Source organism: Stomoxys calcitrans, chromosome 5 (assembly GCF_963082655.1).
Source record: "Stomoxys calcitrans chromosome 5, idStoCalc2.1, whole genome shotgun sequence".
NCBI lineage: Eukaryota > Metazoa > Arthropoda > Insecta > Diptera > Muscidae > Stomoxys > Stomoxys calcitrans.
In genome coordinates this window covers 123,205,750-123,277,838 of record NC_081556.1, presented here as the reverse complement: position 1 = coordinate 123,277,838, position 72,089 = coordinate 123,205,750, and the positions used below count along the sequence as shown (strand labels likewise).

The 72,089-nt window shown below is 40.5% G+C and overlaps 2 protein-coding genes and 1 long non-coding RNA gene across 3 annotated transcripts; 1 reads left to right on the top strand and 2 right to left on the bottom strand.

Moving 5' to 3' along the window:
* Positions 1-183: 183 nt before the first annotated feature.
* On the bottom strand, positions 184-10,044 carry LOC106085977 (angiotensin-converting enzyme). The gene is made up of 7 exons (XM_059369929.1): positions 9,904-10,044; positions 6,516-7,405; positions 1,092-1,437; positions 806-1,026; positions 595-735; positions 345-523; positions 184-267 (listed from the first exon to the last, which is right to left on the bottom strand). The coding sequence occupies exons 1-7, from the start codon at positions 10,042-10,044 to the stop codon at positions 242-244; spliced, it is 1,944 nt and encodes a 647-aa protein (XP_059225912.1). The 3' UTR covers positions 184-241.
* Positions 10,045-19,654: 9,610 nt separating this feature from the next.
* On the bottom strand, positions 19,655-45,042 carry LOC106085978 (angiotensin-converting enzyme). The gene is made up of 7 exons (XM_059369928.1): positions 44,959-45,042; positions 39,078-39,326; positions 22,121-23,004; positions 20,409-20,760; positions 20,128-20,348; positions 19,908-20,048; positions 19,655-19,838 (listed from the first exon to the last, which is right to left on the bottom strand). The coding sequence occupies exons 1-7, from the start codon at positions 45,040-45,042 to the stop codon at positions 19,655-19,657; spliced, it is 2,115 nt and encodes a 704-aa protein (XP_059225911.1).
* A 15,230-nt stretch (positions 45,043-60,272) lies between these two features.
* On the top strand, positions 60,273-61,481 carry LOC106085982 (uncharacterized). Its single transcript, XR_009398319.1, has 2 exons — positions 60,273-60,353; positions 61,248-61,481. It is a non-coding gene; the product is annotated as an uncharacterized LOC106085982 (long non-coding RNA).
* Positions 61,482-72,089: the final 10,608 nt, after the last annotated feature.

Below are 72,089 nucleotides of genomic sequence, written 5' to 3'. Positions count from 1 at the left end.
TTAAAATGCCTTTTTTTCAATACCCATATTGTACCCATCAGTAATCATGCCCGTTTGGGTGGTCAGTACCAATTAAAACCCCCGGTAGCTGAGTTTGTAAAGACCTCTGCTACTAGTCATTCTAGCCCAACCTAGGTAGGAATATATGGGACCTCAATTAGTCATAAAAACCTTTATTTTAAGTAGCATTTACATGAAATTTTTATTTTTTTTTGAAGCTCTTGGCAGCAGGGAAGTTTCCCTATACCACGGTAGGGTTAATGCAATCTAAATGGGAAGAGAATCGAAAAGGCAAGAATTCAGATATGTTCAGTTCATGCTAACATGCTTGGGTAAAGTCTTACTGTCAATGGATTTCCAGCCAATTTGTACATTTTTGGCAGCATTATCCTGCTTCAGCCAGTCCAGCAGAGGCTGGTAGTAGTCCATGAAAGCAGAGCCTTGCAATTTTGTTTCCTGATTGGGAGTTAAATCTTTGATGATTTCACGCCATGGCTTTGTGGCACCAGCAGACATCATTTTCCTGAAAGCAAATATCAAAAATTTGATTGAATATTTCGAAAAGCTGTTAAAGCTGGTCGGAAATCAACCTACATTAAAATATCGCCAGCTTCTGTTTGGCCATGAAGATTACATTTAAATAATGGTTTGTCGGCATTTCCAGGCTGGTATAAATCGGTTTTCAAACACAAGTCCCGATAGATTTGGTAACCCAAAAATTCTCCAAATAGTTTCCTAAGTTGAAAAAAAAACTCTTAAATAAACAAACAACGCTGTGGCAAGACATCACTCCTTGGTGACTCACTTGGTGCTGCTTCGGCCATCCAATACACCCTCATAGAATTTCGGGTTCATATCAAAGGTGGGGATATAGGTGTGATCCGAAGGTCCCACACCCATGTACTTTTCCATGAGATTCCAATAATGGCACTTGTAATTCCAGGGCCGAACATTATTATCGATCATATCCACCCACAATTTTTCATGCACAAAGTACATGGGCACTGAGAAGAGCGCGTGCACAGCCTAATTGTAGTTGAGAATTCACTGAAAATCCCGCTTGGAAAATTGAAGTAAAGACTTGGACTCACCATGCGATATAGGAAATTTAAATGCATTTCATCATCGTAATTGTATTCGGTCAATAGATGCACATTTTGTTGCAAATGCTTGGGTGTGGAAACGGTCAGTATCACGGCCTCGGCCATGGCGTTGCCAAAACCGGGACAAGCCTCCCGGCTTAAACCCACTGGAAGCTTATTTTTTTGCAGAGCATAACCCAAGCGAGTGATGTCGCCATGCGTGGTTAGCAGCCTCTTATAGTTGACCTTCTCACAATAAGCCATACGCACTTTGCCATGATAATTGATGCGGGCCTTACAATCAGCTGAGTCTTCGGAATTGGTGATGGGTTTGAAACCTTCGTACTGGAAGTAGCTGTGAACAAAGAAGAATGTCAGATATATAAATATGTGGTCTTTCCAAACTTGGCCATACTGAACTTTGAATAAACACATCCACAGGGTTATTAGAATCCTACATAGAGCACTCAAATTTTGGATATTACATTCGTAGTTGCCCTGATGGGTCAAAATATCAAAACACTTGATTTGCAATGCTAACGCCCCTCATGATCGCTGAGGCAGCACAGACACTAATGTTAGGGGAGAAAGCGTCCTCAGACCACCTCCCCATAATTCTCACCATCGACCGACCACCCAACTTCATAACCTCTGAGCTCTGAACGTTTATCAATCAAAAGAGGCCGATTGGGTCGGTTTCAGAGAGTACAGCCATCGCTGCTTCAGTGAACTGACACCTCCCTCTAATGTGCCACTTGCCGACAGATACAGCATTAACTTTTTCCAGCTGGTAGAATGCCCCAAGAGCTGCCCAATTTTCCGGCGCAGGCAGTGGAACTCGCATACGAGTGTGATGGGATTCGTTGCATGGACTCTACTAACCCCAGAATCTGCCAGCTAAATCTGGAAATGAACAGGGTAGTCAGTTATGAACATAAGCGGAATTTGTGACTGAAACACTTGGAGCAATGTAACTTAGAAACCGGTTTTGGGCGAGCTGCGGTCTACTCCTAAGTAACTGTCGAACCCCGGTAGAGGGGATGACTGGACCTGTGTCACTTTTGGCGGCGTAACTTTGACGGATCCGAAGAGATCCATCAGGTTGTTCAACCGAGAGTGACAGGGCTAGGAGGAGAGCCATTAGCTGTATCCGTGCTCTCTGAGCCGATGGACAGCCATCACAATTTACCGTGGCTGAAGTTACGAATGTCATCCGTGGTGCCAAATCATCCAAGTCGTTGGACCCCAACGGAATCTCTGCATTGATGCTGAAAAATCTGTATCTACCTGGAGTTGAGTACCTTACAACTGTACCTCAACCTGTCTTTGAACCCTCCTATAGTTCCCGATGTGTGGAAGATGTGCAGAGTGATCCCTTAACTAAGAAACCGGTTTTGGGCGAGCTGCGGTCTACTCCTAAGTAACTGTCGAACCCCGGTAGAGGGGATGACTGGACCTCTGTCACTTTTGGCGGCGTAACTTTGACGGATCCGAAGAGATCCATCATGTTGTTCAACCGTCAATTTATTGTGCATCTCGAGAGTGACAGGGCTAGGAGGAGAGCCATTTGCTGTATCCGTGCTCTCTGAGCCGATGGACAGCCATCACAATTTGCCGTGGGTGAATTTACAAATGTCATCCGTGGCTCCAAATCATCCAAGACTTTAGGCCCCAACGGAATCTCTCCATCTGTATCTACCTGGAGTTGAGTACCTTACAACTGTCCTCAATCTGTGCGGAAGATGTGTAGAGTGATCCCGCTACAGAAGCTTGTAAAGGATCCGAGTAAGGGGTAGTAGTACAGACACTGATCTCCCTTCTCTCACCAGTAGTCAAGACGCTTGAGGGACTACTCCTTCCAAGACTCCTTGGAGAATTTCCATTCGTTGATGCATAGCACAACAACTGCTCTGCATGCCATCGCAGCACACATTTTCCGTGGCTTCAATTAGCCCAGGCCATGTGACAGGAAGCTTGTAAAGGATCCGACTAAGGGGTAGTAGTACAGATTGATCTCCCTTCTCTCACCAGAAGCCAAGACGTTTGAGGGACTACTCCTCCCAAGACTCGTAGGAGAATTTCCATTCGCCGATGCATAGCACAACAACTGCTCTGCATGCCATCATCGCACACATTTGCTGTGGCTCCAATTAGCCCAGGCCATATGATGGGACGGTCCTCATGGCACTGGACCTATCAAAGGCATTCGACGCGGTTCGCCAAACTAATGAGGACATCGCCAATACGTCCCTCCAGCCAGGTCTGAAACGATGGGTCGCGAATTATCTGTGCGATTGCCAGTCATTTGTGGAATTTAGGGATAAGAAGTCGAAGCACCGTAGAGTGAAACCGGGAGTTCCCCATGTCGGGGTGATCTATCCGGCACTGTTTAACCTCTACCTATCCTCCATTTCACCCCCTTCAGAGGGCATAGAGATCGTATCATATGCAGACGATTGTACGATCATGGCATCAGGTCCCCCACCCATTGATGGCATCTGTGATAGATTAAGCATCTACCTTAACGAACTTGCCTCTTATTTCGCTGCAAGATATGATTGAAGATATCTGCCATCAAATCTTTAGCCAAATTGTTCACTATATACCCGCATGAGGTACGTAGAGAGCTGAAGGTGATGGTCGACGGAGTGACAATTTCGACCATCAGGTGTCGCAGCATACTTGGTGTCACATTTGACAGTTCTTACAAATTCTCCTCACATGTCACAGCAATTTGCCTTAAAGTCAAAAGTAGAAAAAAGGTCCTCTTGGGCTTGGGTCAGCAGCCCAAGTGACTTGAAACAAGGTCCTCAAGTCACTTGGGCTGCTGACCAAGAAACCTTGTTGACCACGTACAAAGCAATTGGCTGGTCTGTGGTAAGTTATGCAGCGCCAGCGTAGTCTCGTCAGCTCTGCGACACGCAGTGGAATAATACTGAGATCTGTCAGAGTGCCGAATTGTGACGAGCTGTCTCCTCACTTCGACCACCTCCATCAGGAGACACAGATCGTATCCGTGCGAAGACATAACTACGCGCTGTCTAAGCAATACCTTCTGGGCTGTTTCTGCAGAAAGCCTTCAGGTAGGTCTGCAGGTTCTAGAGCGTGAGAGAACCTCTAGATTATGCTGATGCGGTGAATAGCTACCGGGTGAATGTGGTCCTTGGAGAACCACCGCCTCCCACTGCACCTGAATAAATTGACTTCCCTCTGCAAACCAGGGGTCCCGATTGTGACCAGGGACCACACGACACACATCACCTATTTAACTGCCAGCCAGATCCACTCGACTCAGACCCAGACCCCTCTGGACGCACCCCATCTTAGTAGTTCCGGGACCTGAATACTCAACAGAATGATTCTGCAGAATCGTCTGCAGGTTCTAGAGCGTGAGATGCACCGCTGCAAGAGAGAACCTCTAGATTAAGCAGATGCGGTGAATAGCTACCGGGTGAATGTAGTCCTTGGAGAACGACCGCCACCCATTGCACCTTAAGTAATTGACCTCCGGCAAACCAGAGTAATTCTGGTTCAATTACAATCCGGCAGAGCAAGGATTGATGCCAACGTGTAGGATGAGTGTCCCGATTGTGACCAGGGACCACACGACACACATCACCTGTTTGACTGCCCAGCCAGATCCACTCGACTCAGACCCAGATCGCTGTGGACGCACCCCATCTTCGTTGCAGAGTTCCTGGGTCTTGACACTCAACAGAATCAAGAAGACGAAATATAGAACACAACACACTGCTACAACAACAAAAACAACCTTTCATTTGGGGCCCATAGTGGCCCAATCGGTCTATATGTTCGTCAAGGAATTTTGGGTAGGGCTTTCCCCCCCCCCCGTTACTTGATCTTAAGTTTGAATATCAGATTCGTCTTATCGATATGAGTATACCACCAGATACCAAACAAATATATCGGCTAACTTATCTCCGTGATCATTGAGTCTTGAAATGTGGGCAAAAGGGGAGGATCCTCTCCTTTTCAAATTGTCCGTTTAGTTCTTGCGCATTCATTACCCGATTAAGCTGAAATTTGTAACAGTGAGTAAAGTTCCCAACAACTATCTCGAATATAGTCCAGATCGGACTATATTTAGATATTGCTGTGCTATATAGACCGATTTGCCGATTTAGGGTCTTAAGCCTGCAACAGGTTCATTTATTACCCGAGTTTGCGGAAATTCGTCATAGTGAGTTTTATTACACCCATTGACACTCTTGTCGAGGGTGGTCCATATCGGCCCATATTTACATATAGCTGCCATATAGACCGATCTGCCGATTTAGGGTCTTAGGGTCCGATTTAGCTGAACTTCAGAATAGTTACCCGATTTCGCTGAAATTCGGAATGGTAAGTTTTAATGAGCCCCTTGAAATCCGAGCCGAAGATCGTCCATATCGGGTTATATTTACATATAGCTGCCATATAGACCGATCTGCAGGTTTAGGGTGGTCCATATCGGCCCATATTTATTTGGGCCCGAGACCTTAAATCGAGAGATCGGTCTATATGGCCGATTGATTTCGCTGAAATTCGGAATAGTAAGTTTTATTTTTTTTGTCCATAGGCAGGTTAAGTTCGAAGATGGGTTATATCGGTGGGCTATATCTTGATACAGCCCCCATATAGACCGATCCGCCGATTTAAGGTATTAGGCCCATAAAAGCCACATTTATTATCCGATTTTGCTGAAATTTTGAACAGTGAGTTGTGTTAGGCCTCTCGATATCCTTCTTAAATTTGGCCTAGATCGGTTCAGATTTGGATATAGCTGCCATATAAACCGATCTCTCGATTTAAGGTCTTGGGCATATAAAAGGCGCATTTTTTGTCTTATGTCGCCGAAATTTAGGATAGTGAGTTGTGTTAGGCCCCTCGATATTTTTATGCAATTTGGACCATATCGGTCTAGATTTAGATATAGCTGCCATATAGACCGATCTTCAGTTTTAGAGTCTAAAGGCCATAAAAGGAGCATTTATTACCCGATTTCGCCGAAATTTGGTACAGTGAGTTCGACCTCCCTCTCGAATGTGGCCCATATCGGTCCAAATTTGGATATAGCTGCCATATAGACCGACCTCTCGATTTAAGGTCTCGGGCCCAAAAAAAGACGCATATATCATCCGATTTTGCTGAAATTTGAAACAGTGACTAGGCTTTTCGGCATCCTTGTCGTATATGGTTCAGATCGGTCTATATTGGGATATGGCTACCAAAACGACCAACAATTTGTTCTATAAAATTATTAGACCACGAATTTGGTCCAAAATGGACCATATTTCGATATATCTGCTATGGGGGCATAATATATGCATTTTTCACCGGCCTTTGACGAAAGGTGGTTTACATATACCCGAGGTGGTGGGTAACTAGTCTCTCTCTTTTTTTCTTCTTTCAATGTCATTTGGCACAACTTACCTTGGATAAGGTGGAAAGTCCAAGAGCTTAAAAAAATGACTAGCGGTTTGACGTAGTCCATTGAAGGTCCAGTTTGCTCTTAATTCCTGTTGCATATTGGGCAATTTCTTTTCGGGATAGGGATTCACCAAAACCGAGTCCTTTTTCCAAGCCTGGTAATAGGACTGTTCAATGAGATGTTGTGGTATGAGTCCCGAATCGGGAATGATAGCATTGCCATATTTATTTCTAAGGATCTGTCTCAAATGGCCATGCATTTCCTTGTAGAGAGGCGCAATGGCGGCCATATAATTTTCCAAATCTGCCATCATATTCGCATCATCATAGCCTTCATACCATATCGCAGAGGCAGATTGATTTGCTGCTGATCCCAGCGACTGATAGTAGCTGACGTAGTAGCTCAAGGCCGTTTGGACTTCAGGGGGCAAATGACTGCGCCATTCACGCCAATACCATTTGAGATTCTCCTCATCATCGCTGTTGGTAAAAAGCGCTTTAATATCACGATTATAGGATACCTTTTGGCATGTGTTGGCACTTAAGCGGGAGCAGGTGAACTTTTTCTTGCCAACATTTTTCAACAACGAAGTATTTCTACGAAATTCTGCATCGGTCTTGGGATATTTCATTTCCCTGAGCAATATTTCAAATTGACGTTTCAATAGGGGACTCTTAAAATTTTGCCAATCAAATTTTTCCAATGCTTCCTTATAGGGCAAAATGCCATCGCGTAGGACTATATCAGCACTCACTTTACCGTTGGGATGTTCAAATTCTAAATCGGAATTGATGCGGTATTTCTCATCAATGCTTTGAACCAATTCCTGGGCACAGGCCTCAGTAAGGCATTCAGCGTGGACACAGTGATGGGTCACATAAAGACCAAGGAGCTGAAAAAATACAAGAATAGAAGTTTTTTTTTTGGGAATCTCTTTTTTATTATGTGAAAATTCTTAATTACCATGAAACAAAAAAAATGGAATTTTAACATTCTGAAATCTGCTTTCGTTGGCAAATTTCAGCGACAACTGATCTCAAGTTCAATTTATTTCACAATTTATAGGTTTGCACATTGTCTGCTTAAAGATTAGAAAGTGTTTAAAAAAATCGTCAACATTGTATAGGTGATGAGTAAAATTGTCTTTTTTTTTAATGTTATATACAGTGGCGCACAAAACTTCTTCAGCTACAATTCTTGTGAAAATGTTATGATGTGATAATACTTCGACTAGTAATGTCATATTTTTGGCTTCCAAAGTTGTGAATTTTGCCTACGATCAAAAGGGGCCTTTTTTTTGAATAGCCAATTCGAAACGGTTTAGCGCTGGGCGACACCACATAGTAGAGAAGTTTTACACGGCTGAATACTTGACAGCTTAGCAAATTCAAATCTGGACACCAATATTCCGATTCAAGTCTAAGCTGAATGATATGGAAGCTCGCCATAGTTCACCACCATTAGTGAGGCGAAAAACTCTGCTTACAAAATTATTCTTAAGTGTTTGCCTGGATACGAACCTATTGACATAGGCGGACATGCTAATCTCTGTGCCACTGGCTAATTTTTCGCATGTTTGGTAGTGTTTGCAGGCCACACCAGATAACTCGATCTTCCAATATGGAACTCGATCCGGCCGAGAAACATTCCATTAAAGAACAGGGACGAACTTCTCACATATCAATCAGTGCTGTTCGTTTCAAGTTGAAAGCTTAATGACCGAGTCCGAACCTCATGTCCGACATCTCTTTTGTGGAGAAGTTCTTATATGGCTTCTACGCATGGCATGGTTAGGTTAGGTTGAGTGGGTTGCGCACCAAAGGGGAGTTCACTCGGAGGCCACTCTGGCCCGTTGTGGTACTCTTGAAAGTAAGGGAAGAGAAAGAAGATGTGAGACCTCGCACTAGAGGTTATACACGAATAAAAGAAAAACAGGAGGAATGGAGAACCCGAGAGGTAGGGGGTGAAGTAACTGCAATCGCGTCGCAAGCACGGATGTAACTACGCAGGAGCGTATGGCACACCCCGTTGGATCCATCCTGTTTCTTCATCAAATCTTAGAAGACCTACCATAGGTGCGTTCGCAATCGGGGGGACGATCACAGAAGAATCGGCTCCCCAGAAAGGAGAACCTACGTCCCTGCAGGCCCGGGCATGAACACAGCAAGTGCTCAATAGTCTCCTCTTCATCCTCATCGAGACAACTCCTACAAAAGTCATTTCGCGGTACTCCCATGCGCGCTGCCATGCGTTCGATAATAGGTCAAAGAGTACCTTACCCCTGTTAAGGTACTCATCGACCTTGTCTGTCCCATTGTGGTACCCAAGAAAGTAAGGGAAGAGAAAGAAGATGTGAGACCTCGCACTTGAGGTTATACACGAATAAAAGAAAAACAGGAGGAATGGAGAGCCCGAGTGGGAGGGGGTGAAGACACTGCAATCGCCACGCAAGTCCGGATGTACCTACGCCTCAGAAGACCTGTCAGAGGTACGTTCCCAAGTTCACCCAGATCACAGAAGAAACGGCTCCCCAGAAAGGAGAACCTACGTCCCTGCAGACCCGAACATGAACACAGCAAGTGCTCAATAGTCTTCCCTTCATCCTCATCGAGACAACTCTTACAAAAGTCATCGAGACAACTCCTACAAAAGTCATCAGTCGAAGAGTACCTTACCCCTTGTTAAGGTACTCATCGATCTATTATTGAACGCCTGCAACTCCCTCGCTCCCCCCCGGTCTATGACAGGCACGAGCGCCTTTGCAGTCCGGCAACCATCCATCGAGTCCCATCTCGCCACCGATGCCGCCCTGTCCATCCCCTCTAATGTGTTCAGTTGCTCGACAAATGGCCGGTGAATGATCCGCCCGGCGCAGACGAACCCCTTTTGGCGCATTTGTACGCCCCCTCATTCCCTGGAAACCCCTCATGCCCAGGAACCCATGTCAGCCCATTAGTCGAAGAGTACCTTACCCCTGCTAAGCTACTCATCGACCTATTATCGAACGCTAGCAACTACCTCGTCCCCCACCGGTCGATGACAGGCCAGAGCGCCTTTGCAGTCCGGCAACCATCCATCGAGTCCCATCTCGCCACCGACGCCGCCCTGTCCATCCCCTCTACTGTGTTCAGTTGATCAACAAATGGCACCAAGGAAAGACCGTTGAATGGTCCGCCCGGCGCAGAGGGCGCACTCGTACGCCCTCTCATTTCCTGGAATCCCCTCATGCCCAGAAATCCAAGTCAGCGTCATATCGTGGGTCCGGAGCCTATCCTGGGACTCCAAACAGTCCGCCAGGCATCTCGACCTCACCATCCTCGACCCCAAGGCCTTGAGCGCCGCCATACTGTCCACATAAATTCTGAGTTTTGAGGGCGGTAAATCCCTTACCAGAATTTCTCTCTTCTCGAACCCCAAGGCCTTGAGCGTTGCCATACAGGCCACATAAATTTGGAGTTTTGAGGGCGGTAAGTCCCTTACCAGAATTTCTCTTTCTATCTCCTCGAGCCCCAAGGCCTTGAGTGTTGCCATACAGTCCACATAAATTCTAAATTTCGAGGGCGGTAAACCCCTATACCAGAATTTCTCTTTCTCTCTCCTCTAACCCCGGGGCCCTGAGCGTTGCCATACAGTCCACATAAATTCTGAGTTTCGAGGGCGGTAAGTTCCTTACCAGAATTTCTCTTGCGGCCACTGCAATGGCACAGACCTCTGCCTGAAAGAGCGTACACTCGTCTGGCAGTCTCAGAGACACACCGATATTGAGTGCGTCAGAGTAGACTCCCAATCCAGTCCCTGACTCCATGTTGGAGCCATCGGTGTAGAATGAGTTCTCATCCTCCTCAAGTACAGCATTCACCCCTCCATTCAGCCCTTCCAGGAAAACGGAACCGCAACTATTCTCCTTCAATTTGCCGTGCTCCCTCAGTCTATGTGCGACCCTGGCAGCGCAGTTACTAATATAGACCTCAATGGGCAGCATATTCAGCATCGCCTCCAGGCCTGCCTGCGGTGCCGATCTCAGTGCCCCTTTGATACCGACGCAGGCCAACCTCTGGACTTTCTCGAACTCCCTCGCACGCGTCCTCTTCTCTACTACATTCCACCGTAGCAGTGCTCCATAGGTCTGAACTGGTCTCACGATTGCCATATACATTCATTCCCTCCCTCTCACTCCCTGTAAACCCCTCATGCCCAAGAACCCATGTCAGCGTCACATCGTGGGTCCGGAGCCTATCCAGGGACTCCAAACAATCCGCTATACATCTCAACTTCACCATCCTCGACCCCAAGGCCTTGAGCGCCGCCATACTGTCCACATATATTCTCAGTTTTGAGAACGGTAAGCCCCTTACCAGAATTTCTCTTTCTCTCTCCTTTAACCCCAAGGCCTTGAGCGTTGCCACAAAAATTCTGAGTTTCGAGGGCGGTAAGTCCCTTACCAGAATTTCTCTTGCGGCCACTGCAATGGCACAGACCTCTGCCTGAAAGAGCGTACACTCGTCTGGCAGTCGCAGAGACATACTGATATTGAGTGCGTCTGAGTAGACCCCCAATCCAGTCCCTGACTTCATGTTGAAGTCATCGGTGTAGAACGAGGTCTCATACTCCTCAAGTACAACATTCGCCCTCCATTCATTCCTCCCAGGAACACGGATCGCGACGGCACTCCAGTCGGCACTGGTGCCAGGTAGTCGGAGATCTTCCTCATCCGCATCCATAACACCCAGAATCGAATTTTGGCCGCAACCATCCTTCTTCAGCATGCCGAGCTCCCTCAGCCAAAGCGCGACCCTGGCGGCGCAATTCCGTATAGAGGACTCAATGGGCTGCATATCCAGCATCCAGGCCTGCCTGCGGTGCGGATCTCAGTTGCCCCTGTACTCCGACGCAGGCCAGTCTCGGGACCTTCTCGAACTCCCTCGCACGCGTCCTCTTCTCTACGGCATTCCACTCCAGTCGGCACTGGTGCCAGGTAGTCGGAGATCTTCCTCATCCGCATCCATAACACCCAGAATCGAACTTTGGCTGCAACCATCCTTCTTCAGCATGCCGAGCTCCCTCAGCCTAAGCGCGACCCTGGCGGCGCAGTTCCGAATATAGGCCCCAATGGGCTGCATATCCAGCATCGTCTCCAGGCCTGCCTGCGGTGCGTATCTCAGTTCCCCCTGTGACTCAGACGCAGGCCATTCTCTGGACCTTCTCGAACTTCCTCGCACGCGTTCTCTTCTCTACGGCATTCCACCGTAGCAGTGCTCCATAGGTCAGAACTGGTCTCACGTTGGCCGTATACACCCAATAAATCATCTTGGGGGTTACCTCCCACTTCCTACCAAACATACTCCTGCAGAGTAAACAGCACACAGTGCCTTAGGACTTCTTTTCTCTGTGTTCCTTTTCCAGGACAGTTTCGAATCGAGGACTATGCCTATGTACTTCGCCTCCTTCGACAGCCGCAGGGTGAACCCGTCCAAGGATGGGAGTCTGAACTCCGATGTCTTATATCTACGCTTGAAGAGCACTAGGGAAGACGTATTCCCTGGGTTGGTAATCAACCCATTTCTGGTAGCCCTTCGCGACAATCTCCTTCGTGACCCTTCCATGATCTCGCTGATCGTCGACAGATACCTGTCTCGGGCCAGCAGCACGACTTCGTTCGCATATGCGATAATCCTCGTGCCGTCCCCACCGAGATCCATCAGTATTTCATTAATCACAAGGAAGAACACCTCCCTTGGCGTTCCTCTGATCACCTGCCTTCTGACCACACTAACTCCCAGGTTCGCATTAATAAACCTGCCATAAAGCATTTTATTGGTCCACTAGGAGATTATGGTGCATGGCGTAGTACCAGACAAATGTTGCCAGTAATAGGGGGGAAAGCAGAGCGTACCTATTCGCTTCGAAAGTAAGTCTGAAGACAATTTTTATGCTAATAGTGGACAACAATTTTAATCATGAACATGTGCTTGCTCATCCGAAACCAAGCCATAAGCCCAATTGACCTAGAAATTATTTATCAGAAGAAATAATTGAAATAGTTTGAACTTGACCATCCCTATCACCTCTAGAGGATTGCAATATGTTTGTGCAAAAATCTTTATATTCGATGAACCTTAACCTCAGATAGCAGCTATCAGTTGACTTGGAAACAAAATCAAAAAAAAAAAAAAAAACAACCAAAAGTTCGGCGAATCCGAATCTTATATACCCTCCTATCGCATTTGTCAAGTCAAGCGATGGCTTTGCTAAGCTCACAAATAGACCGAGAGACACGGCTGTATGTACCAGCAGCGAAATCGGGCGAAACTGCAGGATGCTAGAAGGGATAGAGCTGACATTTCAGGCACTTCTGTGGAAGCTGGAAAGAGAATCAGATTTCCCGAGGAGCATAACACTGCTAAAATGCTGAAGAAGAAAAAGAGCTCCTCGCTTTCAAGTACTCTGGGAAGACCAAGCCAGCCCTCTGCAATGGAGACACCAGACAGTGTCCTGTGGAGGGAGACAAAGTCGGAACAGTAAAGAAAGAAGCGTGAACGGTCGCTGAGTTTCATGGAGGACTGCGACTTCCAAAAGGATACCACAACCATCACAGAAGGGAAAGATGGTCGCTGAAAAAGTAGGGAGTCACCCTCTTACGCCGGCGGCGAAGGAGTAGGAGGAACTCTCGTTGTGGTGGGAATTGATGGCCGTCTTTTTCAAGATAGGGAAAACAAGGATAGGCAAGGATCCTATCGTGTCCCTGCCTAAGTACCGGTGTTTGTTAGCAGCGCAAGTCGGCCAGGGACATAGCAAATGCTCCAAAGTCTCACCATCTTCCACAACTCCCAAAGGTGTCGCGACGGAATGCATGGTGAATGTTTTAAACAAACAAAACCAAGAGTTTGCCGTGGAGAAATGGGAGGTTTTCCCACAGGGAGGAGAAGGAGGAAGGAACTCTCCTTGTGGTGGGATTTGATAAAGTCTTCGTAACAATTTTTGTCTAAGACTAAAGGCATGACGGCCATGGGCAAGAGTTTGCCGTGAAGAAATAGCAGGTTTTACCACAGGGAGGAGAAGGAGGAAGGAACTCTCCTTGTGGTGGGAATTGATAAAGACTTCGTGACAAGTTTGGCTAAGACTCGAGGCATGACAGTCATGACCGTCTTTTTTAAGATTGGGAAGACAAAGATCCTAATACTGGTATCGTATCCCCACCTAAGTACCGGTGTCTGTTAGTCGCGAAAGCCGGCCAGTGACTTAGGAAATGCTTCATCTACCCCACGATCGGGTTAGCGAACATGCATTGAAGTCTGAAGGTGGTCCACCCATACGAAATATGAGCTGTGAGTATAGAGGGGACATCTTAACGCTGCACTTTGCGTCAGCGGAATGTACTGATACAGTCAAAAAGCTAGTTAGAAGTATTCACATTCCCTGTGGTGGGCTCAAAGCTCAACTTTGTGAGAAAGATGGACATCCCACAGCTCACAAAGGCAACGATCTTCATGAAGGATGTGGGCGGCGAAATCGCTACGGAACGCATGAGGGAAGTCTTAAACAAGCAAAACCAAGAGTTTGCCATGGAGAAATGGCAGGCTTTCCACAGGAAGGAGAAGGAGTAAGGAACTCTCTTTGTAGTGGGAATGAATAAAGTCTGCGTGAAAAGTTTCTCTAAAACTAAAGGCATGACATGGCCGTCTTTTTCAAGAATGGGAAGACTAGGATAGTCAAAAAACCTCATATTGAGCCATCAGGCTGTGCAGTGGCGAGACACTCAATAACGCCTAACGGACAAGGGGCCGACAACGAGATTATCACCAACCCTCTCGATATTGGGAAGCTCCTAATGCGGGTATGATGTTCCCACCTAAGTACCGGTGTCGGTTGGCCGTGAAACCCAGTCAGTGACATAGGAAATGCTTCAACGACTCATCATCTCCCCCACATGCCCTACACATGCTATCACTTGCCGCACCGATTTCACTAATTGTCTCGTTTTTTCACGATGAGGAGTTCCTCATAGGATTTTTTCGTTCTACCGACCGTTCGACATGCGCATTTGTCCCCCACGCCCTTAACTCAAACTGCTTCGGCCAGAAAGTCTTCGGGTTAACCGAGATTATCGACGGCAGTTTTCTGGCCTTCACTGCCAAATCGTCTGGTCTTTCATTCCCCCTTACTCCGCTATGATCATACGCCAAAACGTAGCGAATCGTGCCATTCTCAGAGAAGGCGTTAATCTCTCTGCTTACACTCCAAGACTGCTCGAGACCTTACCGTCCTGGATGTTATTGTCCTGATAGCCAGTTTACTGTCCGTAAAGATGTTCACACTCGACGTCCTCGCTTTGAAACCACAGCACCTCACACATTCCGTGATCGCCCGAATCTCCGCTTACATGGCCATATTATGGTCAGGAAGACATCTCAGATCCTGTGTTCTCAATGTAGACCCCCAGGCCCACTCTGTTCTCTAGCTTTGATCCATTCGTGAAACATGATATTCCAGATGGCAAAACCATAGTTCCGTCAATTCCAGGCTATACCGCTGGCAGCAGTGCCTCTTACTCCACCTCAAGTGTCGTCTCGGTATTCGATCGGAATTCTTTCCCATTCCTTCCAGGTTTCCTATCGTTGCCACGGTTATACCGCGATAGTATGACCCGCTCCCATCCCCTATCCATTCTCCCAACGCTTAAAGTCTCAAAGCCGCAATGGCTGCCTCCCACTTAATCTGTATGTCAATGGGTAGAATATCTTGAATAGTCTCCAGTGTCCTAGTGGGCGTGGTACTCATCGCGCCACCAAGGCCGTTCACTGAACCTATTATATTATCCTTACGTTGCACTTTTTCTCCATCGCAGTCCACCAAACTACTGAGGCGTAAGTAAGTATTGGGCAAATCACGTTCCTGTAGAGCCACTGGACTATCCTCGGACTCAGGCCCCATTTCGAGCCTACAGGCCGTCTAACTGGTGCCCAACATCTGTTAGCCTTGACTGCGAGCCTTCTTTCTCGGTACTCTCCTGAATGTGACCCTTCCTATTCTGTTTCCTGTCCAAGATCACTCCTTGGTATTTCACTTTGCTTGATATCGAATTTATTCTGTTGAGGAAACGAGGTGCATCAATTGGCTTACCTTCGTATTCCTCGAGAATTGGCAGATTTCAGTCTTATCTGGGCTAACATTAATACCCTTAGGTCTAGCCAAGTCGTATGCCATCTGCAAGACCCTTTGGAGCCTTCTGCATAGATGATTCGTATCCTTGTACTGTAGAAGTACTATAACATCGTCTGCGTAGCAGACGGGTTCAAGTCAGCATCCGTAATAGGTGGTCACCCATAGGAGTGGCGATAAAATGCCCCCCTGTGGCGTGCCCTGTGCCACTTTCTCCCTTATATTTATGTCATATGACACACAATTTACCTATCTGTTCCTTAGTAAATGGTTTATCCAGTCTCTAAGTACCCGTATTAGCTATATGCCGAAAAAAATATCGAAACATTTTTCATATGGGGGACCTTTTTGGACTATACTTGTCTTAGATATTAGAAGACACAACAAAACGTTGAACAACATTTTGGAATAATCGAAAATTTGCTGCCTCCAAGGACTTAAGAAGTAAAGTTGGAAGATCGAATTATATGGGAGTTGCATCTAAAGAAGGATTGATTTGTTCCATTTACAATACCACCCAATGTTCATCAATAGGAGATACTAGCCGTAACGAGCCCGCTCCGCTGCGCCTTCTTTAACTCTCTAATATCTTTTTAGGGTTGGGACACTTCGCCCTGAATATGTATATCGAATTTGTACCACTGTAGCCTATGTCCGCCTATAACGCTGAACGCCTGCGTTCAAATCCTGGCTGTCGAAATTTAAAGCGGTGGTGATCCCCTCTTAATGTAAAAAATTCTCCCCAAAGAGATGTCGCACTGCGGCACGCCATTAGGACTCGACTATAAAAAAAGTTCCTTATCGTTGAGTTTAAACTTGAATCGAAAAGCTTTCATAGATGTGTGAGAAGTGTGCCCCTTCTCGGTTCCTGGGTAAATTTTTACTTCACTCCCAAATACCTTTCTTTTGAGTCCTGTATTATCGTATTGGTAAATATTTCCGGTTTAGAGAGACACGTGGCCCTTAATGTTAATGTACGCTTCGGGCTCTACTTTCAAATGCAATTTATATGAGCTCCATATTGGCATGGGTAAATAAATTCTGTTTGGGGGTGGGATGAACCCCACGGACTTTATCCGGAAAATGGGTATCAATTTCCCGAAAATCAATCAATTTAAACATCAAATAGCTTTTATATAATAGCGCGGTGTTTTCGGGTGGGGCAGTTCCATGGCTCTTCAATTAAATATCAAATTCGTTTTTTCTCTCTTTGAGCTCTATATTGTCGTGGTTTGTTAGTTCCCTGTAGACTGAAAATCGGCGGAACTGATTTCCTCGAAATTTTCGCATATTGTGTAGGTTGGTCTAAAACATAGCCTATAAATTTGTTCGGTATCGGAGGGGGGACGGACCCTCCCCCTTATGCCAAATACACAACCCATAATCACAAGTGGACCGATGGGGACAATATGGGTATCAAATGAAAGGTATTGGAGAGTAGAATACGAATATGGTATTAAAATTTGAGTCTAAGTACCCATCGGGTATCCGCCCCAACCCCAAAACCGCTCCAAACAGACATATTGGAAGTTAATTTCAATATGGGGCTCAAATGAAAGGTATTCAGGAGTAGATTTCGAATCTGGCATACAAAATCAGATCGAAGTATAGGGGGTCATGCCACCCCTCAAAAATGTCATTAGACCCATTATGACTATATATGATACTTGGCTGAACCGATTTTCTTAAAATTTTCATAGACTGTGTACGTTTGTCTGGAAGGAAACATAGGCTATATAATTGCAGATATCTGGTGGAGGTGAACCCTCTCCTTTACGGCAAAGACGCCACCCATATCCGAAAGTGGTCCGCTGGGCACAATAAGGGTATCGAATGAAAGGTATTGGAGACCACAACACTAATATGGTATTAAAATTTGGGGGGTCCCCTTCCCCCCAGCACCAAAACTTCTCTTGACAGATATATTCGAAGTTCATGTCAATATGGGACTCAAATGAAATGTATTAGGCAGTAGATTACAAATAAGGCATAAAACATTAGGTCCAAGTAATGGGTGGATGCCCAAATCCCCCCAAATGGGCATATTAGCCGACCATGGTTATATGGGACTCAAATGAAAGGTATTAGGAAGTAGATGACGAATATAACATTAAAATTTGCGTTCAAGTCTAGGTGGCGCTTTTCCCCTAAAGAGAGTCAAATGTGTTATTTGACCCATTATGACAATATGGGACTCAAATGAAAGGTATTTGAGAGTAGAAAACGAATTTGATATCCAATTTTAGAGCCAAGTGTTTTGGGGTACGCCCTAAAGAACCTCCTAAAATGAACTTCATTTCCGGGAATAGAGAACAAATACGAAAATGTATTTTCAGCAAAAAGTGCCAATGGCCGCCCCAGCCCCAAAACACCCTCCAAACGGTTCATATTTACCGGTCATGGCAAAATGGGGCTTAAAGTGAAGTGATTTGCAAGTGCAGCACGAATTTGATATCCATATTTGATTCGAAATGTCTAAGGTGGCATCCCTCCTCTAATGAGAACATTACCACCAGGAACCGAGAAGGGGCAAATTCTCACACATCAACGAGTGCTTTCCGATTCAAGTTTAAACTCAATGATAAGGCACCTTTTTTATAGCCGAGTCCGAACGGCGTCCGGCAGTGCGACACCTCTTTGGGGAAAAACTTTTAAATGACCATGCATGGCATTGTATTTCGCAAATGTCGCCAACATTAAGAGGGGATAAACGCCGCTTTGTCCGATGTTCTCGCCGGGATTCGAACGCGTTCAGTGTCATAGGCTACAATGGCATGAATTCGATATCCGCACCAAGTCCGAGTCCGAGTCCGAAGGGCGTTCTGCACTGCGACACCTCTTTGTATCTCGCAAATGTTGCCAACATTAAGAGGGGATAAACGCCGCTTTGTCCGATGTACTCGCCGGGATTCGAACGCGTTCAGCGTCATAGACTACAATGGCACGAATTCGATATCGGCATTCAGGGCGAAGTGTCCCCACCCCAAGTTTAAACTCAATGATAAGGACCTTTTTGTATAGCCGAGTCCGAACGGCGTCCCGCAGTGCGACACCTCTTTGTGGAAATTTTTTTAAATGACCATGCATGGCATTGTATCTCGCAAATGTCGCCAACCTTAAGAGGGGATAAACACCGCTTTGTCCAATGTTCTCGCGAGGATTCGAAAGCGTTCAGTGTCATAGGCTACAATGGCACGAATTCGATATCAGCATTCAGGGCGAAGTGTCCCCATTCTAAAAAGATTTGGGAGAGTTAAAGAAGGCGCAGCGGAGCGGCCCCGGTTGGAATGGAAAATTATAAAGCCTATTCCTACTTCCTGACCATATTCATATTCTACTCCCGAATACCTTTCATTTGAAACCCATATTCTCATTATCGTCAAATAAACCTTTTTTAATGAGTTTTGGGCCTGGGGTGGCCCCCAGGTACTTGGACCCAACTTTTATTTTGAAATTCATACTCTACTCTTGAATACCTTTCATTTGAATCCCATATTGTCCCGATCGGTTAACTTTTATTTTTGGGTAGTACTTTTGGGGTAAGGGGGAGGTCCGCCCCCTCACGATATCAAAAAATTATATAGCCTATGTTTCCTTCCAGACCAACCTACACAAGATAAGATTTGAGCAAAGCTGTTAATTTTAATCGTGCGAAAATTGGAATGCTTTCGAAAAACTTACAGACGGATAGTCGAGGCTAGATCGACTCATAATGTCATGTCGATCCAGAAAATATTTATAATGTATAGGGTCTCCGACCAATTTATTACAATATTTTTCTAAAATAATAAACGTATGGTCACTTTATAAATTAAAAAAATATAACTGAAGTTTATTTACATTTGTTTCAATTTAAGTGTTTATTTTGTGTAAATTTTCAATCCAAAATTAAATTTTTCCTAAAACGAAAAATAGTCCTTACAATCTGAAATAAATCAATAAAATGTTAAAAACCAGCCCTTAATGAGGAAAAGTGAAACTACTAACGTTCAACTGAAGCCCAGCCAACTTCAACATTTTTGGCAGCATTATCTTTGACAATCCATTGAAGTAATGGGCGGTAGTAGTCTACAAAGGATGCACCTTCTAGACTTGTTTGCTGTGTAGGACTCAAGTCCTTGATAATATCACGCCATGTTTTGGTTGAACCAGCTGCCATCATATTTCTAACATTTCGAAACCAAAAATTAATAAATTTCCTTTTTCAAGCCAAAATTTTGAAAACAATAACCTACTTGAGAATATCCCCAGCTTCCTTGCTGCCGGTTAGATCACATTTGAAGAGAGCTTTATCACTGTTGCCCGGTTGGTATTGTTTGGTTTTCAAGCAAAGGTCACTGTAGATTTGATAACCCAAAAATTCTCCTAAAAGTTTTCTAAAATTAGAAAAAATCCCCAAACACAGGTTTTCATTATCAGTTTTCGAATTATCAATACCCTCTTTAGAGAACATACTTGGTGCTTCTCCTGTCATCCAATAAACCTTCATAGAATTTGGGTGGCATATCATAAGCAGTGGGATTGGTAAGATCCGAAGGTCCAACACCCATGTATTTCTCCATAAGATTCCAGTAATGGCAGTTGTATTCCTCCGGTTTGATTTTCTTATCGATTATGTCCACCCAAAGTTTCTCATGCACAAAGTAGGTGGGTATGGAGAATAGAGCATGAACGGCCTTAAATGGAAAACATGTTATTGGGCTAGAGGAAGTTTTAGTATTACACAATAATTTTACCATTCTATATAAGAAATTAAGATGCATTTCGCCATCATAATCGTACTCCTTTAATAAGTGCAAATGTTGCTGCAAGTGTTTGGGGGTTGACACCGTCAATATTGTGGCCTCCGCCAAGGCATTGCTGAAACCGGGACATGCTTCGCGGCTTAAGCCCACAGTGAGATTATTCTTCTGCAGGGCATATTCCACTTGGGCAATGTCGCCATGGGTGGTCAATAGCTTCTTATAGCTGACCTTAGGGCAATAGGTCATCTGAATGCTACCATGGTAATTGATGCGAGACTTGCAGTCGGGACCAGCAGGTTGGTTACGATTGTCAAATGGCTTGAAGTTTTTCGATTGAAATTCTCTGAAAAAACAAAAAAAATAGCAAAGAAAAAAATGAAATAAAAAAAAATTTAAAAAAAAAATTAAAAAAAAATAACATAAAATAAAAAAAAAATTAATATAAAATAAAAACAAGTAAATGCGTGCTTCGTTTGGCCGGGTCGAATCTTGGGTACCCACCACCAAGAGCCTAACCCAACTCACTGTCCCAAAAATTCGGTTCATATTTACTCCATAACGGTTCATATTTACCAACCATGGCATTATGGGGCTCAAATTAAAAGGATTTGGGATGGCGTTCAAATTAAAAGGATTTTAATTAAATTAAACTAAATTAAATTAAATTAAATTAAATTAAACTAAACTAAACTAAATTAAATTAAATTAAATTAAATTAAATTAAATTAAATTAAATTAAATTAAATTAAATTAAATTAAATTAAATTAAATTAAATTAAATTAAATTAAATTAAATTAAATTAAATTAAATTAAATTAAATTAAATTAAATTAAATTAAATTAAATTAAATTAAATTAAATTAAATTAAATTAAATTAAATTAAATTAAATTAAATTAAATTAAATTAAATTAAATTAAATTAAATTAAATTAAATTAAATTAAATTAAATTAAATTAAATTAAATTAAATTAAATTAAATTAAATTAAATTAAATTAAATTAAATTAAATTAAATTAAATTAAATTAAATTAAATTAAATTAAATTAAATTAAATTAAATTAAATTAAATTAAATTAAATTAAATTAAATTAAATTAAATTAAATTAAATTAAATTAAATTAAATTAGATTAAATTAAACTAAATTAAATTAAATTAAACTAAATTAAACTAAATTAAATTAAATTATATTTAATTTAATTTAATTTAATTAAAATTAAGTTAAAATTAAATTATATTAAATTAAATTAAAAAAAAAAAATAAAATACAGTACAATAAAATAAAATAAAATACAATAAAATAAAATAAAATAAAATAAAATAAAATAAAATAAAATAAAATAAAATAAAATAAAATAAAATAAAATAAAATAAAATAAAATAAAATAAAATAATATAAAATAAAATAAAATAAAATAAAATAAAATAAAATAAAATAAAATAAAATAAAATAAAATAAAATAAAATAAAATAAAATAAAATAAAATAAAATAAAATAAAATAAAATAAAATAAAATAAAATAAAATAAAATAAAATAAAATAAAATAAAATAAAATAAGATTAAATAAAACAAAATGAACTAAAATAAAATAAAATAAAACAGAATAAAATAAAATAAAATAAAAAATATTATAAAATAAAATTATTTTTTAAATTTAAAAATAAATTGAATAAAAAATCGCAATACGTTTGTTCGACTTACTGTGAAAATGCTTCAAAACCCAGGGATTCAAAGAATTGCCCAGCTGTCTTCACCAAATCAAAAGCTCCCCATTGGCCTTTGAGTTCCTGTTGCAAATTGGGCAGTTTCTTCTCAGGGAAGGGATTCACCAGCACCGATTCCTTTTTCCATGCCTGGAAGAAAGCCTGTTCCATTAGATGATGAGGTATGAGGCCCGACGAAGGAATGCTAGAATTGCCCAATTTTTCACGTAAGGCTTGCCTCAGATGGCCATGCATTTGTCTATAGAGAGGACCAATATTATCCATATAACTTTCAAGATCTTGCAGAATATCTGAGCCATCATAAGCCTCATACCACACCCCTGAGGGTGTTTTAGCTGGAGTGGCCAGATTCTGATAATATTGAATGTAATATTTCATGGCATTCTTGACATCATCGGGCACATGATTGCGCCATTCCCGCCAATACCATTTGATGTCCTGCGGATCTCCATTGTTGCTGATGAAGGGCTTGATGTCGCGTATAAACGAAACCTTTTTGCATTCATTGGCACTGAAACGGGAGCAGGTGAATTTCTTTTTGGCCACCGTCTTCAAAGTTGTGGTGGCTTTCTCAAACTCATCATTGACTTTTGGGTATTTGGTATCGCGCAACAAGATCTCGAATTGTCGCCTCAAAACGGGATCTTTGAAATTTTGCCAATCGAACTTTTGCAAAGCGTTGTTATAGCGATGCAGGCTAGTGCGCAGCATTATATCGACACTGACATCGCTGTCAGCATGGGCATATTCAAAATTCGATTGCTGCCGATAGACCAAATCGAGATTTGCAATGAGTTCCTTGGCACATGCCTCGGTGACACAATCCGCTTGGGCCGGAGAGGCGGCATAGATGCCTAGAAGCTGCAATTTAATAAATCACATTTCACTTTTGGTTTTCTTACTGTTCTTCTTTCAAATATGTTTTTTTGTTGATATTTTCTTATATTTTAATCACTAACCATGAAACACATTGTTTGAAATTTCACCATAATTCGCTCGCGCTTTAAAGATACTGTCGTCGCAAGAATTCCACGACTACTGAGCTTTAAATTCTTTCTAATATGTTTTTTATATTAATGCTTGAGCTTGGTCGCTATAAAGTTTAAAGTCTGAGTTTAGAAAATATTGCTTCAACGGCAATCTCTTTATCATTTGGGTAGGTTTGTGTATAGTTGGCAGTAACAGTATGAGCATATAGTGGGGTGTAAAGAAAAGATTGGCTTTATGGTATAACTGTCTCTAACAAACGTTGTAAACTCTTGTTGATTCAGAATTGGTATGAGGGGTTCTGGATAGACCCCTCCAGAACTCCCTTTTATTTATTTCAGTAAAATATGCCAAACATGGGAGGGATGTGTAAAGGTCGAACGCGTCTCAATGTGCTTAATTTCATCGTATTCGCCTTTTATTGGCCCCAGACATTAAATCGTTAGATAGATAATATACGGCAGCTATATCCAAATATAGTCCAACTTCAATCGGGAGATCGGCTTTTTAGTCCAAATTTGAATGTAATCTGCTTTAGACATAAAAAAAATTATCTCTGTATGGCTTCAGCTCAATATCTCTAATTTCTATGACTGTAAAGTGATTCCAGCAGACGGACGGACATGGATACATGGTCTTAAAATTTTACGACGACTATCAATGACTGCAGAAGTTCGGAAATGGAATGACAAATTATACAATAAAACAAATAAAAGAGCCCAGATTTCGGCCGGTCAGTAACCCATGGTGGTGGGCTCCCAGCCAAGAATAAGCTAACAAAACTGCCTTTACCCAAGGAAAAGAGCAACAAAGCTAACTCTACCCACGAAAAGGCGTAACAAAAAAAGCTTTCCCCGAAGGGGAAAGGGTAAAAAACCTTGCGAAAGGGAAAGGGTAAAAAAACATACTATAGGAAAAGGGTAGTAAAACTAAAGGAAAAGGGTAGTAAACTCAGGGAAAGGGTACTAAAACTACCACTCCCCAAGCAAAAGGGTAATAGAACCACCCTTTCCGAAGGGAAGGGATAATAAAACAAGACTTCCCCTTGGGGAAGGGTAATAAATTTACTTTTCTTGATAGGAACGGGTGCCTAAATTACACTTCGTGAAAGGAAATTGTTCCAAATTTACACTTTTTTAAAGGAAAGGGTACTAATGTTACCTTTATTGATAGTAAAGGGTAATAAAACTACCCTTCTTGAAATGAAAGGGTAAAGCTACCCTTTTCCAAGAGAAAGGGGAATTAAACTACCTTTCCTCAAGGGAAAGGGTAATGTACCCTAGGGAAAGGGTAATAAAACTACCCTTACCCTGGGGAAAGGGTAATAAAACTACCCTTACCCAAGGGAAAGGGTAATAAAACTATCGTTCCTCAAGAGAAAGGGTAATAAAACTATCGTTCTTCAAGAGAAAGGGTTATAAAGCTGCCCTATCCCAAGGGAAAGAGTAATGAAACTACCGTTATCCTAGGGAAAGGGTAATAAAACTATCTCTACTCAAGAGAAAATATAATAAAATTACACTTCCCCAAGTGATAAGGTAATAAATTGACTCTTCTTGAAAGAAAGGGTAATAAAGCAACCCCCCCCCCCAAAGGAAAGAGTAATAAAATTACCCTTCCCCATTGAAAATGGTAATAAAACTACCCTTCCCCAAGGGAAAGGTACTAAAATGACTCTTCGCGAAGGGAGAGGGTAATAAAGGACAGGGTAATAAGTTTACCATACTTGAAAGGAGAGGGTAATAAAGGCGAGGGTAATAAATTTACCATTCTTGAAAGGAAAGGGTAATAAATTTACGTTTCTTGAAAGGAAAGGGTGATAAATTTACTCTTCTTGTGAGGAAAGGGCAATAAAACTACCCTGCCCAGGGAGATATAAGAGTGGGTAATAAAACTAGCCTTCCCCAAGGATAAGGGTAATAAAAGAAATTTCCCCTTCTTGAAAGGAAAGGTTAATAAATGTACCCTTCTTAAAAGGAAAGGGTAATTGATTTACCCTTCCTGCAAGCATAGGGTAATAAATTTACCCTTCTTGAAAGGAAAGGGTAATAAATTTGCCTTTCTTAAAAGGAAAGGGTGCTAAATTTACCCTTCTTGAAAGGAAAGGGTAATAAATTTACCCTTCTTAAAAAAGGGTAATCTATTAACCCTTCTTGAAAGGAAATGGTGATAAATTTACCACTCGTGAAAAAGGGTAATCAATTTACCCTTCTTGAAAGGAAAGGGTAATAAATTTACCCTTCTTGAAAGGAAAGGTTACTACATTCACTTGTCTTGAACGTAAAGGGAAATAAAATTTCTTACTAATAAGGAAAGGGAAATAAGGCTACCCTTCCCCAAGGGAAAGGGTAATAAATTTATCCTTCTTGAAAGGAAAGGGTAATAAATTTACCCTTCTTGAAAGAAAAGGGTAATAAGTTTACGCTTCTTGAGAGGAAAGGTTATTAAATTTTCCTTTTTGAAAGGAAAGGGTGATCATTTTAACTTTCTTGGAAGAAAGGGTAATAAATTTACCCTATTTGAAAGGAGAGGGTAATAAAGCTATTGCAAGTCCCTAAGGGAAAGGGTAAAAAATGTACCCTTCTTGAAAGGAAGTGATAATAAATTGACCCTTTTTGAAATGAATGGCAAATTTACCTTTCGTGAAAGGAAAGGGTAACTAAATGGTAACAATTAACCCTTCTTAAAGAAAAGTTTAATAAATGTACCCTTCTTGAAAGGAAAGAGTAATAAATTTTTCCTTCCTAAAAAGAAAGGGGTAATAAATTTACCCTTCTTGAAAGAAAAGGGTATTTAATTTTGCGTTCTTGAAAGGAAATGGTAATAAATGTAACCTTCTTAAAAGGAAAGGGTAATAATTTTACCCTTCTTGAAAGGAAAGGGTAATAAATTTAACCTTCTTGAAAGAAAATGGAAATCAAGCTACCCTCCCCCAAAGGGAAAGGGCAATAAAGCAACCCTTCCCTAAGGGAAAAGGTAATAAATCTACCCTTCCCCAAGGGAAAGGATAATAAAGCTACACTTCCTCAAGGGAATGTGTACTAAAGCTACCATTCTCCAAGGGAAGTGTAACAAAGCTACCCTTTCACAACGGAAAGGGTAATAATGCTATTCTTCTAAGGGAAAGTCAAAAAAGACCGTGCGGCCAGGCCGAATCTTATATACCTTCCACCATGGATCGCATTTGTCAAGTTCTTTGCGCGATATCTCTTTTTAGGCAAACAAAGAGTATTGGATAAGAACTGTTATGCTATTGGAGCTATATCAAGTTATAGTCCGATTCGGACCATAAATGAATTGAATGTTGAAGACCATTGTAGAATACATTGTGAAATATTTCAGTCCATTCGGAAAAAATGCGCCTTGTAGGGGCTCAAGAACAAAATCGTGAGATCGGTTTATATGGGAGTTGGATCAGGCTATACATCGATTCAGACCATGCTGGACACGCTTGCTGAAGGTCAGGAAGGAAGAAGCCGTTGTACAAAATTTTAAATCAAATCAGATAAGTAAGGCGCCCTCTAGAGACTTAAGAAGCCAAGATCTCTAATCGGTTTATATGGCAGTTATACAGGTTATGTACCGATTTGCATCATACTTAGCACTGTTATTGGAAGTCATAACAAAACACCACGTGCGAAATTTCAACCAAATCGGATAACAATTGCGCCCTCTATAGGCTCAATAAGTCAAGATCCCAGATCGGTTTATATGGCAGCTATATCAGGTTATGTACCGATTTGCGGCATACTTAGCACTGTTATTGGAAGTTATAAAAAAATATTTAGTGCACAATTTTAGCTAAATCAGATGAGAGTTGCGCCCTCTAGTGGCTCAAGAATTCAAGGCCCAAGATCGGTTTATATGGCGAGCTATATCAGTTTATGCACCGATTTGCACCATACTTATCACAGTTATTGGAAGTTATAACAAAATATTTAGTGCAAAATTTCAACCAAATCGGATAACAATTGCGCCCTCTAGAGGCTCAAAAATCAAGATCCCAGATCGGTTTATATGGCAGCTATATCAGGTTATGTACCGATTTGCGCCATACTTAGCACTGTTATTGGAAGTTATAACAAAACACCAAGTGCAAAATACAGCCAAATCGGATTGGAATTGCGTCCTCTAGAATCTCAAGAAGTCAAATTCCAAGATTGGTTTATATGGCGAGCTATATCAGTTTATGCACCGATTTTCACCATACTTATCACAGTTATTGGAAGTTATAACAAAATATTTAGTACAAAATTTCGGACAAATCGTATTATAATTGTGCCCTCTAGTGGCCAAGAAGTCAAGACCCAAAATCGGTTTATATGGCAGCTATATCAAAACTTGGACCGACGTGGCCCATTGTGCGAAATTTGAAGCGGACGAACATGGCTAGACTCCTTTGAAAGTTAGCATGCTTTCGACTGACAGACGGACGGACGGACAGATGGGGGGCGGACAGATGGGTCGACTGACGGACAGACAGACAGACGGACGATCAGACTGGCGTACATATGGACATGGCTAGATCGACTTAAAATGTTATGACGACTCCTTTGAACGTTAGCGTGCTTTCGACAGACAGACGGACAGACAGACAGTCAGACTGTTCGTCCGTCCGGACGGGCGGTGTAACAAACGGAATGACGAGGTGTACCAAACGGAATCCTATGTTAGAGGTTATCAAAAAGCAACCCTTCCCCAAGGGCAAGGGTAACAAAGCTACGCTTTTTGATAGGAACGGGTACAAAACTTCTCTTCATGAAGGGAAAGGGTAATAAAACTACCCTTTTTGAAGAGAAAGGAAAATAAGACTGTCCTTGTTGATGTTAACTGGTATTAAACTACTCTTCTTGTAGGGAAAGGGGTAGTAAAGCTACCCTTATTGAAGTGAAAAGGTAATAAAACTACTGTTCCCCAAGGGAAATTGAAATTTGGCACTGACCTTTATTGTTTTTTTATGCAGGTTAATTTGTTGAATTGGCAAATCGGACAATGTTTGGAATATACATGCTTTTTAAAGGCCTATTTTACTTGTTTTTTGCTGAAATTTGTAATAGTAGGCTAAACTATGCCCATGTGCTATTCGAACCGAATATGGTCTATATCTGACCGTAATAGATATATCAGCCGTAAAGACCGGCACTTTGCCATGTCGTTAATGTTGGCGACATTTGTGAGTTACTATGCCATGTAAAAACTTCTGCACAAAGGGGTGTCGCATTTTGGTTTACCGTTTGGACTTGGCTATAAAAAGCAAATCCCCTCTTACTGAGCTTAAACTTAAATCGGACCGGACTCATTAACATGTGAGAAGTTTGCCTCTGTTGCAAATTTGTATTTGCGTACACCGATTGGCCAACTTTGGGTCGTAAGTCCATAAAAGACGCATTTATTTCAAGAATTAGCAGTGATTTGAGCTCTGCATTTACATTCCCATTTGTGTTCAATTTCTGCCTTATCTGCTCGTAAATTATGTTGTTAGAAATAACTCACGCAAACATATTTAAATTTATTCTAATCTGACCACAACAAAAATCCAAACCAAAATAATTTTAGAATTCACAAAAAGGGAAAAATAAAACAAAGACGCGCTTTATTCGCTTAACCTGATAAGCCGGCCACCAATGTCTTTCAATAGACGCCATACGGGTGTAAGACATTCATCGCCAGAGACACTAAATATTTCATTTAAAATAAATCTATGCCAAAAATAAATTCCTAAAAAAAAGCTAGGAATATCATTGAACTATTGGGTTGCCCAAAAAGTAATTGCGGATTTTTTAAAAGAAAGTAAATGCATTTTTAATAAAACTTGGAATTAACTTTAATCAAATATAATTTTTTTACACTTTTTTTCTAAAGCAAGCTAAAAGTAACAGCTGATAACTGACAGAAGAAAGAATGCAATTACAGAGTCACAAGCTGTGAAAAAATTTGTCAACGCCGACTATATTAAAAATCCGCAATTACTTTTTGGGCAACCCATACACAATGGAAAACTCGAATGTAATTTTGAATGAAGAAATTTTATCAAATAAACGATTCATTGAGAAGGTGATTATTTTCATAGTTTTTTGAAAAGTATAACCTATGGATAAAGGTGTAAAGCAGAATGGAAAATTCTACGTTAATTTTCTTTTTTTTTTTTTGTTTTCTTTATTATTTTGTGCAAAACGCATTTGCAGGCTATAAAGATCACGATTCCCATACCGACTAAGGTAGCTCGTTGGTCTAATTGCCCAAAAAGTTGAACACTGTATAAGCATCATCATAAATACATACCAAGGGTTGATGAAGGTACTAAAATTACGGCTTTTAATATCAAATTGCTTATAAAGAAATTCTAACAATAGCTGCCGATTAATATGCTAAAAATGGCAAATGTGCTTGGACTCAATAGAGCATAGTGACATAATGGCCATCAACGTTTATTTAAAACTCACAAACCTATTTACATTGCCCTCATTAAGAAAGTTAAGATGTTGAGATTAGTCTCAGCACTAGAAAATAAAGAACAAAACTGTCTCCATTCCATTTAAAGAAAAACAAGTAAAAGCGTGCTTAGTTCGGCCGGGCCGAATTTTATATACCCTCCACCATGGATCGTATTTGTCGAGTTCTTTTCGTAGGCAATAAGGAAAGATTTCCTCTGCTCTTAGAGCGACATCTGGATATGGTCCGGTTTGGACCACAATTAAATTACATGTTGGAAACCTGTGTAAAATGTCAGCCAATTCGAATAAGAATTGTGCCCTTTGGGGGCTCAGGCTATGGTCATGAGAGGATCCGTTGTACAAAATTTCAGGCAAATTGGATAATAATTGCGCCCTCTAGAGGTTCAAGAAGTCAAGACCCAAGATCGGTTTATATGACAGCTATATCAGGTTATGGACCGATTTGAACCGTACTTAGCACAGTTGTTGAAAGTAAGAATAAAATAAGTCATGCACAATTTCAGCCACATCGGATAATAATTGCGCCCTCTAGAGGCTCAAGAAGTCAAGACCCAAGATCGGTTTATATGACAGCTATATCAGGTTATAAACCGATTTGAACCATACTTGGCACATTTGTTGGATGTCATAATAAAATACTTCGTGCAAAAATTCATTCAAATCGGATAAGAATTGCGCCCTCTAGAGGCTCAAGAAGTCAAGACCCAAGATCGGTTTATATGACAGCTATATCAGGTTATGAACCGATTTGAACCTTATTTGACACAGTTGTTGAAAGTAAAAATAAAATACGTTGTGCAAAATTTCAGCCAAATAGGATAGGAATTGCGCCCTCTAGAAGCTCAAGAAGTCAAGACCCAAGATCGGTTTATATGACAGCTATATCAGGTTATAAACCGATTTGAACCTTATTTGACACAGTTGTTGAAAGTAAGAATAAAATACGACATGCAAAATTTCATTCCAATCGGATAAGAATTAGGCCCTCTAGAGGCTTAAGAAGTCAAGACCCCAGATCTGTTTACATTACAGCTATATCAGGTTATAAACCAATTTGAACCATACTTGGCATAGTTGTTGGACATCATAGCAAAACACGTCGTGCAAAATATCATTCCAATCGGATAATAATTGCGCCCTCTAGAGGCTCAAGAAGTCAAGACCCAAGATCGGTTTATATGACAGCTATATCAGGTTATGGACCGATTTGAACCATACTTGGCATAGTTGTTGAAAGTAAGAACAAAAAACGTCATGCAAAATTTTAGTCAAATCGGATATGAATTGCGCCCTCTAGAAGCTCAAGAAGTCAAGTTCCCAGATCGGTTTATATTACAGGTATATCAGGTTATGAACCGATTTGAACCATACTTGGCACAGTTGTTGGATATGATCCGATTTGGACCATACTTGGCATTGTTGTTGGATATCATAACAAAAGACGTCGTGCAAAATTTCATTCCAATCGGATAATAATTGCGCTCTCTAATGGCTCAAGAAGTCAAGACCCAAGATCGGTTTATATGACAGCTATATCAGGTTATGAACCGTTTTGAATCTTATTTGGCACAGTTGTTGAATATCATAACAAAACACGTCGTTCAAATTTCATTCCAATCGGATAAGAATTGCGCCCTCTAGAGGCTCAAGAAGTCAAGTCCCCAGATCTGTTTATATAACAGCTATATCAGGTTTAGGACCGATTTGAACAATACTTGGCACAGTTGTTGGATATCATAACAAACCACGTCATGCAAAATTTCATTTCAATCGGATAAGAATTGCGCCCTCTAGAGGCTCAAAAAGTCAAGACCCAAGATCGGTGTATATGACAGCTATATCAGGTTATGGACTGACTTGAATCATATTTGGCACAGTTGTTGGATATCATATCAAAACATTTCGTGCAAAATTTTATTCAAATCGGATAAGAATTGCGCCCTCTAGAGGCACAAGAAGTCAAGACCCAAGATCGGTGTATATGGGAGCTATATCAAAACATGGACCGATATGGCCCATTTACAATCCCAACCGTTCTACACTAATAAAAAGTATTTGTGCAAAATTTCAAACGGCTAGCTTTACTCCTTCGAAAGTTAGCGTGCTTTCGACAGACAGACAGACGGATGGAAGGACGCACGGACAGACGCACGGACAGACGCACGGACAGACACACGGGCGGACAGACAGACGGACGGACATGGCTAGATCGACATAAAATGTCACGACTTTATGGGGTCCTAAGACGCATATTTCGAGGTGTTACAAACAGTATTACGAAATTAGTATACCCCCATCCTATGGTGGAGCGTATAAAAAGTTAATTCAAAAAGTTTCTCAAACTCATTCACTTTATGAAGCTCTAAAACAAAAGACAGACATTTTTGGTGTTCTTACAAGAAAGTTGACTAACCCTTCACAGCTACAGTCCACAGCATTTCGATGATGAATGACTACATGAGAAACATTCTTGGTGGAGCCCATTATTTGTTGTTGGTTTTATTGGATTTTATTTGAGTTTTTGTGTTGTTGTTTTCTCTTTTTGTGACAGTGTCATACAACATGCTGTGACAATTAATGGGCGATTATGTTTTGAGACACTAAATATGTGTTAATATTATGCCGATTTATGTCATAATTCTTTTATATATCTGGACACTAGAATGAAGAAATTAAAGCATAATTAATTGTAAAGCGTATATGGGGTATTCCAAGTAAAAGAGGGCAAATTGCGGATTATGCAGATGACGTATGTGTTTTTTACCCAAACAAATCAAATGTAGTGCTTATTGACATTTGCCTTCAATCTTTGGATGTCAAAGTTGGTGGGGAAAAACATTAGCCGCGAGTCGATTCCACATACAGAAGGGGTACGGGCGAAATAAGAAATCTCTCTATAATGCATTGTGCGGTCCGCTGGCCAAACAATTACAAACGGGTGTGAGTTTCTGGAATGTCTCATATCCCTGACATACATCCTTAGATCAGGAATAAGAAAACGAATATCAGACGAAAACACACCATGAAAGAAACGATAGAAGCAACCCACATTGCGGCGATGATGAAAGGAGGCAAAAGAGTTGGATACCCCACTGTCCCCAATCAACGCCATCGCTCTTCTCTGTACACGGTCCAGTAGCAACAGGGATGATTTTGAAGCTCCAGCCCATACATGTGAGTTGTACTCCATTTTCAATCTTATGAAACAGGTGTAGATGTTGAGAAGATCAGACGGAGTGAAGTTATTCTTACACCGTTTAAGGAAGCCCAAACACTTGAATGCTTCTTGCGACACTAAAAATGCATTTCTAGCTCCCAACGGACATCACTTCGTATTTTCATGCCCAGAACATCAAGAGCTTCTGACTGCTCAACATCTACACCGTTGATAGAGAAAGATGACCGTAATGGGTCAGCGAATCGTTCGTGTGACAATAAGCAGCACTGAGTCTTCCGTGCATTAATATCCACTCGATTCATTTGACCCCACTCAAAAATGGACAGCAAATCTTGGCAGAGTGTATCGTTCATAACCCGCCTCTTGTCCTCAATCTGTCGAAGACTCGGCCTATGGTCGAATGAGTACGAATGACAGAGATTACTGTCATCCGCAAATGAGTAGGTCGGATTCGATCGTTGATGAAAATTAGAAAAAGAGAAGGAGAAGGAGAAAAAACAGAGCCCTGGGGTACACCTGCGGTCAATTTGAGCTCTTTTTATGAGAACCCATCTACAACGACTCGTAGGGTGCGATCTCTGAGAAAGCTCGAAAAAAATCGAACGCAGCCATTACCGACACCAAATGTGACAAGCTTTGATAGTAGTGCACTGTGTCAGACCCCATCAAATGCCTTGGAGATATCCAGAGCCATAACCTCATTCTCACCACACTGGTGGACTGAGCGACTCCAACTTTCCGACAGAAATGCCATGAGGTCGCCTGTAGAGCGGAATCCATGCTGTTGGTCGCTAAGAGAAAGCCATTAGACTCTAAATTCTGTAGACATTGTCGTCAATGATTGGTTAATCTAAAATATATTGCCCAAGTCTTCTTCTGAATGGTCTTCCCAATTTTGGCCAGTTGGTTTTCAACTTATTACGGAAGCGTATCGGATTCGTCGCTGGCCGTTCTATTCTAAACCTAATGTAGCGATGGTGGCGGAGTCGAAGAGTCGAAAGGCAGATAAAGTGATCCCAGGTATGCTCCACCGTCTTCCTGTCTCTTCACTGTTGCTTCCGACATTGACAACTCTATGGGAAATATAGACTTCCAATTTTAATGCCAAAAAACGCAGGTCCTCAGCCGAGTACCAGTATTATCATAGAATAATTGGTAGTTGATATAGTTCAGTCCAGAAACTTTGTTCCGAATCCTTCATGGCTCCTGAATTAAGGCAATATGAATCTGGCCCTTGCTGATTTTCTCCATCAGTGCGTGAGTAGCAGTCGCCCTACGGTGGAGGTTTATCTGCATAACCTCAAACATTGGTCCTCCAGTAAATTGGTCATCTTGGGAGAAGCTGAAGATCTCATCGTCTGCTCCCTGCTCTTTAGACTGCATTGACTTTCCTGTCATTGCACTGCCAGATGGCATCGTATTAGGTCCTTGGCCTATCCTAGTCTCCCGACTTTTTATAAAGTCGGTAATGGTTCTATCGTCGGGTCCCTGTTCGTTAGGATGTATTGAGTTTTCATTCCTTGTACTGGCTGATGTTTCAATACTAGGATCTTTACCTATCTTAGTCTTCCAAATCTTAAGTAAATGGGCTTCTTGGGTGTAGGCTCGCTGTTCGTTAGGCTGCATTGAGACTGTCGCTGCGCTGCCTAATGTTACAAAATTAAGATTTTTACCTATCCTTGTCTTCAGAGAAAATTTCCAAGAAATTTCTAGTCTCGCAAGCTCGTACGCTTTACAATTCCCTGGGATATCTCTGTAGCCCGGCACCAGGAACAGGTGAAATTCGAACTGTTAAGCTATCTCGTTAAGAGATCTGCGATAGCCAAGGGTGGTTTTTGTGTTCAGAAATACTTTCTCTAAGAGAAATTTCATTAAATTTTTGAGTTAAGAGAAAAGTTAGGTTAGGTTAGGCTAGGTTTAAGTGGCAATCTGCCATCAGTCTCACTTAGAAGAAGGAAGATGCCTTCTAGTTCCTACCGTTGAACCATTGGATCAATTTAGAAAGCCCAACATCTTGCGAATGTTCACAACCGCTAAATCAGACAGGTTCTGAGAACCTAAAGTGGAACTCCTTCTAACTGCTAGTGCGGGACACACACACGGAAGGTGTTCTAATCTCTTCTTCGATATCCTCACAAAAATTCGTTGTTGGCAACCTTCCGTCTGTCAGCATGTTTTCCGATTAGCCAGTGACCTGTCATGACGGACATAATGACTGAGATGTCTGTTCTCGTCTGTGACAGCAAAACGGTAGACTTCTTAAAGTCTAGATTAGGCTACATAGTTTTGGAATGCTCATAGCCCCTTCTTTGTGACCATCGATCATTCGTTGTCCCTTGGGTCTGGTCCTGAAAACTTAGCCAGCATGCCGCTAGAGGCATACCCACGGATTCTAGTAACCCTGGAATGTGTGGGAAGTCTCTAGTATCACAAGCTCGTACGCTTTACCATTCCCTGGGACATCTCTGTGGCCCGGCACCCAGAACAGGTGAATTTTGAACTGTTCAGCCATCTCGTTGAGAGATCTGCGACAGTCGAGGGCGGTTTTTATGTTCAGAAATTCTCGTGGGATTTAATGGCTGGCTGGCTGTCTGAGAAGATATTTATGCCAATCGTCGTTATGACATTATATCTTAGCCACTTCCAGTATTGCATGTATCTCCGCTTGATACATATCGCATTAGTCGGGTAACCTTTTCGATATGACCGGTTCTAGATCTTTAGAGTATAAACCAAAGCTCACCTGGTCGTCTAGTTTTGAACCATCCGTATGAAAGTCTATGTAACTTCTATTACCATTATATCGTAGTTCCAATCGGTTCTATCAGGAATAGTGGCACAGTACTTTTTATCAAAAAGTGGCTTAGGTAGGAAGTTGTAATCCACACTGCCTGGAACATCGGACATTGTATGAAGGTTAACACAGTATCCGTAGCCGCCACATGGCCAAAGAGAAAGCTCCCTTAGCCTCACGGCAGAGGTCGCTGCAATTGTCTAGCCACAATGTCCAGATGCATTAAATGTAGCATTTAATTCAGTGCATCAGATGGTGTCGTCCGATCGAGGATCCGATTGAGTATTGAGCAGTAGGTGGACTTTTAAAGCGCCGTCCACCAGACCACAACCCCATATAGCATTATATATCTGACAACTGTAGTATATACCCAATGCATCTTACGCGATCTAACTTTATTCGGCACAGTTGTTGAAAGTCATAATAAAATACTTCATGCAAAATTTCAGCCAAATCGAACAAGAATTGCGCCCTCTAGAAGCTCAAGAAGTCAAGTCCCCAGATCGGTTTATATGACAGCTATATCAGGTTATAGACCGATTTGAACCATACTTGTCATAGTTGTTGGAAGTCATAACGAAACACGTCGTGCGAAATTTCATTCCAATCGGATAAGAAGTGCGCCCTCTAGAGGCTCAAGAAGTCAAAACCCAAGATCGGTTTATATGGCAGCTATATCAGGTTATGTACCGATTTAAACCATACTTGGCAAAGTTGTTGGATATCATAACAAAACACGTCGTGCAAAATTTCATTTCAATCGGATAAGAATTGCGCCCTCTAGAGGCTCAAGAAGTCAAGACCCAAGATCGGTTTATATGACAGCTATATCAACACATGGACCGATATGGCCCATTTACAATCCCAACCGACCTACACTAATAAGAAGTATTTGTGCAAAATTTCAAGCGGCTAGCTTTACTCCTTCGAAAGTTAGCGTGCTTTCGAAAGACAGACGGAGGGACGGACGGACATGGCTAAATCGACAAAAACAAGTAAAAGCGTGCTAAGTTCGGCCGGGCCGAATCTTATATACCCTCCAACATGGATCGCATTTGTCGAGTTCTCTTCCCGGCATCTCTTCTTAGGCAAAACAGGATATAAGAAAAGATTTGCTCTGCTATTAGAGCGACATCAAGATATGGTCCTGTTTGGACCACAATTAAATTATATGTTGGAGACCTGTGTAAAATGTCAGCCAATTCGAATAAGAATTGCGCTCTTTGTGAGCTCAAAAAGTAAAATAGAGAGATCGATTTATATGGGAGCTGTATCGGGCTATGGTCCGATTCAGATCATAATAAACACGTATGTTGATGGTCATGAGAGAATCCGTCGTACAAAATTTCAGGCAAATCGGATAATAATTGCGACCTCTAGAGGCTCAAGAAGTCAAGATCCCAGATCGGTTTATATGGCAGCTATATCAGGTTATGAACCGACTTGTACTTTATTTGCCATAGTTGTTGAAAGTAACAATAAAAAACGTCTTGCGAAATTTCAGCCAAATCGGATAGGAATTGCGCCCTCTAGAAGCTCAAGAAGTCAGGTCCCCAGATCTGTTTATATGACAGCTATATCAGGTTATGAACCGATTTAAACCATATTTGGCACAGTTGTTGGATATCATAACAAAATACTACGTGTCAAAATTCATTCAAATTGGATAAGAATTGCGCCCTCTAGAGGCTCAAGAAGTCAAGACCCAAGATCGGTTTATATGACAGCTATATAAGGTTATGGATCGATTTGAACTATACTCGGCACAGTTGTTGGATATCATAACAAAACACGTCGTGCAAAATTTCATCTCAATCGGATAAGAATTGCGCACGCTAGAGGCTCAAGAAGTCAAGACCCAAGATCGGTTTATATGGCAGCTATATCAGGTTATGGACCGATTTAAACTATACTTGGCACAGTTGTTGGATATCATAGCAAAACACGTCGTGCAAAATTTCGTTCCGATCGGATAAGAATTGCGCACTCTAGAGGCTCAAGAAGTCAAGACCCAAGATCGGTTTATATGGCAGCTATATCAAAACATGGACCGATATGGCCCATTTACAATACCAACCCACCTACACTAATAAGAAGTATTTGTGCAAAATTTCAAGCGGCTAGCTTTACTCCTTCGGAAGTTAGCGTGCTTTCGACAGACAGACGGACGGACGGACTGACGGACATGGCTAGATCGACATAAAATGTCGCGACGATCAAGAATATATATACTTTATGGGGTCTCAGACGAAAATTTCGAGTAGTTACAAACAGAATGACGAAATTAGTATACCCCCCATCTTATGGTGGAGGGTATAAAAATGGGGTCTCAGACGAATATTTCGAGTAGTTACAAACAGAATGACGAAATTATTGGGTTGCCTAAAAAGTAATTGCGAATTTTTTAACAGAAGGTAAATGCATTTTCAATAAAACTTAGAATGAACTTTAATCAAATATACTTTTTTTACACTTTTTTTCTAAAGCAAGCTAAAAGTAGCAGTAGCTTTTTGGGCAACCCAATAGTATACCCCCATCCTATGGTGGAGGGCATAACAAGAATTAAATATTTTTAGGACTACGAGTTAACTTATGCAAAATCGGTGCTGCAAGTGATAGCATCTGTGGGGCATGTGGGGAAGATGATGAGATGTTGAAGCATTTCCTATGTCATTGCCCGGCTTTCGCAGCTAACAGATACCGGTACTTAGGTGGGGACACGATAGCATACATGAACCAAGCTAGGGGAGTGGTATGGAAAACAATTAAGGATTTTGTAGGTAGCTGGAATTCCTAACTTAAAATTTGTCTTTAGAGGTTACTTCTTTTGGTATTTAGAGCTCACCACAAGCCAAGTACTGGCTTAGGTGTATGTCCATAGTGGCAGGGAGCGAATTAATATCTGCACCCTCTTTTCAACCCAACCTAACCTAAATATTTTTAGTCCCATAATTTGTATGGATTTGTTTCTCTATGTTATCCATCATACTTATAGTGGCAGTTGCACTGCCTAAACATCATTAATCCATTAATATTAACTAAGCTTAGTGCAACATTTCCCCATTTATTCTACAATGCTTCTGCCTTTCAACTTGATATCAGTATCTCAAGTTCTGCAAACCTCCATTAAATCATTTTCCTTAAAAAAATGCAAACTTGTTTTCGTGGAGTTGTTTTTTTTATTTAATGTGGTTTAGGTTTTGTTCAGATGTGTGAGTGTGTGGGTGTGTCTGTGTGTTTTGTGCATCTTTACATTCCTTGTCCAGCATCACAGCCTCAGCTACATCAAATCACATGTTCTCCATGAATTTCAATGCTATGTTGCTTTGTTGTCTTTTTTTTCATAAAATGTGTTCTCTTCTTCGACTTCTGTTTATTTTTGTCCAACTATTCTGCTCTTGATTGCTCTTCGTGGTGTTGTTGTTGTTGTTATCATGCGCCGATGCTGATGTTAGTTGCAATGGTATTAGTAATGGTGTTGATATCATTGTTGTTATCTCCACCTCTCCCCCGCGCTCACCAACCCACGGTCATCTTCATTATCGCCTTTGCCAATTTTTAAGCAGATTTTATTATTCTCTGCTTTTTTGTTGCTGCCCTTATTCCCAGGAATGCACCGCAGGAGCCATGTTATAAGGGGATATTTTGTCTTTGCTTTTACGCCATACCATCTCTTATGGCCACAATCCTTTGCTCGTTTTAACGAAGTGCTATGGTAGAAACATGTGCTGATGTTGGTGCTCTGGCTTGCCGGTTGCCTAAGAAAGAGCTGCACAGAAAAAGTGGGAATTTTCGTTTTTTTTTTTTTTTGCCAAAACAACTTCCGGCACTTTAGCCTAAAGGCATTCTGAAAAGGAAATACAAAAACAAAAGAGCGCCTTTAAGTGTACGACAACGATTGCGAAAAACCAAAAGTGAGTGTGATGGAGGTTTGTGCTGTAGCCCGATATGCAAAAGTTGGGCTTGTAATGTGACATTTAATTTTATTAAGTAGAGGTGAGGTTTTTAATGGCTGGGCTCTCCATAGTGAAACACTTTTTTTATTGATTTTTGGATATGCTTTCAAAAATACGTTGAGCTCCCTTCGATTTTTGTGTTAGACGGATATTTTGGTATAACCGTTATTGACTTGGGGAAAGGCGGATTGGGATAAATTTTGAGGCAAATTCGGCTCGTCTTTCCTTTCTAGACCAGAAAAAGAAGTGGGAACTGCGGAGAGTATGGACATAATGGTCAAGCGTATCACGAAGGGCCTAAGTGACTCGCTTGTGTCAGCATGTCCTAGTGCCAAGCCAAGGGCCAAACAGCGACCGCCATGGTGCACCCCAGAGCTGGTTGTTCTAAGGAAGGACTGCAGAAATCTCTTCAACAGAGCAAATCACAAGAGAACCACACGATTGGGGCATCTATAGGGCTGAGCTTAGAAAATATAAGGGCGAACTGAGAAGGGCTCAGAAAAATCCTACGTAGAATTCTGCAGCTCCATGAAGGATACATCTGAAGCCCCTAGGCTAAGGAACATTCTGTCCTTGGGACCTATTACGGTGGGGTATATTCAGAAGTCAGAGAATGCATGGACAATGTCTGGTGAGCAAACACTAGAACTACTCGCTGATACACATTTCCCGGGAAATTCTCCTACGAACAACGTGGCGCCAGAAGAGGTTGTCACTGGTATGCATACGTCGGAGATTATTAGGGAAATTGTGTCTGAGTCGAAAAATAGCTACCGGAATGGTGGACCCCAGAGTTGGTTGGTCTAAGGAAGGACTGCAGAAAACTCTTCAACAGAGCAAAAGTTACAAGAGAACCACACGATTGGGACATCTATAGGGCTGAGTTAAGAAAAAATAAGGGCGAGCTGAGAAGGGCTCAGAAAAATCCTAGGTAGAATTCTGCAGCTCCGTGAAGGATACATCTGAGGCCTTTAGGCTAAGGAAGTTTCTTTCCTCGACACCTATTACGGTGGGGTATATTCAGAAGTCAGAGAATGTATGGACAATGTCCAGTGAGGAAATACTAGTACTACTCGTTGATATACACTTCCCGGGAAATTCTCCCACAGACAACGTGGCGCCAGAAGAGTTTGTCACTGATATGCATTCGTCGAAAGTTATTGGGGAAATTGTGTCTGAGCCAAAAATTCTTTAGGCGATAAGAAGTGTCGATTGCTATTAATCGCCAGGTCCTGACGATGTACCTCCCGGTTGAATTCCAAGCTGTGTCTGATAGGCTGGTTCCTGGGCTAAGGGAGATATATTCTAATTGAATCAGCATGTCATATATACATATGAGGCCTGTAGGCTAAGGAAGATTCTGTCCTCGAGACCTATTACGGTGGGGTATATTCCGAAGTCAGAGTATGTATGGTCTATGTCTAGTGAGAAAATACTAGAACAACTACACATTTCCCGGGAAATTCTCCAATGGACAACGTGGCGCCAGAAGAGGTTGTCACTGGTATGCATTCGTCGAAGGTTATTGGGGAAATTGTGTCTGAGCCGAAAAACCTTTGGGCGATAAAAAGTTTCGACTCCTTTAAGTCGCTAGGCTCTGATGATGTATCACCAGTTAAATTACAAGCTGTGTCAGATAGACTGGTTTCTTGGCTTGGGGAGATACACTCTGCTTGTATCATCATGTCATATATACCTGTGGGATGGAGGGACACGAAGGTTATTTTCTTTCCAAAAGCAGGAAAACCTTACCACCCGAAGGCGAAAGTTTTTCGTCCTATTAGTCTATCATCCTTTGAGCTGAAGACTCTTGAGAGATTGATAGAAACGTTCCTTAGGGCAAAGATCCCAGGATATCGCCTGTCTCGGCAGCAGCATGCATATAGTAAAGGCAAATCCAGGGAAACAGCCTTTTACGACCTGGTCGGCTACATCGAGGGTTCTCTCGCTGTCAAGGAATACACAATGGTAGCATTTCTTGACATTGCAGGTGCTTTCAATAATGCAAAACCGACGCCAGTCATGAAGGAGTTGGAGTTTCCAGGCATCAAATCTACCGTAAAAAAGTTTATTAATAACTTACTAAAAGATGCATTACGGCAGGCTTGGATCTAAAAAGATGGTTTAATTGAGGAACACCTCAAGGAGGTGTACTGTCTCTTCTACTCTGGAATATCACCATTAACAATATATTGGGTTGCCCAAAAAGTAATTGCGGATTTTTCTTATAGTCGGCGTTGACAAATTTTTTCACAGCTTGTGACTCTGTAATTGCATTCTTTCTTCTGTCAGTTATCAGCTGTAACTTTTAGCTTGCTTTAGAAAAAAAGGGTTAAAAAAGTATATTTGATTAAAGTTCATTCTAAGTTTTATTAAAAATGCATTTACTTTCTTTTAAAAAATCCGCAATTACTCTTTGGGCAACCCAATATTATTGTCTCTGGAGGAAAAAGGTGTAAAAGTGGTCGCGTATGCTGGTGACGTGGCAATTGCGGTTAGGGGAAAGTTTCCGAGCATTCTAAGGGATGTACTTTAGGAAGCTCTATCTGCAACAGCAAAGTGGGCTACCGAAAGTGGTCTAGTCGTAAATCCGTGCAATGCAGAAGTAGTTGTTTTCAGCAGGATATACAAGTTGCCTATAATGGAATCTGTCTCCTTGAGAGGAAACAATATTTCATTTGGAGAAAGCGCAAAATACCTGGGTGTTTTGCTGGACAGGAAATTGAACTTCAAATCCAACATTTTGGAAAGGGCAAGAAAGGCCACTCTTGCCTTATACACCTGCAAGAGATCCATTGGCAAAAGTTGAGGAGTTTGACCGCATGTCATACATTGGGTATATACTGTCAGACATATAATGCCATATGGTGTTGTGGTCTGGTGGATGCCGTTTCAAAAGTCCACCTACTGTTCAATAGTTAACCGTATCCAAAGAATGGCTTCTTTGTGCATTACAGCCGCACTGAGGACAACACCGTATGATGCACTATATTTAATGCTACATCTAACGGCCCTGGTCATTGTGGCTAGACAAATTGCTGCGACCACTGCCGTGGGGCTAAGGGAGCTTTCTCTTTGGTCATGTGGCGTCTACGAAAACTGCGTTATCCTTGATATAATATCCAATGTTCCAGGCAGTATGGATTACAACCTACCTGAGCCGCTTTTTGATTAAAAGTATTGTACCACTATTCCTGACAGATCCGATTGGAACTACGACAAGCCTGTTAATAGAGAAGTTACATAAAATTCCATACGGATGGTTCCAAACTGAACGACCCGGTGGGTTTTGGGGTGTACTATAAAGATCTAGAACTGGTCATATCGTAAAGGTTACTCGACCATTGCAGATTGTATCAAACGGAGATCCTTGCAATTAAGGAAGTGTTGGAATGGCTATGATATAAGGCCATTACGACGATTATCATAAATATCTTCTCAGACATCCAGGCAGCCATTAAATCCCTGGAGAACGTATTTCTGATCACAAAAACCGCCCTCGACTGTCGCAGATCTCTCAAGGAGATGGCTGAAAAGTTCAAAATTCACCTGTTCTGGGTGCCGGATCACAGAGATATCCCAGGGAACAGTAAAGCGGACGAGCTTGCGGGACTAAGAACTACCCTCCACGTTGCAGGGATACTGGAATCTGTGGGTATGCCTCTAGCGACATGTAAGCAAAGTTTTCAGGACCACGACCGAAGGACAACGAATGATAGATGGTCACAAAGAGGGCGTTGTGAGCATTCCAAAACTATGTGGCCTAATCTAGACTTGAAGAGGTCTACCGCTTTGGTGTAAGTCTATAGAACCGAAGTCTCAGTTATTGTGTCCGTCATGACAAGTCATTGTCTAATCGGAAAACATGCTGACAGTCAGAAGGTTGCCAGCAACCACTTTTGCAGAATCTGTGAGGACATCGAGGAAGAAGAGACTATAGAACACCTTCGGTGAGTGTATTTCGCACTAGCAGTCAGAAGGAGTTTCACTTTAGGTTCTCATTTCTTTAAGAATCTGTCTGGTTTAGCGGATGTGAATTCGCAAGTTGTTGGGCTTTTTAAAGCGATCTGGATGGTTGAACGGCAGGAACTAGAAGGCATCTTTCGTCTTCTGTTCCTGTGGTATCACAATGGACGAAAATGTCTAAGTGAGTCTGATGGCAGGCTGCCACTTAAACCTAACCTATCCTAAAGCGGAGGTGTTAGCGAGATTGTGTGCAAAATTTCCAGACGTCTTTCGGCAGGCCCCTAAGGTTGGTGACCTCGGTATTTCGAAAAGTTGTTGGATCTACCAAATCTTAGTTTGTGGTCTGGTTTCCGAAAGCTTTTTACTGCATAGTTCTCAAAAATCCCTAAAAAAAATTCATCCTAGTGCAGGTCGGTTGGGATTGCAAATGGGCTATATCGGTTCTTTTTTGATATAGCGGTCATATAAAATGATACTGGATCTTGACTTCTGGATATTATAGAGGGCGCAATTCTTACCGATTTGGCTGAAATTTTGTATGAAGTGTTTTGTTACGACTTCCAACTACTGTGCTGATTATGGTCTAAATCGGTACAAAACATGATATAGCTGCCATATAAACCAATCGGGGATCTTGATTTCTTGAGCCGCTAGAGGGCGCTATTATTATCCGATTTGGCTGAAATTTAGCATGATTTGGTTTGTTATGACTTCCAATAGCTGTATCAAGGATGGTTCAAATATGTTATAACCTGATATAGCTCTAAACCGATCATGGGTCTTGACTTCTTGAGCCTCTAGAGGGCGCAATTCTTATCCGATTTCGCTGAAATTCCACACACGTCGTTTTGGTATGACTGAATCGGTTGATAACCTGACATAGCTACATAGAGCCATTGGAGAGCGTAATTGTTACTCGATTTGCCTGAATTTTTGGAGGTGGTATTTTTCTATGACTTCTAACAGCCAAGACAAGCACGGCCCTTATTGGCCAATAGCTTGATGTATTGGGTTGCCCAAAAAGTAATTGCGGATTTTTTAATAGAAAGTAAATGCATTTTTAATAAAACTTAGAATGAACTTTAATCAAATATACTTTTTTTACACTTTTTTTCTAAAGCAAACTAAAAGTCACTGCTGATAACTGACAGAAGAAAGAACGCCGACTATATGAAAAATCCGCAATTACTTTTTGGGCAACCCAATAGCTCATATATATATTATATAGAAAGTGTCTCGGCGTACACTTCGAAGGCGTTAAACTACCACGTCTGATTTCTTTTGCCTACACCGTGATGGCAGATCTTCGTCTCAATCGTTCAACGATTTTCCAATAGTGAGTGTCTCGGTTTAGACTCTCGAAAAGCGTGGCACCATCTTGGAGCCATCACTGAAGGTCATGAGGGAATCCAAGCCTCTTCACAGAAAAGCGAATCCTAAAAATCGGCCTGGTAGCCCAGAAAAGAACTGAGGCCATACCCATCTCTGAGGCATGCCGAAGTGCCTTAGCCAAAGCTCATCCTTGGCGGTACGGCTACGCATAAAGACCACTATAGATAGCATATCCAGTATTGCTTTCGAGCCCCTGTAATGTGGAGCTCAACGTTCCTCAAAATTCCGACGCAGGTAAGTTCTTCCACCTCTTCGAACTTCCTGGTTCGAGCATACCACTGTAACATTGAACCAAGGTTGTGCTTTGGCTAAGGCACTTCGGCATGCCGAAGAGGGTGGGTACGGTGTCGCTACTATAGTATCACAATGGACTTAAAATTGTCTAAGTGAGCCTGTAAAAGACTGCCACTCTTACCAAGACCTGTCCTTTCACATCTCCTTACTAATGCAGGCTACATTGTGAAGTAACCTGTAATCTTCGTAAACTTCTCTAAGCCCTTTTCGTTTTGCTTAAACTTCAATCGGACTGCACTCATTAATATGAGAGAAGTATCCCCTGTTCCTTAATGGGATGCTATGGGAAATTTAGTTAGTATTATTGGGTTGCCCAAAAAGTAATTGCGGATTTTTCATATAGTCGGTGTTGACAAATTTTTTCACAGCTTGTGACTCTGTAATTGCATTCTTTCTTCTGTCAGTTATCAGCTGTTACTTTTAGCTTGCTTTAGAAAAAAAGTGTAAAAAAAATATATTTGATTAAAGTTCATCCTAAGTTTTATTAAAAATGCATTGACTTTCTTTAAAAAAAAACCGCAATTACTTTTTGGGCAACCAAATAGTAGTTGAGACTGCTGAACGATTGAGGACAGAAGTCTAGCAATGAGCGCGTACGTTATCTATGGGTTAGGTATTTGTTGGTAGGTAGAGTACGACTACGATATTAAAATGGATAGGTTAGGTTAGGTTAGGTTGAAAAGAGGGTGGGTAAGCAATCGCCAAAAAAGCGAATAAGTAGGTGATATGGACAATTGGACGATTGGGGATTGATTGGTATTTAGGAGAAGAGTAAGAATCGTATACCCAAATTTCGACCCAAGAGAATAGGGGCTCCCCACTCTCATAAAACTCCTCCTCCAGAATTTGTTTTCCCAAATTTGATTCTAAAAAATTATGCCTAAAACACAGGAATCATACACTTTTTTTTATCGAAGTCCATTGATGCTTTGGCGCTCTATATTTTCAATGTCCATTTCCCCTTTGACCCCTTTTTTATGGCTCGATTGAATGCATATTTTCATATTCTCATCCATTACTGTTGGCAACTTAAACAATTTAAATTCATTGAATGTTGCCTTTTGATTACTTCATTGCCTAACACTTAACGAATTTTCCTTTGAAAGTGCAGTTGTCTATTCACCTATTCACTCGATGCTACAACGCTTTTTAACAATTTTGTCCCAAAATGTAAAGCAATTTAGCGCTTTTAGATTTTTTACTTCAGTGAACTACAGTTCAGTTAACCCCCTCCTCCCCACCCCCCTAATATTGCTTTTGGCGCGCACACACCAAACCGCACTCTATTTCCCTTTAAGTTAGGTTGGGAAAATGAGTCTGGTTGGTTTTTGTTGGATGGAGGCAACTACAGTCACAGCCACTTCTGGAATATCATCGAACAGTTTCAGTAACAAAATAATGGCATAAAAAATGGGTAAAAATTGATGCATTCATAAAGGGTTGCCAATGTATTTTTTTTTGGGGGGGGGGGGGGTTGAGATGGGAAAATGCAGAAATCCTAGGCACCGCTTCGCATTATCATCATGCCAGCCAGGCTATATAGAGTGGACCAAGCTCCACAAGGCGAGGTACAGGCCCGGAATAGGAGACAGAAAGAGAGAGAGAGAGAGGTTCAAACGGACCAATTATGAGCTTAACGAAAAGAGACTACCGAAATATGGCAACAAAGTTGACTGAATAAGTGCCGGGGCAGGTAGACACGCTGCCTTATCTCTAAAGTTCGGATGACTAAGTAAAATTCCTACATCCTACAAACAACAATTATTAGCTACCGGTGGCAACTATGTCGTCGATTGCGATACCAGGAAGAACTTTGTTATTTGTTAACACTTTTAGTTGGTGAGGCATAAAAGCGTACACACATGCCATCGCTTGGATGGGTGTGTGTTGTGTGCATGAGTTGGTATTCCTTTACAAATACAAACAAGCCTTAAATGATGGTATGCATATACTTGTACAAATGTGCATACATTCGTACAAACTCCTACATGTGTAATTGCACACGCACGAAAGTGTACAAACACGAGAATATGACGTGTAAACCCCTAAATAAGTGTAGCTACAATGCTTGAATGTTTAGAAAACGCCAAAAATGAACAAAAAAGAGTTCCTTGCCCATAACCTAACTTTGAAAAATTGTAGATCTTGGAGATAGGTATACGAATTCGAAAGATTTTACACTTGTTATCAAACTCTTGTAGCTCGATATACCTCATACATGCAGTATATCGAGTATCCGGTATACCGAGTAGCCGGTATATCGAGTATCCGGTATAGCGAGTAACCGGTATATAGAGAATCCGGTTTACCGGAATAACAGATACCAAGTATACCGGGATAACTATATACTGAGTATCGGGTATAGCTAATATCTGTTGTACCGAATATCCGATATTCTGAGTATTCGGTATATCTAGTATCCGATATACAGAGTATGCGGTATGTCCAGTATTTTATATACCAAGTATACCGTCTGTCCTGTAATCGATATGCCGTGTATCCGGTATATCAAGTATTCCCCATAACGAGTATCCGGTATGTTGGAAAGTCGAGTATCCGGTATACCGAGGATCCGGAACCTTTAAACTGCGTATCCACTTGTCGAGTAACCGGTATACTGAGTATCCGGTAAATCGAGTATCTTACTGTCCCGTATACTAAGGATCCGGTTTATTGAGTGTTCTTTTTATTAAGTGTTCGGTATTCCGAGTGTCTGCTATGTCGAGTTGCGGTATACCCCCGTACCCCGTACATCGAGCATCGTGTATCCGGTAAACAGAGTAATTGGTATGTGGAAGATCCTAACAACCGAGTACTCGGTATACCTAGTATCATGTATACCGAGAATCCGGTAAGTCGAGTATCCGGTATATTGCATCTGGTATGTCAAGTATGCGGTATACTGAGTACCCGGCACACCGAGCATCCGGTACACTGAGTAACCGGTATGTGGAAGATCCTGAATACCGAGTATTGGGTATACCTAGTATCAGAAATACCTAATATCAGGTATATAGAGAACCCGGTAAGTCGAGTATCCGGTATAGCTTATACTGAGTTTCCAGATTACCGAGTATTCTTTATACCGAGGAATGAAATAGAGAGGATTCAGTAGTTTTCGATACACCGAGTATCTCATACATCGAGTAAATTGTATTCCAAATATTCGATATCGAATATCAGCAAAAACCTAGTATCCAGTATGTCGAGTATCCAGTATACTGGTGTATTGAGTAGCCGGTATATTCGGTATTCTTTATACCGAGTATCCGGTATATCGAGTATTTGGTATAAATAATATAAAGTTTACAGAGAATGCGATAAGTCGAGTATCCGGTATATCCGAGTTGCCTGATTACCGAGTATTCTTAATACCGAGTATCCGGAATACCGAGTATTCGAAATATCGAGGATCCGGAAGTGTCCGTCATACCGAGCATCGCGTTCGGTATACCGAGTATTAGCAAAACCAAGTATCCAGTATTTCGAGTATACGGTAGCCGGTATACCGAGTATCCTGAATACCAAATTTCCGGTATGCCAAGTATTAGGTATACAAAAAAATCCGGTAAGTCGAGTATCTGGTAAACCGTATACCGAGTTTCCGGATTTCCGAGTTTCCTGATTACCAAGTTTTTTTTATACCGAATATCCTTAATACCGAGTATCCTTTATACCGAGTATCCTTTATACCGAGTATCCGGAATAATGAGTGTTCGAAGAGGCGAGGTTCCGGGTATGGGATATATCGAGTATCCGATATACCGAGTACCGCATACATCGAATTTTCGGTATGCCAAGTGTTTGGTATACCCAGTATCAGAATCACATGGTATCCAGTATGTCGAGTATACGGTATGTTGGTGTAAGGAATAGCCGACATACCGAGTATTCTTTATAACAAGTATTCTGAATACCTAGCATCCAGAATACTGAGAATCTGTTTTGTCGGGATACCTGCTATACCAAGTATTCGATATACCCAGTACCAGGTTTGCCTAGTTCCTGTATACCGAGTATCCGGTACTCAGAGCATCCGCTATACAGAGGATCCGGTGTACGGAGTATCCAGTTTACCGAAAATTTAGTTAACCAGAATATACGATATACCAAGTATCGGATATACCAAGTATCCGCTATGCCTAGTATCTGGTATACAAAGTATCCCATATGTGGATACGGTATAACAAGCATACGATATATTGAGTATCAGGAATGCCAAGAATTAGGTACAGCGAGTATCAGCAGCTCCTAGTATCCAGTATGTCGTACTGGAGTATCCAGTACCGGTGTACTGAGTATCCAGTACTCAGTGTATGTGGTATACCGAGTATCTGATATACCGAATATCCGATCTAAAGAGTATCCGGCATAACAAGATCCGGTTCACCGAGAATCCGGTATGCCGAAGATACGCTTTACCGGAATATTCGATATACCTAGCTTCCGATATACCTAGTATCCGGTATACAAAGTATCCGATATGTCGATAGTGTTTAGTGGAACATCCGATATACCTAGAATCCGGTATACAAAGTATCCGATATGTCGATAGTATGCGGTATACCGAATATCCGGTTACCGAGTATCATGTATGCCGAATATCCGGTAGACCGAGCATCTGATATATCTAGTATTAGTACTCGAGATTATTCCGTATACCAATTTTATGGTATAGCAAGTATTCGGTATACCGAGTATTCGCTACTCCGAGTAGCCTTTATACTGAGTATCCCGAATATCGAGAATTCGTTTTAACAAAAATCTGGTATACCATGTATTCGGCATGTTAAATATCCGTTTTTACTCCTTGTATAAAAAACTTTCCAATTTCGTTGTCGCAGTTTTCATTTCTATTTGTTTTAACCTCTGTTTTGAAGTTCTGTAACAAAAAAAACGCTGTAGTTGCCATCATTTGTCGTAACACACACTGGGCTTCACCCAAACCTCTGCAAAGAGTCAGCGAGAGATTCAAGCATGCCATCACAACATTGCAGAGAGTGAGAGTGAACTTGTAGTCAACAGGACTCCCATAAAGTTTTGCAGAAGAGAGGGCCAAATGTCGGCAAAATAGGGGGAATTTTTCACATTTCCCTTGGTCATAAGGATTACGTCAATCGGAAAAACCGTTCAGTCGCCGACGAACCATTCAAAGGAAATGTTGTGTGTGCTTAAAACCGTAGAGGAGTAAATCAAAAAACCTGAAAAGAAAACCTCCCACAAATAGAAGAAACTAAGAAAAAAATATTCTAGTGATAAAAAATATCAAAAATTAAAGAAAATTTTTCCAAAAATAATAATAAAACATGTTGTGCATAATCTTTAATTTCAAAGTGCTTCGAAAAGTGTAAATATTTGTAGTTAAAAAAAAATCAACCACAAAAAAATAAAGTTCTTTAAATAAATAAAATTGGAATATAAAGTTGAAGAAGAAGAAGCAGAAAAAACTAGTGTTGTAAAAAACCAAAAATAAAAAAATAATGTAAGAATAATAATAGAATTGAATAGTTGGAAAATTTAAGTGAAAGGGCGAAAAAGAGAGCAAGATTTTGGTGATTCCCATTTAAGTTCTCAACAGTTTATGTGTAAGTGTGCTGCTTTAAATGTGGTGGGGGGGGGGGGGGAGAGTGTGGAGCATGGGAACTTGGAATGTATGGGGAATTAAATGCGTGTGCCAGCACTAGTGAGTGTTAGTGTATGTGTGCAAGTGGTGTGCTAACTAACCTACATTTTCCCCAAAAAGCAGCACCAAGAACAGGCAGGAAGTTGAAGTAGCAGCTGAACATTAACATCAACATGGGCCACCAACAACAATGTTATGTTTTTGTTTGCAACTCGGCTATGCGACTACCCCAACTCTTGGCTTACATTATAAGTAAACGGGTTCTCGCACTCGCACTTTCTCCGACTCTCTTTGCTCTCCCGGTTTTTTGTGTGGTTTTTAACTCTCACTTTTATTCATGCATGCTCCATCGAAAGCACGCCTCATTACTCGCCATTGCATGGCAAACCCCCAACACCCCAAACCCAAACTAGCAAACCAAACAACGATGACGAAGAAAATGAGGAGCACTAGGACGACAGCATATAAAAACACCAAAACGCCAACTAAGTCGACGACGACAACGACTATTCTCATCGTGGCCCTATGGTAGATTTTGTAAAAATGTTGCATACCATCACACACAGCCTGCGGGATAACTTTTGTTAGTGTGTGGTGCCTAGCACATACCATGAGGTGGCATTCCTGCTAGTGGTACTATGAAGGTGTTGCCAATGTTGCCGAAAAGCGGAAAAATGTTAACAAAAATTGAGGATGACATTTAAAAAGAAAGAAATGAAAAAATTTTTGTTTTGAAGGGAAGTGGAATAGAATGAACTCCCTGGTAGCCGAGTTGATAGCATGCTAGGATTAGCAGCATGGGGTTGAGGGTTCGATTACCATCAGAGGCTTTGGTCTGTGGCTACTATGGTACAACAATGGACTTAAAATGTCTGAGAGAGTCTATTTGAACACTGTCTCTCTAATCCAACCTAAACTACCGGGTAGCTGACACGAAGTGTTATCAATTCAAACGACATCATCTTTTTTTTTGAGTGAAAATATTTTTTAAGGACCTAAATGAGAAAAATGTGTGCAAGCTATCTTAATTTCAAAATACATTCCCTTTTGCTCGATATGGCCACCTTTTGCCATGGTCTACTAAATACTAACTAAATTTCCCATAAACATTCCATTAATGAGTAGGGGATACTGCTCTCATATCAATGAGTGTAGTCCGATTAAAGTTTAAAGTCAATAATAATGGGCCTCCTTTTTATGCCGAGTCCGAACTGCGAGCCGCATGGCTACACCACATGGTAGAGAAATTTTAACATGGCAATGTAGCTTGCAAATCTAGCCAGCATTAGTAAGAGGATAACCACCGCTAAAAATTTTTCTGATGTTCACGCCGGGATTTGAACCCAAGCGTTCGGCGTCATAGGGGGACGTGCTAAATTCTGCGACACGGTGGCCTCCATAGTCTACGACTGAAATATTTTAGTTGACCACGGCCTCAAAGCTGCATAAAAAATGTTTTCGCGATAATAAATCTCATAGACTTTGATACCAGGCTCTATAAAAACGTTTGAAGAGTGGTTATCAACCGTCACAGCTGTACATACATACCAACACTTGAGATGAAAAATTACTTCTGGTGGCCGTTAGTAGCTTCAAATTCTCATACATGCGCCCGGTTAAATAAACACCATCAGTTTAGGAATTTCCGAATTGCTCAATTCAAAAATTTTTCTCGCTAGAGTACACGATGTTCGAAAATTTTCACCACATTGATGCAAGCGCAACGTTCGAATCTAACTTTGTTTGGTGTCGTCTTTGCTTGAGCTTGTTTTTATACCCACAATCAAAGGTTGAGGGGTATGCTAATCTAAACATTCTAGGACCCCATAAAATATAACTATTCTTGAACGTCATATTAAGTCGATCTGGCCATGTCCGTCCTTCCGTCCCTATGACTGCGGAAATCACGAAAGCGGTCGAACTGTAGTAAATAAATAAATTTTTTCTGAAAGCAGGCTGATATATCCCTAATGACTTAGTTTATTGAATTGTGTCTTTGGAGGAATGCCATCGAATTTATACTAAATTATCGGCCGGCGTCTTTCGATGGTTGCCCAAAATCAATATTTTCTATACACTTACGACTAATACATGCAAATATCTCTTACATCTAAGTCTTTGTACAAAATATGAATCTAGTGCATTTATGAAGTTCATTTCTTTATAAGGTCAATGCCTTTGCATTCTCCCGAAATGTGTATAAGAATTTTAGCAATATCAGCACAAAGAGTTTAGCGGACGTGACAGTGAAAACAGTTCACTGGCAACCATGATGAAGATTTTTCATATTGCTGTTTATGCTTAGCTAGCGTTTGGGCATTCACTCATGTTGGGTGTTGCTTAGTGTAATTTGACGCTCTTTCGATGGTTGCCCAAAATCAATATTTTCTATACACTTACGACTAATACATGCAAACATCTCTTATATCTAAGTTTTTGTACAAAATATGAATCTAGTGCATTTATGAAGTTCATTTCTTTATAAGGTCAATGCCTTTGGATTCTCCCGAAAAGTTCATAAGAATTGTGGCAATATCAGCATAAAGAGTTTAGCGGCCCTGATAGTAAAAAGAGTTCACTGATGAAGAATTTTCATATTGCTGTTTACGCTTAGCTAGCGTTTGGGCATTAACTCATGTTGGGTGTTGCTTAGTGTAATTTAACACTCTTTCGATGGTTGCCCAAAATCAATATTTTCTATACACTTACGACTAATACATGCAAAAATCTCTTACATCTAAGTCTTTGTACAAAATATGAATCTAGTGCATTTATGAAGTTCATTTCTTTATAAGGTCAATGCCTTTGCATTCTCCCGAAAAGTGCATAACAATTGTAGCAATATCAGCACAAAGAGTTTAGCGGCCCTGACAGTGAAAAGAGTTCACTGGCCACGATGAAGAATTTTCATATTGCTGTTTATGCTTAGCTAGAGTTTGGGCATTCACTCATGTTGGGTGTTGCTTAGTGGAATTTGACACTCTTTCGATGGTTGCCCAAAATCAATATTTTTTATACACTTACGACTAATACATGCAAATATCTCTTACATCTAAGTCCTTGTAAAAAATAGGAATCTAATGCATTTATGAAGTTAATTTCTTTATAAGGTCAATGCCTTTGCATTCTCCCGAAAAGTTCATTAGAATTGTGGCAATATCAGCATAAAGAGTTTAGCGGCCCTGATAGTGAAAAGAGTTCACTGATGAAGAATGTTCATATTTCTGTTTATGCTTAGCTAGCGTTTGGGCATACACTCATGTTGGATGTTGCTTAGTGGAATTTGACACTCTTTCGATGGTTGTCCAAAATCAATATTTCCTATACACTTACGACTAATACATGCAAATATCTCTTACATCTAAGTATTTGTACAAAATATGAATCTGGTGCATTTATGAAGTTCATTTCTTTATAAGGTCAATGCCTTTAGTGGACCTAAGACCCTAAATCGGAAGATTGGTCCATATGACTGGATCATATCCTGTTTAAATTTCAGCTGATTTCAGGGATTTCTGGTTTTAAATTAGGTTTTTATGTGCTTGTGGTGTCAGAGATTATAAAATGAGCGCAGAAGATCGAGGTGTTTGGAACGGTATTCTACGTTCGGCTAGTGAAACAAATGTTCTGTCATAGCCAATTAAAGTAAAAGTAGGTTTATGTGCTTAATTCGGTCGATTGGTCTATATGGCAGCTATATCTAAATATGGTCTGACGTGGATCATACTCGAGGCAGCTATCAAGTGGCTTAGTGCAACGTACAGTTTTAAATTTAAACTAAATCGCGCGACACAGGCGGCTATTATGGGATTAAAAGTGGACCGATCTCGACAATATGGGATACAAATGAAAGTTATTCAAGAGTAGAGTACGAAATTCATAATAAAAGTTGGGTCCATACCTGGGGGCCGCCCCAGCCTCAAAACCCCTAAAATAGGTTTATTTGACGATCATGACAATATGGGACTCAAATGAAAGGCATTCGAGAATAAATTACGAATATGGTGAGGAAGTAGGAATAGGCTTTATAATTTATTGATAACGGAAGGGGGCGGCCTCTCCACCGTTACCCCAAAAGCACCACCCAAAATCAAAAGTGGACCGATAAGTACAATATGGGTATCAAATGAAAAGTATGCAGGAGTAGATAACGAATCTGGCATACAAATTCATGTCGAAGTATATGGGGTCACCTTACCCCCACAAAAACGCCCACGGACATAGCCAATCACGGACATATGGGACTAGGTTTGTTTGTTCCATATAGACTGAAAAACGGCAGAATTGATTTTCTCGAAATATTCGCATATTGTGTAGGTTGGTCTGGAAGGAAACATAAGCTATATAATTTTTTGTGAATCGAAAGGGGAACGGACCCTCCCCCTATGCCAAAAACACAACCCAAAATCAAAAGTGGAACGATCGGGACAATATAGGTATCAAATGAAAGGTATTGGAGAGTAAAATACGAATATGGTATTTAAATTTGAGTCTAAGTACCCATCGGAGCGTCGCTACCCCAAAACTCCCCCAAACAGATATATTGGACGTTCATTTAAATATAGAGCTCAAATGAAAGGTATTCGGGAGTAGATTTCGAATCTGGTATACAAATCAGATCGAAGTGTAGGGGGTCATGCCACCCCTCAAAGACGCCATTAAAACCATTATGACTATATGATACTTGGCTGAAATTATTTATCAAGCCATGTCCGTCCGTCCATCTGTCTGTTGAAATCACGCTACAGCCTTTAAGAATAGAGATATTGAGCTGTAGCTTTGCACAGGTTAATTTTTTGTCCATAGGCAGTTTAAGTTTGAAGATGGGCTAAATCGGCCTATGTCTTTATATAGCCTCCTTTATATGGACCGATCTGCTCAATTAAGGTCTTAGGCCCATAAAAGCCACATTTATTATTTGATTATGCTGAAATTTGAGACAGTGATTTGTGGTAGGCCACTCGACACTCCTCTTTAATTGGTCCCACATCGGCCCAGATTTATATATAGCTCCTATTTAGAGCGATCTCTCGATTAAAGGTCTTGGGCTTATAAAACTCGCTTTTATTGTTCGATTTCAATGAAATTTGGGACACTGAGTTGTGTCAATTTGGCCCAGACGGGTTCAGATTTGGTTATAGTTGTCATATAGTTCGAACTCTCGATTTAAGGTCTTGGGCCCATTAAAGAAGCATTTTTTGTCCGACTTCACTGAAATTTGAGATACTGAGTTGTGTTAGACCCTTCGACATCTTTTCTTCAATTTGGCCCTGATGTGGATCCAGATTTGGATATAGTGTCCATATAGTCCGATCTCTCGACTTAAGGACCTGGGCCCATAAAAGGAGCATTTTTTGTCCGATTTATGAGAGTGTTATGCTCTCGATATCCTGCCTGAAGATGGCCCAGATCAGTCCAGATTTGAATATAGCTGCCATATTGACCGATCTCTTGATTTAAGGTCTTAGCCGCATAAAAGGCGCATTAATTATCCGATTTCGCTGAAATTTGACACATTGACTTATGTTAGGCATTTCGACATACGTATCCTACATGGGTCAGATCGGTCTATATATCGATATAGCTGGCAAAACGACCAATATTGAACCAAAATTTAACAGTGACTTGTGCACATTTATTACCCGATTTCGCTGAAATTCGGCATACTATGTTTTATAAGGCCAACCGATATCCAAAGCAAAAATGGCCCAGATCGAAACATATTTGAATATAGCTGTCGCCATATAGAACGATCTGCCGATTTTGGGTCTTAGACCTATAGCAGGCGCAGAGAATATTCCATTTACAGAAAACGCAAAATACCTGGGTGTTTTGGTGGACCGGAAATTGAACTTCAAATCCAACATTTTGGAAGGGGCCAGAAAGGCAACTCTTGCCCTATACTCCTGCAAGATACCCATTGGCAAAAGTTGGGAGTTTAGACCGAGTGTCATGTATTGGGTTTATAATGCAGTTGTCAGACCTATTATGCTATATGGTGTTGTGGTCTGGTGGACGGCGCTTCAAAAGTCCTCCCACTGTTCAGTAATCAACCGGATCCAACGGATGGCTTGTTTGTGCATCACAGCCGCACTGAGAACGATACCATCTGATGCACTGAATTTAATGATACGTCTAATGCCTCTGGACATTGTGGCTAGTCAAATTGCTGCGACCACTGCCATGAGGCTAAGGGAGCTTTCTCTTTGGTCATGTGGCGGCCACGGACACTGTGTTATCCTTGATACAATATCCGATTCCTGATACAAGCGATTGGAACAACAATATCCCTGGTAATGGAAATTACATAGACTTCTAACGGATGGTTCCACACTAGACGACCAGGTGGGCTTTGTGGTGTTTTCTTAAGATCTAGAACTGGTCAATTCGAAAAGGTTACCCGACCACTGCAGAGTGCATCAAGCGGAGATCCTTGCAATTAAGGAAGTGGTGGAATGGTCTAAGATATAATGTCATTACGACGATTGGCATCACCCTCGACTGTCGCAGATCTCTCAACGAGATGGCTGAACAGTTCAAAATTCACCAGTTCTGGGTGTCGGGGCAAAGAGATATCCCAGGGAATTGTAGTGCGGATGAGCTTGCTAGACTATGAACTACCCTACATAACCCAGGGATAGTGGAATCTGTAGGTATGCTTTTAGGGACATGTAAGCGAAGTTTTCAGGACCAGGCCCGAAGGACAACGAATGATAGATACTCACAAAGAGGGGGCTGTGACCATTCCAAAACTTGAAGAGGTCTACCGCTTTGCTGTTATTGGCTAGATGTCTCAGTCGTTGTGTCCGTCATGACAGGTCACTGTCTAATCGGAAAACGTGCTAACAGACTGAAGGTTGCCAGCAACGACTTTTGCAGAAGCTGTGAGGACATCCAAGAAGAAGAAACTATAGAACACCTTCTGTGTGTGTCCCGCACTAGCAGTCAGAAGGAGTTCCATTTTAGGTTATCATTCTTTTGAGAACCTGTCTGATTTTGCGGATGTGAACATACGCAAGTTATTGGGCTTTTTAAAGCGATCTGGATGGTTCAACGGTAGGAACTAGAAGACATCTTCCTTCTGAAAAATGAGAACAGTGCGTTTTATTAGGCCCGTCGATATACGAATCAAAAATGGTCCAGATCGGAACATATTTGGATAAAGCTGTCATATAAAGGGTGATTTTTTTGAGGTTAGGATTTTCATGCATTAGTATTTGACAGATCACGTGGGATTTCAGACATGGTGTCAAAGAGAAAGATGCTCAGTATGCTTTGACATTTCATCATAAATAGACTAACGAGCAACGCTTGCAAATCATTGAATTTTATTACCAAAATCAGTGTTCGGTTCGAAATGTGTTCATTCACCGTAACGTTGCGTCCAACAGCATATTTGAAAAAATACGGTCCAATGATTCCACCAGCGTACAAACCACACCAAACAGTGCATTTTTCGGGATGCATGGGCAGTTCTTGAACGGCTTCTGGTTGCTCTTCACTCCAAATGCGGCAATTTTGCTTATTTACGTAGCCATTCAACCAGAAATGAGCCTCATCGCTGAACAAAATTTGTCAAAATTTGAACACATTTCGAACCGAACACTGATTTTGGTAATAAAATTCAATGATTTGCAAGCGTTGCTCGTTAGTAAGTCTATTCATGATGAAATGTCAAAGCATACTGAGCATCTTTCTCTTTGACACCATGTCTGAAATCCCACGTGATCTGTCAAATACTAATGCATGAAAATCCTAACCTCAAAAAAATCACCCTTTAGATCGATCTGCATATTTTTGAGTCTTAGGCTTATAACAGGCGCATTTATTGCAAGACTTTGCTGAAATTTGTATCAAGACTCCCATATTTGGATATAACTGCTATATAGACCGAACTGCCTGTTAAGGGTCTTAAGTCTATAACATGCACATTTATCACCCGATTTCGCTTGAATTTGGCGTAGTGAGTTTTATTAGGCCCATCGATATCCAAAGCAAAAATGGCCTAGATCGGAACATATTTAAATATAGCTGCCATAAAGACCGATCTGCCGATTTTGGGTCTTAGGCCTATAAGAGGAGCATTTATGTCCCCACTTCTCTGAAATTTGGAACAGTGACCCATATCAAAGCTCCCAACATATGTCTCTATGTGGTTGAGATCGGGCTATATTTAGATGTGGCTGCTATAAAGACCGATCTTCAGCTTTAGGGTCTAAAGACTAGAAAATGTGCATTTCTTCTTGATTTTTCTGAAATTTAAAACAGTGATTTGCACGAGGGGTCTCGACATCTGACCCGAATGTGGTGTATATCGGACCATATTTGGATATATCTGCCATAGAGACCAAACTGCCGATTAAGGGTCTTAAGCCGCATTTATAACCCGATTTCGCTGAAATTCGGCATAGTGAGTTTAATTAGGCCCGCCTATGTCCAAAGCAAAAATGGTCCAGAACATGGTCCGGAACATATTTGGATATAGCTGCCATATAGACCGATCGCCCGATTTGGAGTCTTAGGCTTATAACAGGCCATTTACTACTCGACTTGGCTGAAATTTGAAACAGTGAGTTGTATTAAAACTCCCAACATCTGTCCCAAATATGGTCCAGACCGGCTATATTTGAATGGCTGCCATAAAGACCAATTTTCAGTTTTAGGGCCTATAGACCATAAAAGGCGCATTTATTCTCCGATTTAGCTGAAATTTGGAGCTGTGAGCTGCTTTAAGACTTCCGACATCCAACTAACATGCACCAAATTAAGATATCCGAATTAGAGCTTAATCGCTTGAACGGCGCACTTCTTACCCGATTTCGATGAAATTTCGAAATATCTCTTTATAGAGCTTCTCGGCACCTGAACCACATATGATTAAGATCGGACTATATTTGGATATTAATATGGATTAAATAGTGCTATAACACATTTTGATAATAAATATGTTAATGGTGGTGGGTATCAAATGGATAATGCGTTTTTACCTGTTTTGAACCACAATGGCAACTCTCTCCTCAACAAATCCTTTCCATAGTTTTCTACCAGCACTAAACATTCTACATACAAGTACTATGTATTGTATGTGTGTGTGTGTGGTGAATGTTTGACTGTGAATGGATAGAAAGTGTGGTGGGGTTTTTAGTGTGTTGCCTGATTTTCTACACTACACAGTCAGTCAGTGTGTCATGGTGTCTTTGTGTCACATTTAACAGCAGCAACAGCAAACTAACACACACAAACGCAGCATGGCAGTCAGCCTCCACACAATTGTGGTGCTGGTTAAATGAATTTTTCTCGCTCTCTCTCTCTCTCTCTCCTTCTCTCTGGTTTTAAATGAGTGAGTAGCAGCCACGAACTGAGGAAGAGAGAGAGAGAGAGAGAGCAAAACTATATCCACAGAGAGCTTAATAATAACGAAGACAGGCAGACTTTTTCACAGCACACATTATGGCTTTAGGTGCGTTTCACTGTTGATTTGGTTATTCACAAAGTATTCTTTCTCGCAAACGGTTCACTTTTGCTATTCGCTGTGCGTGAGTGCCGTTGACTAACAAACGTGGGGGTATGCAAGCAAGCTTATATGTATTTATATAGGTGTGTGTGTGTGTGTATGTAAGTGTGGCTTTATGCCTATGGCTATGAGTATAATTTTCCGAGTTTAAGAAGCCCTGATAACTGATACCTCTATGGGAAAAAGTGAAAGCATGTGAATTTCTTCCTGTTTTTTTTCCAATATGTGTAAGTTTGTTGGTGTGCTTGTGTTTTGGTGCTCTGGCATGCTGAATTGTTGAATGGTTGGATGGCTGTATTTCGGTTTGTGTGTTTATTTTTTGAGACATTCTTGCATAGCTCCTTTTTGGGTGCTGTCACCATGCTGTTTTTACTGCAACTGCATGCATTCGTGTTTTTTTGTGGGGAGTGGATCTCCTTTTTCTAACCAAAATTCCTGCTGTTCCCCTAAAAAAGAAGTGAAAACACCCTGGGGTGCATACCCATTTAAAAAAAAAAGTTTTAGTTTTGTGCATTATATATGGGAGTGTGTTTGTGTGAGTCTTTGAGTGTTCAAAGTTCCGCATTTCTTGGTGTTTGGGGATTTTAGTTTTTGTTTTGGGAGCAACAGCAACGCATGTTCTTAAATGTTAACTCTCTGGCCTTTTAAGCAAGTCCAGGCTGCAAAGTGCGTGTATCAAGCTATTAAAACTATCAGCAGTACGATGGCAGCAACAAAATGTGAAGCATATTTTTAGGCTCAAAAGAAAAATGGACCGTTATAAATGTTTGTAAAGGACAATTAAGAGAAAGTTTGTTGTTCAACCACAAAAAATGAAGCCTATTTTTAGGCTTACAAAAAATTATCCTTAAAAAAATAATTTTGTAATTAAAAAAAATTTAAATTGAGTTATTCCAATGAGAAAAAATATAATAAAAATTATTTTCCTTTTTTTTTTTCTTACAGATATATAAAAAACAATATCTTCATGAAAGCCGTAATCATAATCATAAAAATAAAAAATAATTATTCATAATTAACAACAAAAAACCAAGAAAAAAAAAGTGTAAAAATTCCTTGTAACAATAGCAAAACAAAATTACCTATAATAAAAAAGCAAGTTCTTAAGATATATAAAAACGACAAAAGATAATTGTTAATTTAAATCCCCCTTAAAAGCTAGAAGAAAAAAAAACAAAACATTAAAAAAAGCATATAAAACCTAGAAAAAGAAAGAAAAATTAGCAAACCAAGTCCCTCTTATGCTGAAGAAAAACAAATTAAACGCGACAAATGAATATAAATGATAATGTTGGTCATAAAAAGTCCTTAAAATCCTTATGGTAATGACAAATTTAGCGAAAGCAGCAGCAACACAGCACACACAAAACGGACCGAGCGCAGGCATAGAGCCACGTACATAGTTGAAAAAAAAAAAAACAAAAACAAAAATAAAACAGAACAGAAGGCAACGTTCGCAACGAAATATGGCTCATTTGCTCGGCCAAGAATATAACCTAACAACAACAATAACTAAAACACAACTACTACTACTACTACCATGTCGGCAACAATAACAACAGTTCGTGTTAATGTTTTAATTAGAAATACTAACTAAAAGAACGACTCAGCAGCAAATAACAGCTACAACAACCATAACAAAAACAACTACCACACAAAAAAGTAATCAGAAATTACAACAAACATAATTTCGTAAGAAAACTTTTACTCTTATCCGGTGCTGGTTCAAAGGGAATTAGCCATTTTAGCATATTTAGAGAGTGTTGGCAAAGAAAAATCAAAGGCAAAGTGAAAAAAACTAAAACCAAAGAAAACGAAAAATTTATCTACAAATCTCAGCATACTCTCTTCGAAAAAAAAGAAAACAAAAAAAATACCAATAATAAAAAAAATTGCTCTAAAACTTAAAAAAAAAATATTTAAATAAGGCCTCATCCCTTAATATCTTCATAATCATCATTCGCACCAAGTTAATTAAGACCAGTGTAATATTAACTGAAACGAAACGAACAACAACAACAAAACTAAACAAAAACTTTAACAAGTGTGTGTAAAGAAAAAACCCCCCCCCCCCAAAAAATTCCAGCAATTTCGTTTCTTAAGTATTTTGAAAACCTTACAACGGAAAATCCAAACCACAAAAGCAAAGAAACTCAATCAACCTAATGTGACATCATGTCCTGCCGTCTGTCCCCCTAGAAGGTAAGTGAAAGTTTTTAACTTGGCCGCCTTCGTTACCAAAAACATTTTAAATTAGATATTCAAAGACGCTGATGCTGACGATGTTAGTGTTGGCTGGTTGAAGTCAATTTTCTTGGAAAACTTTGTCTGGGCCAACAACAACTATGTCAGTCAACGCTCGACGACATGCATATTTAAGTAGTCCACATCATAAACTTGTAGATTAACATCTCGGGAAACTTGAAATGTATAGAGAATTGCTCAAACTAAATAGAAACAGAACTAGAAAAAGTTTTGGTTTTGTACATGAAAATGAGTTGTTGTCGAGAAACAGTAACAAATGAAATAGAAACTGCATATGAGCACAACAAGTATAGGGTGACCCCTCTAATGGGTGTCTAAAATATCAAGGGTCACATTATGAAATACGTGATCACTAGACAATCCCATGCTTTAGGGGAGAATTCAAATTTTCCACAGAAACTTACTATTGATGTAGGTGATTGGTGATTGCAAATGGCCCATATCGGTTCAGATTTATATATAGCTCCCACACAAACCGATCTCCCGATTTGACTTCTTGAGCCTTTGGAAGCCACAACTTTTGTCCCATTTGGCTGAAAATTTGCATGGGATGTTCTGTTATGACTTCCAACAGCTGTGCCGAGTACCGCCTAAATTGGTCTATAACCTGGTATAGCTCCCATATAAACCGATCTCCCGATTTGACTTCTTGAGCCCTTGCAAGTAGCAATTTTTTCTCGATTTGGCTGCAATTTTCCCTTGTCTCTTTAGCTAAAGCAGTTTCCAATTCTATCCGCCTTCCATAACACTTTCGGGCAAGTGTTGTACTCGTATGAGTTTATTGGGCCGCAACATAAAACATGGCAAAAACCAAGTAAAAATGATGTCCGTGAAGATAAATTTGAATATAACTTAGCCAAGACACAAACCTGACATTTTAACAGAGCCATGTTAAGTGATTAACAGAGCACTGTTAACTAATTTTGTTTTGTATTTTAAATAAAAAAAAAACATTTTTCGCATTTTCTCACGTAATATTTTCTAAAATCACTTGCTAAATGATAAATGATCTAAATAATGAATATATGGAATTTCATCAAAATCGGACAAGGGAATCGAGGTTCAGGTGTTAATGGGCTAATTGTCTATGTGTACTTTAATTAACACATTTCTGCTAAAAAAGGTGAAAATTTAAGTTTCTAGGGACCGTAGAAGATGTATAAGGGCATCAGTTTTTATGAGAGGTATTTCAAGTTATTGACTAATTTGTCCCGTACTTTCAAATCCAAGATGATTTGACAATGCTCGTCCGTCCATGTGTCTGTCTGCTCGTTTGTCGCTCTGTCTATTAAAATCACGCTACAGTCTTTGAAAATAGAGATTTTGAGCTGAAACTTGGCATAGATTGTTTTTATTGTCCATAGGCAAATTAAGTTCTAAGATGGGTAGACTGATATCCCGATTTCAGTTCTTGGGCATATAAACGACGCATCTGTTAACCAATTTCACTGCAATTTGGCAGAGTGAGCTGTGTTAGGCTCTTCATCACCCTTGTTAAGTATGCCCTGGATCGTTCTAAATATATTTGATGTAGCTGCCCGATTTAAGGTCTTAGGCCCTTAAAAGGCGCGTTTATTAAGAGATTTCACTTCAATTTGGCATAAAGCTGTCATATAAATCCATCTCCCCGAACTTCCGATTTAAGGTTTTAGGCCCACAAAAAGTTTGGTTTATTACCCGATTTCACTGAATTTTGGTAAAATGAGTTGTATTAGACCTTCTCATCCTGCAGGTGGTGTATATTGTACTATATTTTGATATACAGCGGTCAAAAAAAGTATTCATCATTAGCAAAATTGATAATAAATTCACTTATTTTGGGTAATTGAAGAAAATTTAAAGTAAACAAATAATGCAGTTTTATGCAATAGTTTATTTTTCGTAATATGTTTTAAAATAAATTCAAAAAATAAATTTAATTAGCGCAAAAAATGCAATTTTATATAATAACACCAAAAACAGAACAAAAAAAGTATTCATCATTGATGTGCTATCATCAAAGTCAAATTCAAATATTATTTGGGAATCCCCCTTTTCTGTTTTATTTAGTAAAGGAGGCTTTGCCCTTGACAGCAAATATTTAATTTCATTGAAAATATAGTTTTTGTCAAAATGGTTTCTGATGAGGTAAAAGTTTTGATAATAAAACACCACAGGAATGGTTTAACTCAAAAAACTATCAGTGAAATATTAAATAGACCACGATCTACTATACAATCCATCATCAGAAAGTGGACAGAAACGAAAACTGTTGACAATAAACCAAGATCTGGTCGACCAAAAGCACTTTCAGTTGGAGATGTGCGTTGGCTAGTGCGGCAAGTTCAGAAAACTCCGAAGACAAATGCGACCATTCTTCGTAAAAACACTATGGAATATTTAGGGAAGGAAGTTACTACACAAACAATTCGAAATACACTCAAAAGGCATAGTTACAGAGGAAGAACTGCACGTAAGAAGCCCTTTATAAATAAAATAAACCGAGTGAAAAGGCTAAACTTCGCAAAAATGTATGTAAAACAGCCCGAATCATTTTGGAAAACAGTCATTTTTGCAGACGAGAGCAAGTTTAATCTTTTTGGGTGCGATGGAAAGGTCATAGTGTACAGAAAACCAAATACAGATCTTGAAGAACGAAACACAGTTGCTACTGTAAAACATGGTGGAGGTGGTTTAATGGTTTGGGGGTGTATGGCGGCTTCAGGAGCGGGAAATCTTGAAATTATTAATGGAGTAATGGATCATAAGTATTACATTGACATTTTAAAGAGGAATTTAAAAGATAGTGCTGTAAAACTTGGGCTTGGTAATAACTTTCAATATTATCAAGATAATGACCCCAAACATTCTGCTTTAAATACCAAGATGTGGATGCTGTATAACTGCCCCAAAGTCATTAAAACTCCTCCTCAAAGTCCCGACTTGAACCCAATTGAACATCTTTGGGAACATCTCGAACGCAAATTGAGAACGCGCAATTTTTCGAGCAAGAGTCAAATGCAACAGGTGATAATGGAGGAATGGACTAATATAGACCAAAATATAACCGCTAAATTAGTCCAATCGATGTCAAACCGTTTAAAAGAAGTTATAAGACGCGGTGGTCGAATAACAAAGTATTAATTTTTTTAAATTATGTTATTTATTTTTTTGTTTTTTTGCAATGATGAATACTTTTTTTGTTTAATTTTCTGTGTTCAGCTGTAAAATGGCCCTTTTTGTTCCAATAAATACTATTTTTTTCTTTAAAAACAATGAAATTGTGTACATATATATCACACAAGCACTACTGCATCATTAGTTTAATATGTTTTTATTCCAATTGTCTTTTGTAGACTTATTAAAAAAAAAAACATTGAATGATGAATACTTTTTTTGACCGCTGTAGCTACCATATCTCGCCAACATTCTGTTTTATGCTCTAGGACAGTGAATTGTGTTAGACCCCTCGACGTGCCTAGCAAGTTTGATACATATCGTATCATATTCCGTTAAGGAACAGGGGCAAACTTCTCATATATAAATAAGTGCTGTCCAATTCAAGTTTCAGCTCAATGACAAAGGACCTCCTTTTTATAGCCTAGTCCGAACGGTGTGCCCCAGTTGGATACTTCTTTGGTGAGAAGTTTTTACATGGCATAGTACCTCAGAAATTTACTTAAGCGACCATATTTGAAAAATTTTTAAAATTTGATTAGAAAAAAGATTGAATCAATTAATTTTTTAATAGAAAATTAACAAATTTTCAATCAACAATGTGATTGAAAAAATTTCAGATTCCAAAAAAAAAAAATTAATTGAATCAATTAATTTTTTAATTGAAAATGAAAAAAAATCCTATCACGACTGTAATTGAAATAAAAATTCATATTCAATAAAAAAAATGATTGAATCAATTCATTTTTCAATTGCAAACAATTTTATTTTCAATTAAATATTTAATTGAAATTTTTTTGGTGATTTTTTTTTTTTTAATTGCTTTATTTTTTAATTTTGCTGTTTTTCAATTCAAGCTCAGGGTCTTTTTGTTTTTTGTACCCCAAACCAGCACTGTGGTACAGGGTATTATAACTTTGTGCATTTGTTTGCAACGCTTAGAAGGAGAAGAGCTAGACCCATTGATAGGTATACCGATCGGCTTAGAACTACTTCCTGATTCGATTTAGCTATGTCCGTCTGTCCGTCCATGTATACTTGTGATCAAGTTACAGGTCGCATTTATTGGCCGATTGTCATTACATTTGACAATCTATTGATTTTGAGCAAAATCGGTTCAGATTTATATAAAGCTCCCAAAGATATATTTCATCCGATATGGGCTTTTAATGCTGTAGAAGCAACAATTTTGGTCCGATCTTTACAAAATTTTGCAAGACGTGCTTTATTTGAAGTCTTCACATGTGTGCAAAATTTCATAAAAATCCGTTTAGATTTAGATATAGCTCCCATATATATCTTTCATCCGATATGGCCTTTTTTCGGCTGTAAAGACGTCAATTTTAGTTCAATCGTTACAAAATTTGTCATGAAGTGTGTTATTCAATGGTCAAATATGTGTGCAAAATTTCATATAAATCGGTAGAGATTTAGATATAGCTCCCATATATATCTTTTATCCGATATGGAGTTTTAAGGCTGTAGCAGGCACAATTTTGTTCCGATCTTTACAAAATTTGGCATGAGGTGTTTTCGGTCTAGATTTAGATATAGCTCCAATATGTATATTTCATCCTATATGGACTTTTAAGGCAGTAAAATCCACAATTTGGCTCACATCTCTATCCGATGTAGCCTTTTAAAGATGTGGAAATCCAAAACTTTTGTCCTATTGTAGGAAAATCTTACCAGGTTCTCAATTGGTATTCCAATTGGTATCCAAATTAAAATCTGACTAGATTTCGAGATAAGTTCTACATATAAAAATTACAACGTACACTAGGTGGTGTAGCGTAGCGTTCCTTACTGGTTTCTATTAAAAATTATTAAAGTTATTAAAAAAATACCACAGTTTATTATATTTTCTTAAAAGTTTAAACCCATTTGCAATTTTTATACAAAAATATGTGTCAAAACTGAAAAAAAATTTTTTCCTCCACTATCCGGGTAAATCGATTCTCCATCCAGGTTAATCGAGGTCCAACTGTATATGGGAAATATGTCTAAATATGAAGCGATTTTTACCTAAATTGATACCGTTTGTTTTTGAGTTAAAAAAGTGATAAAAGCGAATTTTCGTGATGATTGTATAACAAATGTGATCTTCACCTTACTTACTTTAATTGGTTATGACAGAATATTTGTTCCACTAGCCGAACCTATGGGTTGCCCAAAAAGTAATTGCGGATTTTTCATATAGTCAGCGTTGACAAATTTTTTAACAGCTTGTGACTCTGTAATTGCATTCTTTCTTCTGTCAGTTATCAGCTGTTACTTTTAGCTTGCTTTAGATTAAAGTTCATTCTAAGTTTTATTAAAAATGCATTTACTTTCTTTTAAAAAATCCGCAATTACTTTTTGGGCAACCCAATAGACTAGCGTTCCAAGCGCCTCGATCTTCTGCGCTCATTCTAAAATATGTGACACCAAGTTTTGAGGTGTCTCCCACAACTTGATCTTTCCATCAGGCTATTGGTCTTCCCGGTTTGCGTGTACCACCGTGTTTGCCTTCAAAAGACTTCTTTGCTGGAGACTCTTCATCCATTTTGAGAACATGACCTAGCCAACGCAGCCGTTGTATTTTGATACGTGTGACTATGCTATCGTCGTCATACAGCTAGTGGTTCATACGATGCCTATATTCTCCATTAACGCAAACTGGTCGGTATATTTTACGAAGAATCTTTCTCCAAGTATTGCCTCATCTGCTTTCACAAGTACCCATGCTTCAGAACCATATAACAACACGGGTAGTAGCAGTGTCCTGTATAGTGTAATCTTCGTCTGTCGAGAGGTGGCCTTGTTTCTAAACCGCCTACTTAATCCAAAGTAGCATCTGTTTGCCAGTATTATACTACGCTTAATCTCAAAACTGGTGTCATTCGTTTCGGTTACGGCGGTGCCGAGGTAGATGAAGTTACTGACTGTCTCAAAGTTGTGGTTCCCAACTTTCTCCATTTTCTTTATGTAATCGGTGGTACAAGGCGTTGGGAGTTGAAACCATCCATTTTGTTTTAACTCCATTTTCTGCCAGTCCCATTTTCACTGACTCTCTTGCGATTCTTTCAAAGGTTGCAGTTACTGCTTCCGGTGACCGACCTATGATATCGATGTTGTCAGCATAGGCGAGTAGCATGTGTTCTCTTGTGATTAGTGTGCCATATCTATTCACTTCTGCATCTCCTATAATCTTCTCCAAGAGGATATTAAAATGGTCACACGATAGGCTGTCTCCTTTTCTGAAACCTCGTTTGGTATTGAATGGTTCGGAGAGATTCTTTCCTATTCTTAGTGAGGAACGCATATCAGCAAGTGTCATCCAGCAGAGTCTTATTAATTTTGCAGGGATACCAAACTCAGACATGACTTGACATACCTTTGAACGTAAAGGAGTATCGAAGGGGGCTTTGTAGTCAACAAAGAGTTGGTAGATGTGGATTTGTCCTTCTCGGGTCTTTTCCAGGATTTGGCGCAGTGTGAATATCTGGTCTAGGGTGAATTTACCAGGTCTAAAGCCACATTGATAGGGCCCAATTATCTCATTGACTTTACGTTTTAATCTTTCACATAGTACGCTCAAGAGTATCTTGTATGCAATGGGGAGGAGACTTATTCCTCTGTAGTTGGCACATTCCGTCTTGTCTCCATTCTTGTGTACGGGACATATTTAGTATGCTGAGGTTCCAATTATAGGGTATGCATTCTTCTAGCCAAATTGCGCAAATAAGCTGATGCATACGCCTTATCAGAGTGACGCCTCTGGTCTTAAATAGTTCGGAGGGTAACCCATCGGCTCCTGCTGCCTTGTTGTTCTTTAGTCAGGTCACTGCTACTTGAACCTCATTCTGTCTCGGAGGTAAACATTCTATACCATCATCAGGGATTGGTTTTGCGGCATTTGGGTAAAATGTTCTTCCCATATCCTCAGCATGTTATCTGTGTCAGTTACCAGATTTCCTTCTTTGTCTCTGCAGGAGGATGTGCCTGCACCAAAGCCATCAGTTTGATGTTTAATTCTTTGGTAGAATTTTCTGACTTCATTCTGACTCCTGTACATCTCAATTAGCTCACACTCACGTCTTTCCATTTGCTTTTTCTTTCTGCGGAATAGACGTTTCTCCTCTCTCATTTGCTCCCGATACCTCTCCTTCATCTGGCGCATTGCTACTGATTGCAGGTTTGCTCTATATACCGTATTCTTGGCTTCAGTAGCATCTCGACACTCTTGGCCATACCATGGGTTTCTTGGGAGAGGCTTCCGTTACCCAAGTACGGATATCGCGGCATTTTCCATGGAGTGGGCAATAGTTTGCCACTGCGCCATTATATCATCGGAACAAGGAGTACTTTCATTAAGCAATTGGGTCAGTCGAGTGGAGTATGCCGCTGCCATTTGTTGTGTTTGCAGCTTTTCAATGTCCAGCTTCCGTGCAGTGTCAGATTGTACTTTCCTCTCCATGTTCAAACTGGTGCGAACCTTTGCTGCAACGAGGTAATGATCCGAATTTATATTCACTCCACGGATCGATCGTACACGCTGGATGAATGCCTTCCATCTATCACAACGTGATCAATTTGGTTCCTCGTGTTTCGATCGAGTACCAGCCATGTGGCTTTGTGAATATTTTTATGTTGAAATCTGGTGCTACTAACTACCATATTTTTTGCCGCGGCGAAGTCTATCAGCCTCAACCCATTACTGGACGTTATCTCGTGTAGGCTAAACTTTCCGACTGTTGGACCAAAAATGTCTTCCTTCCCTATTTTCGCATTAAAATCTCCCAGAACGGAGGCCACCGTAGCGCAGAGGTTAGCATGTCCCCCTATGACGCTGAACGCGTTCGAATCCTGACGCTGAACGGGTTCGAATCCTGGCGAGACCATTAGAAAAAATTTTCAGCGGTGGTTTTCCCCTCCTAATGCTGGCAACATTTGTGAGGTACTATGTCATGTAAAACTTCTCTCCAAAGAGGTGTCGCACTGCGGCACGCCGTTCGGACTCGGCTATAAAAAGGAGGCCCCTTATCATTGAGCTTAAACTTGAATCGGACTGCACTCATTGATATGTGAGAAGTTGGCCCCTGTTCGTTAGTGGAATGTTCATGGGCAAAATTTGCAAAAATTTGCAATCTCCCAGAACGATTTTAATATCATGGGCGGAGCAGCGGCCATATTCTTTCCCTAGGCGCTCTTAGAAAATAGCATTGGTCTGCTCGTCTTTGTCTTCCATCGGGGCATGGGCACCAATAAGACTAATGTTGAAGAATTTGGATTTTATGCTGATTGTGGCTAGCCTCTCATCCACCGGAGTAAAGCTGGAGACAAGGTGTTTCAGTCTCCGACTAACCACAAATCCGCAGCCAAATTCATGTCTCTTGTTATGGCAGCCATAGAATAGTTCGTTACCGTTTGGTGTTGGAGTGAAGCCATTCCCAGTCCATGGCACTTCCTGTAAGGCGGTAATATCTGCCTTGTAGTTCTCTAATACATCCGCCAGCGCGTATACTGCACCTTCTCTATAAAGAGTGCGGACATTCAAGGTGCAGATCCGCATATCATGGTCCTTTTTTCGTTTGCATGGGTCGTCAACGTTGGGGAGGGGGGAGGGGGGAGGGGGGGTCCGTTTTTACTATTCCTTTGTTGCTCATAGTAGTTGTGATAGTTTTCGGGGGGCGGGTTACTGGCCCAGCGCCCCAACCGCATGGGTTTTGTGGGATTTAACATATATCCCTCGTTGTGGCTAGCCGCTTGCTTCAAGATCCGACGCTCCCCTTCAACCGCTCCTAACCACAGACGCTGATGTTGGTCATTGGTTATTTAAAGGCGCCAATAACTCGCCTTTTCATCTCGAGCATCATTGGCACTCAGTATTTAATTAAGAGCCAGTGCCACCTGACTCCTCACCGAGACTCTCCTCTAGAAAATCACAGTCACAGAAGGATTTTGAGAATTTTTCGATTTCGAGCCACAGTGGGGTGGACCCTCAACCCCCTCAGCGGTTTGCCAATGGGCCGCCATATGATGAGCACAAGAAGTGCTGTTTTCAAGAGATTGGATTAGTCAAGTGGAATGTCTGTGCCCATCTGTTGGCCTTGCAGCTTTTCAATCCAAATCCAATCGAACATTTCTGGTACGTGGACGGTTGGTCTTGTCCAGATTTACTATTGAATGAGATTTTTTAAAATTTTGGATTTCTTTAATTTTTAAGAGAATGCCGTCTACTTCTACCAGGGGCTACAGAAATTTCCTTCAAATACCTTACATTTCCCGTTAGCTCTTTTGTATTTCATAGAAATACAGAATTTTAAATCAGATTTAAGTTTCCTTTCAAACAATTTGCCCTTAACTTTTAATTTTGATTTTTTT

What these genes read in the sequence shown, in the direction of transcription:
- LOC106085978 (XM_059369928.1), bottom strand. Translation starts at nt 45,042, where the DNA reads ATGCTATCTATAGTGGTCTTTATGCGTAGCCGTACCGCCAAGGATGAG. An exon ending in TTAATTTCTTATATAGAATG is followed by an intron (nt 20,349 to 20,408) that starts GTAAAATTATTG and finishes TTTCCATTTAAG; the next exon opens with GCCGTTCATGCTCTATTCTC. An exon ending in GAAGCTGGGGATATTCTCAA is followed by an intron (nt 19,839 to 19,907) that starts GTAGGTTATTGT and finishes TCGAAATGTTAG; the next exon opens with AAATATGATGGCAGCTGGTT.
- LOC106085977 (XM_059369929.1), bottom strand. Translation starts at nt 10,044, where the DNA reads ATGGCAACACTCAAGGCCTTGGGGCTCGAGGAGATAGAAAGAGAAATT. An exon ending in GAAGCTGGCGATATTTTAAT is followed by an intron (nt 524 to 594) that starts GTAGGTTGATTT and finishes ATTTGCTTTCAG; the next exon opens with GAAAATGATGTCTGCTGGTG. An exon ending in TGGCTGGAAATCCATTGACA is followed by an intron (nt 268 to 344) that starts GTAAGACTTTAC and finishes CTTCCCATTTAG; the next exon opens with ATTGCATTAACCCTACCGTG.